The 57,203-nt window shown below is 39.1% G+C and overlaps 2 protein-coding genes across 2 annotated transcripts in view; both read right to left on the reverse strand.

Annotated features, from left to right (window-relative positions):
• GPR156 (G protein-coupled receptor 156) overlaps nt 1-1,496 on the reverse strand; it is an 87,602-nt gene extending 86,106 nt beyond the window's left edge. The window contains exon 1 of the mRNA XM_040621724.1: nt 1,393-1,496. Within this exon, the coding sequence (XP_040477658.1) occupies nt 1,393-1,496 (104 nt within the window). The remainder of the gene's footprint in view (nt 1-1,392) is intronic.
• A 25,467-nt stretch (nt 1,497-26,963) lies between these two features.
• On the reverse strand, nt 26,964-44,842 carry LRRC58 (leucine rich repeat containing 58). The gene is made up of 4 exons (XM_008708257.2): nt 44,266-44,842; nt 37,233-37,361; nt 36,322-36,599; nt 26,964-32,828 (listed from the first exon to the last, which is right to left on the reverse strand). Exons 1-4 carry the CDS (start codon nt 44,763-44,765, stop codon nt 32,620-32,622), a joined length of 1,116 nt encoding a protein of 371 aa, XP_008706479.2. The 5' UTR covers nt 44,766-44,842; the 3' UTR covers nt 26,964-32,619.
• Between the last annotated feature and the right edge of the window lie 12,361 nt (nt 44,843-57,203).

A 57,203-nucleotide genomic window follows, 5' to 3' on the forward strand; every position in this document is an offset into this window, starting at 1 on the left:
AAAAAAAAAAAAGACACCCTGAAGAAGTCATAGGGTGGGAGATTTGGAAAGCGTCTCGGGAATCTGTTCAGACTTTTCATATTTTCATTTACTCAGTTTTAAAATTGCAGACGTATTAATGCTGCTTGGGAAATGCCACATGTTTACGAGTGCCTTGAGGAAACCCTCGGCTGGCCAGGGGGTAAGGGAGGAAAGCCAGCTGGGGCCGCTCCCACCCCAGCCGGACGGTGGTGACATTCTTCGATGTCTCATACACGAAGTTACTTACCCAGAAGAATTCTTTTCACAGGAAGCGTTTTTTACCCAGGGGAAAATAAAAGGAAAAACGGATAGCCAAGGATTATCTCAAGACAGTTGAGCAAAAAGCCGGATTGCCCAAGAGCAAGAATTATGTCTGAGATTTTATTCAGGGCTCTTTCCAGAGTTCTCATTCTGTACCTCCAGATGCTTTCATTTGGAACACGAAGAAACTGAGGAGGACCATTTGATCCTCCTGTTTGGGCATTGCTATATTTAAGAAGGCTTTCCGGTTCTTCTTTTCCTTAAGACAGCTGACTTCAGAGAGCAGAACTAGGTCTTTAGTTCTGTAGTTCTACATTGAGGATTTGTCTTTCTGATCTCTGTGGGACTTTTATTTTACCTCAGAATTTCTCTACGCTTTTAGCTCATCATTCTCACCATTCCCTCTACATTCAGCAAGATTTTGGAATCTTTCTTTGAATGTGGCTCCCCCCCTCCAATCCCAGCATTCTCTTTCTCAGATTGGAGTATTCCCAACCGGTCACTTGTCAGACACAGAAGGATTTCCATCTTCCACCAAAGCCTGCCCTGTTTACCTCAGATAGGTTTCTGGAATCTTTCCCCTCCTCTGCATTCCCACATTGGTGCTCTTGTCAGACTTTTATTACCTTGGGCTGAATCATTTTAATAGTTTCCTAACTGGTTTTCTTGCCTCCTGTCTCTCCTCACCCCCAACACAGACCCAAGAATGTCACTCTCCTGATAAAACATTCCTCCTACCTTTACCCGTCCCCCCACACCCAACACACAAACTTGCAGTAACTCCCCTCTGCGATTGGAATATAAACTATTTTCATAATTGTGAACAAGCTTCCTACCTTCTGTTCACTCAACACCTGTGTTCCAGTTATACTAAACTGGGTTAATTGCTCTTCTTTGAGTGCCCCCTGGGTTTTTAATGCCCCTGTTTATTTTGCTCACTCTCCCCTTATCCCAGATTTCCCTTTATCCCCATCTTTGCCTGTTGAACTTCTCCCAAGTCTTCAAGATCCAACTCTAACGCCTTCTACTTTAATGAAGTTCTTCCAGATATTCCCCGTCAGATCTGTGAGATCAATTAGTGTCTCTCCCAGCACTCTGTGTTTCTGTTACAGCACTAAGTTCAGCTGTATGTTACAGCTGGTTGTGTCCTCCTGCTTCCTCACTGTCAGGGCCTGCAAGTCAAGGTATATTTCTGACTCATCTTCATCCCCCATGGCAATTGGCCACACACACATTTAAAAATAAATAACTATTCTTTGGTTGTATATAAACTGTGTGCTTATTGTAAAAGTTCAAGTACATAAAAGCATAAGGAAGGAAATAAACTCCCACACCCTGAAATAACCACTGTCAGTCTTTCAGTGATCATATATTCATGCATTTCTTTATGCATGTGTCCATCTATATATGTCCACGTGGAATCATTTCATGTGTGCTGTGTTTTCTCTCAGACACACTCTTTTTTAATCTTTTCTTACCTGACTGTTCCCCTCACTACTCTCCCTCACTCTAAACTATCTAAAAAGTTAAGCATGCAAACATAACTTCATATATATATACAGTTGTTTTTGTTTTTTATTTATTTTACAAAATGACGTATCTCTGTATATACACTTCTCTGCTTCTTGCTTTTCTCATGAAATAGGTCTTAAAAATCCTTTCGGGTCAACTAGTATTGCTTTAATTCATTTATTTTAGGGGATGCATAATGTTTTAGATATACCAAAATTTATTCACAAGTTCCTCTACTCATGGCCAATTCTTTTTTTAAAAAAAAATTGCCACTGCCATGAATGTTTCAATAAATATCCTTATATGTATATCCAAATGCCTTGGTGCTTTAATTTCTGAAGGATTAATTCCTAGGTATGAGATTGGTCTATTTAAAATGTTAACAGGTTGCCTTCTATAAGGTTGTAACGATTGGCTCTGTATAACTTTAGCCATTTTGACAAGTGAATAGAGGCAGTTTGTTGTTCTGTTATTTGTATTTCTCTGATTAGTAGTGAAGCTATTCTTTTTCTCCTTTGGATTTTCTATTCTGTAATTGCTTATTCATATACTTCATTCGTTTTCCTTCTTAAGTTACTGGTCTTTTTCTTTTCAAAGTGTAAGAATTTCTTATACATTACAGATAGTAACTCTTTAATATGTTGTATGTGTTGCACATACTTTCCTCAGTCTCTTATCTTTTAACTTTATTTGGAATTTAAAAAATCAACTACAACTTATTTAAGTTGACATCAAGTTAATTTCACATGCCTTATGCTTAGAGACAATACAGTGCTTAGGAAACTGAACTGGATTTTGCAACACCTTCAGAAACCAATCTTCTATTTTGGCATTTCACAATTTATTCAAGAATTTGACATATCCTACTCCTTAATGCCATGCTTAGGCACTATTAACCCACTTTTCCCCATTCACAAATGTACTTGTGTTTATATTATAGCACAAATTTTCTATATATAATTATCTGGCAGAGTCACATTAAATAGACTACTTTGGTAATCTAATTTGTGCTTATCACATTTAGTGGTTATCATTTATTTTTTCTCTGCCCCAAATTCGCTCCTTTGGGAAAATGCTTCCTGCTGTTCCTTCCATGCAATTCTAGAGGTCCGCCAATCTTAGAACCCCACCCTTTGACCACAGTAGCAGTCATAACCTGTACTAGAACAAATGGACTCCCTGTTGCAGGAATTTGAATCTTAAATTTTAGGTTGGCATTGTCTTAAAATGAATGTCCTTAATTCTGGGCACTAAAATCCTCAGATCTACCCTGTTGCTTTTAATTTTATATATTTAATTATTTTCTTAGTGGTTACTCTGGGCATTGTAATTAACATCTGAACTTAAAATAATATATTCGGAGTAATAACAACTAAATTTTCATAGCACACAAAATTTTGTTCCAATATAGCTCCATTCCCTCCTCTCTCCTTGGTGCTATTATTTTCACACAAATATTATTTGTTTTTATACCTTATAAGCCTATCAACACAGTTTTGTAATGAACTGCTGCTTTATGCAGTTGTCTTTTAAAGAGTTACAGATGTCTTTAAGAGACTTATGTTTGCGGGCATCTGGGTGTCTCAGTTGGTTAAGCATCTGCCTTCAATTCAGGTAATGATCTCAGCATCCTGAGATCGAGCCCCACATCTGGCTCCCTGCTCAGCAGGGTATCTGCTTCTCCCTCTGCCCCTGCTCATGCTCGCTCTCTCTCTCTCAAATAAAATCTTTTTAAAAAAGAGTTACGTTTATACTGTTTTATACATTTACCTATGAAGTTAAGTTTACCAGTGCTCTTTATTTCTTCATGTGGATTCCAGTTACTGTCTACTATCCTTTTATTTTAGCCTTCTGGACTCCCTTTAGTGTTTGTTGGGGGGCAGGTCTGCAAGCCACAAAATCTTTGGTTTTGTTTTCTTGGAATGACTGAATTTCTCCTTCACTTTTGAAGGACATGATTGCTAGGTGCAGAATTTGTGGTTGAAGTATTTCCTTCCAGCGCTTTGAATCTGACATTCCACTGCCTTCTAACCTCCATAGTTTCTAATGAAAAGTCATCTGTTAGTCTTGTTGAGGCTTCCTAGTCTTTGAAGAACCATTTTTCTCTTCCTGCTTTAAAGAATCTGTCTGCTTTTCTACAGTTTGACTATGATGTGTTCATGTATGGATTGCTTTGTGCTTATTGTACTTAGAGAGTGTTGAGCTTCTTGAACGTGTAGATTAATGCTTTTCATCAAATTTGGGAAGTTTTAAGCCATTATTTCTTCAATTATTGTTTTTGCCCTTCCCTTCTCTTCTTCTGAGATTCCCATTATGCTTATTTTGCTACACTTGATGGTGTCACACAAAGTCTTTGAAGCTTTGTTCGTTTTCCCCTCTTTTTGTTCTTCAGACTGGATTATCTCAGTTGGTCTATCTTCAGACTTGAAGATTCCTTCTTCTACCTGTTAAACTTGTTCAGCTTCTCTAGTGAATTTGTCATTTCAATTATTGTAATTTTCAACTCTGGAACTTCTACTTGGTTCTTTTTAATAATTTCTTTATTTATATTCTCTATTTTGTAAGATATTGTTCTCATTATTTCTTTTAATTCTTTACATACAATTTCCTTTTATTCCTTGAACATATTTACGATAGCTGACTTAAAAACTTTGTCTAATAAGTTCAAAATCTGGGCTTCCTCGGGGACAGTTTCTATTGACTTCTTTTTTTCCGCTTGTGTATGAGCCATGCTTTCCTATTTCTGTGTGTGTCTCATAATTTCTTTGTTGAAAAATAGGGCACTCTAAATTATACACTATGACAAGTCTGTAAATCTGATTTCCTTCACCAACTTCAAGGTTTGTTGTTGTATTTCTTGTTATTTTGTTGTTGTAGCTACTGCCATTGTTTGTTTGCTTGTTTAGTGACTTTCTTGGACTTATTTCATGAAGTCTGTTCTTTGTCCTGTGCTGCCACTGCAACTTCTGCTCAGTTAGCTCAGTAGTCAGCTAATGATTGAACAGAGATTTCCTTAAATGCTTTGAAACAATAAGTTTCCCATCCTTTGCCAAAGAGCTGTGTGTGTGTGTGTGTGTGTGTGTGTGTGTGTGTGTTTGAAGACTTTAGTGCTACAGCAGTTTACAACTGTGATTTAGCATTCACCTCTTGTTTTCCAGAGCCTCTGGTCATCCAGATGTGAAAGATTAAGGTCTTTTCAGGTATTTTCTGGGTATGCACACAGCTCTTCAGATATATTTGGCCTTCTACATTTCCAGAAACATGTCTGAACTTTTCAAATTCCCCTATGTACATCTCATTCTCCAGATTTTTCTTCTAAGTTATTTTTGGCTGGCTTCTTGTTTTCCCCAACTCATATCACTATATCAAGAGGCCATGATATTAAAAAAATTGTCACTGATTGTTTTTGATAAACACTGTGGGGATAGAGCATCTCTAAGATAAGCCCTGTGAATGAGGCTTTTCCTGGGAGCTACCAGATAGTCACATAATAACAATTCTGTTTGGATGGGGCTTTTGGGAGAGCTCCAACTCCGCTATGCTTCTTCCACTGGCTGCTAGACTGCCGCTTTCCATAGCTACCATAGTTGTAAGGCTATTGGTTTTTCAGTCTACTGCAGAACTATGGTAAGGCAAATAGGAATAAAACAAGTTAAAATGCCAGAAAGCTTATTGTTCTTATCAAGATTCAGCCATTTTATTTGAATAAATATTCTTCAGATTGTTACAGGCTTTTGATTAATTTCCATGGTTCTGGAAAAGTTGATTTTGATAATTTTTTATCAGTGTTCTTGTTGTTTTATGAAGGTATGGATTTTTGGAGGTCCTTTTCTGCTATTCTGGAAGTGTTTCTCCCATTCTAGTTAAATTATGACTAAATATTTTATAGTTTTGTCACTATTTTGAGAGGAATATTTTCTCCATTTACATAGTTGGCTTATGTAGAGAAAAAAATGAGGTTTAAAAATTTATTGGATATCTAATCATTTTACCCAACTGTATTTTAACTCCATTATGTTTTTGCATAGAGTCTTTTGAAAATTCTAGATAAACAATCATATCAAAAACAAATAATTTAATATCCTCACAGTATTTATAATAATTTAACATTTTTTTCTCATCTTATTGCACTTTCCAAGATCTTCAAAATAATGGTGAACAACAATGATGGAAAATTCCTGTATCATGACTGATTTTAACAGAAATGGCTTAATAGTTTCTACGTTTAGAATAATTGATGTTGCTTCTTATTGAATAATGTTATCATATTTAATACTTTTCTTCTTCCAACAATGAATGCTGAATTAAATTGAACTTTCAGTTCACAAGGCTTTGGGGAACTTTTAAGTCTTAACATTACTCTGGGCTATTTCTTAGAAGTAACTTGTGAAATCTGTCATTACCTGAAATTACTTAGGCATCCAGCTGAATTACAAATTGAGGTATTACTACAGATACCTTGAAGAAGGCTAGAGAACACATCCATTCATGTTTTCATGGAAACTTTCTGAAGATAAAATTTCTGCCAGAACTGTTTGTGACATTAATGACTCTACTTAATTGGAGTGGGGTAATTCAAGGTAGATCAGAAGGAAGGGCACACCTGCATTGGACTGGCAGGTGTGTTTAGGATAGGCAGAGCCATTATTCTTGCTGTAGACTTTCCCCTGGTATTAGCTGAAACCCAGAACATTGAACCAATGAACTGGAATTAGCAGAACTCTGACTAGGTTAAGCCCTAAAGGTGCCTTCTTCCTGTCATTCATGCTAACCCTTCTTCACCTTCCTGGTTCCTCATCTTAACTCTCTTTTCATTTGGAATTTAAAATAAGGCTCCAGAATTTTTACCTTGAAATTGACCTGAAAGGCACTAGAATGCCCAAGCCTCATCCTCTTTAATCAACTAGTAGCATCAAGCATTGAGACTCAGCACCCAGCTCAGGTTCTTGAGATGCTCCCTGCCTGGCTTCAAATTGACCTCCAAAAGCTGGTTCCAACTTGCACTCATACCTAAAAGGCTGTGGGTAGTTTGCAAATGCTACATTCTAAGAATGGACTGTTGTCAGAATGGCATTTATTCATTTGTTATTATTTTTTCAACAGATAGTTATCAAGTGTAAGAGATACCAACCTCTCCCTTTCCATGTTTTCTTACCTTGGCCCAAAACATAGTCCTTCTGTTTTCTTGGAAGTGTTAAGGAGAAGGCTGCAATCCTTCTTACTTTCACCTCTCACCTGTTGTCTCTTGTGGAAGGTAGAATGGTTTATATGATTATTGTTTTAGAAAAAGGATCATTGCATTCATATGGCCAAGTCCCTGCTTGGCTTTCTTTTGGAATGATGCTGCCCACAGGAGATATGCACTCTTCTTTTCTCTATATGGTAGACTAACTGGAGCAGACCCTATTTCTGTAGATAGCCTGTGGTTGTACAAGTTTTACTTATGCTTGGGTGGTTAAGTTCAATTTGGGAAGAAGGAGTCTGAAGCTCATTTTGGCTTCTAATCCAGGCTGTGTTCTTAAATCTAGCATTACCATAAAAAACTCAAGCAGACTAATAGAGCCTAATGGTTAAGTGTCTGTGACCCTGGGTAGAAAAAAAGGGTCCCAATAGAGGCTAAAGTCCTTAACAGGAAAAAAATGTCCCCCAAATAAATGCTTTCCTCTAGGGGCACCTGGATGGTGCAGTCAATCAAGCATCCCACTCTTAGTTTCAGCTCAAATTGTGATCTCGGGTCATGAGATTAAGCTCCAAGTCAGGCTCTGTGCTCAGCATGGAGTCTGTTTGAATTTCTCTCTCCCTATGCACTCCCTCCCCCCCCCCTAAAATAAATAAATAAATCTTTAAAAAATACTTTCTTCTACAATTTACTTAGTATATAATCACAGAATATCAAAACTGGCAAAGTTTTCTTATTTTAAAAATAAGGAAAGAAGTTCAGAGAGATGAAGTGAATATTCATATGAACATTAGAAGTATACCTAAAAAACATGAAGATGATGCCAATGGGAGAAATCCATCCAAAGAAATAAAAGAAGCAACATCATCATCTTTGACCAAGAAAGGCAAAGGAATTCCAATAACACAATGGGTAAGAACTGTCTCAGGAACGCAAATTAAATAATTTCCTATAAAGTGAGTGGGAAGATTTCTGGTCCTTACATGCGTGGATACTGGTCTCGTACGATCCAGAGGAACTGAGTCACAGTAATTAGTAGATTATTGTAAAGTTTGTTTTTTTTTTCTCATGTTACAGTCATGCACCTAAATGACTCGTAGGTTAAATTTTCAACCCCCAGCCAGCCTTTAAAAGGTAAGAGACATATTTTGTTGGTGCTTGTTGGGATGATGGGAGGCCAGTGGAAAGGGTTGCCACTATGAGTCTTAGCAGGGAACCTGTCTCCTAGGCCTCACTTGTCAGACAATGAGTTCCATGGGACAGGCAGGAACAAGATATAGAGGGGAACACCTGTGGGAAACAAAAGTAAACATTGTATTAAGAATAATTAAATTAATAAAATGGACATTCTCCAACCCACTTTAGTCACCCAATGTTTAATGCACTGTGGCCCCACGCAGCCAGAGGGAGAGTTTTAATAAGCACCAGACTCCCCGAAACTAGATGTCCAGAATCCAACACAGTTGACGTAAACTGCCAGTCCTTTGAGGTAGGGAAGCTTGCTGGTTGTCCAGCCCTTTTTGGGGATGAAAGTTGAGACGGGCTCAGCCTTAGCATTCTTAAGCAAATACCTTAAAAAAAAAAAAGATTTATTTATTTATTGAAATAACATACAATTCACCCATTGAAACTTTGTAATTCAGTAATTTTTAGCATATTCACAGATATGTGCAACCATCACCAATTTTAGGGTAATTTTATTACCTCAGAAAGAAACTCCATCTGGTGAGAATGAAATGTAGAATTACCATATGATTCTAGTTCTGTGTTTATGTCCAAAAGCATTGAAATTGGGAGCTTGAACAGATATTTGTATACTCGTGTTCATAGCAGCATTACTCACAGCAGGCAAAAGGTGAAAGCAACTCGAGTGTCCATCACCAGATGAATGGATAAACAAAACATGGTGTATACATACAATGGAATAGTAATCAGCCTTATAAAGGGATGAAAGTCTGACTCACGGTACAACATGGATGAACCTTGAAGACATCATGCTAAATGAAATAAGCCAGTCACGAAATGACAAATATTATATGATTCCACTTAGATGACAGACCTAGAGTAGTCAAATTCATAGAGACAGAAATAGAATGGTAGTTGCTAGGGATTGTGGAGGAGGGGAGAGAAGAATGAGGAGTTGTTGTTTAATGGGAATTGAGTTTCAATTGGGGAGGACTAAGATGTTCCGAGAGGCATGGTGGTGATGGTTGCACAAAAATGTGAGTGTGCTTAATGCTACAAAACAGTCTAACTTAAAAATGGTTAAAGTGGGGGGTGCCTGGGTGACTCGGTTGGTTAAGCGACCAACTCTTGACTTCAGCTGGAGTCATGATCTCAGGGTCGAAGGAACGAGCCCTGCATCATGCTCTAGGCTCAGCGTGGAGTCTGCTTAAGATTTTCTCCCTCTCCCCCTGCCCCCTCTCTTCCCCCCCCAACACTCTAAAAAAAATGGTTTAAGTGGTAAATTTTGTTTTGTATATTTTACCACATATTTTTTTTATAAGGGGGGCATCATAAAGAGGCCCTTGAGAGGAAAGGGTTTCCAACCCATCTCCAACACAACTAAAGGTCATGTGCAGAGAGCGGTGGGTTGTGGTGACAGACAGGCTTCTTGCCTCTACTTGTGAGCTGTGCGACCAACACTACTTGCTCTCTAGCGTGTCTCTTCATCTGGACAATGGGAATAATGAAGAAGCATGGCTCCGATAGTTGTTGAGCTTTCTTGAAATCTAAAATTCTCTTAAACCACTGTAGCATATGTTCACCAACATAAGTGGCATAAAACATACAAGAAAATATTCAAGTAGAAAAATGGAAGAAACCCCATACCCTTTAGCTATCACCTCCTACCCCTCATTTCCCCTCCCCACCATTCCTCAGCCCTAAGCACCCACTAATCTACTTCATATATAGATTTCCCTATTCTGGGATTCCTTATGAATGGAATCATAAAATATGTGGTCTTTTGTAAATGGGCTTCTTTGTCTTTTCTGCCTTTAACTAAGCTGCCTCTGTTTGTGAGACACTGCATTTCCACGAGGGGAAGCGAGGAGCTGTCAGCAAGCCCTGGGCAGGGCATTTGGGATCATTAAGGATGAAAATGAATTTTCATTTAAAGCAGTTTTAATTTTTTTATTATAAAATCACATACTTATTGTAAAAATCTCAAAGAATATTGAATAACAAAAATAGCAAAATAAAAATCAGCTTTAACCTCATCACCCAAAAGTAATCATTGTCAACATTTTGATATTCTTTCAGACTTTTTGCTATGCATATTATACTCTCATATACACATATAATTTATCATATTGAATATATTTTTACATCTTTTTTTCTGATTATAAAACTTACAGATGTTTGTTGTAAAGCTATTGAAATGGTATAGAAATATAAATTTAGAAAGTACTTTATAGTCCCTCCATACAGGTATGTCTTCACTTAAGAATATATCATGATGTTTTTCATTTTAGGTCATAGGATTTTATTTCATTCTTTTAACAGTTGCTTTAACAGTCTATTAATGAACGTGCCATTGTTTGTTTTAGCATTTGCCATTGATAAAATTTGTGTAGCTTCTAATTTTTCACACAATCAAGATATTTATGCTTGTTTCTTTGTGCTGATATTTCCTAGAAGTGGAATTTCTGGATCAAAAGCTATAGAAATACACTGTTCTGTAAACTGTTTTTTTAAAACCTATTATATATTACGAAACTCTTTTCACTAAATATTTAATTTAGCTGTCTAATATTATAACCTATGAATGTATTAACATTTTTCCCAATCTCCTAGCACTAGAAATTAAGTTGTTTCTAGATTTTCACTATGATAAACAACTTTGCAATAAATATTACTTAGCTAAGTCTTTGCACACACACTTAAAATTAAACTCTTAAGATGAATTCCTAGATTTAGAATTGTTCATTCAAGGAGTATGTACATTAAGAACAATAACTTTTATTGTTTTTTCTTATTAAAGAAATGATATATTGTTGTCCTAGATTAGAAAACATAGATAGGCAAGGAAATCAGACGTGTATAACCTCACCACACAGAGGTAACTATTGGTAATATAGTGGAGGTAACCATTGGTAGCTATTCTGACTGTATACTTTCTTTTACAGGAAAACAAATACAGACTATATGCTGCTTTGAACACTTACGATAAGTGTCTTTTCATTTATTTCCATTATCATTTTTAATATCTACATAGTATTATATCTTATAGATGTACCAACATTTATTTGCATAATTCTTATTGATGGACATTTAGCTTGTTAGTGTACGTATTTTAAAACATTTTCAGGTGAATGCAGTACGTGTGAGGGGAATCATCTCAATGTCAAAAATACAGAAACGGAAGGCTCCTGCCTCTTTATGGACCTTTGGGCCAGGGGGAGGTAGAGAGAGGGAAGGGACAGGAATGGAAAGGTACTGAGTTGAAGTGGAGAAAGCCCACTACAGAGGGCTCTAAGTGGAGGCATCTGGGTTAGGAATACAGATATGTGCATGAGCGTCACTGGTTGCGGTGGGGAGAAGGAGGGCTTTCCTTGACTGAAACTCCCACTAGAAAATTGTAATGCTTTGGCAGTGCATCAAGTGTGGTGTGGGAAGGGCAGCTTCTCCACATGAGGCCAGCCAGGCAAAGTCTTGTAATTTCCTATGATCAGGTCTGAAATATCACACATAGGATTTTGGCCTGGAGCTGGATTTCTCAGTAAATGACAAATTGCTAAAATTTGTCCAGTATTCCTTCCCACCAGAGTATGTGAGAATGCCAGTTGAAATGGGTTTGTCAGGGACTCGGTAGGGAGGACTGAAATGATTTCTTTTGGGGTATATAAACTGACATCTGAGGACAGGACAGAGAGTTCAGCATGACAACTGAATGAGCCCCAGAGAATCCTAAGCAGGCTATGCCAGGATCTGATGTAATGGGTCCCCTCCTTTTGAGAGATGAGACTGAGTCATCTCCATTATCCACTGAGCTGAGGGCTCTACTTTTGGAGTGAATCCTAAGCACATATCGTGTGAATGCTTGGCTCTGCTCCATGACCTCAAAAAGTTATGATAAATCTTCTAAATTTTTATTTTTTCTTAGGAAATAATCTATTTTGGTTGGTCCCTCTTGAGTTTCCTCTAAACCCTTTTGATATTTTCAGCTCGCACTGTTTCTCTGAGTAATGGATTTTCTTAGTCCATTACCCACTGTGTATACTTCTTGTATTAAATTTTCCTGCTTCAAGATTTAAATACTCTGAAATTTAACAGAGAGTAAGCACTCTCTGGTTACCTCATCCACACCCTTCATTATTTCATAAATTTTTATCACATCTCCTTTCAGTCTTCATTGTTTTGGCCTGGTCTATTCTTTTTTAACCCATAAGATGGATGATTCTCAAGCCCTTTGGCCACCATATGTGGACCTTCCTGTGTTTCATTAAATTATTTTTACTGTTATTACTACTACTATTATTTTGAAAAACTATTGTAGGGAAGAACTGTTGCATGCTCTTAGTGAGGGACACAAATTTGAATAACTTATGGTCCCTGATGAACCTACTGTTCTCTTCCATTGGCCTATAGAAGTAGTGCATTGGGCCAAGTCTCTGGAGCAAAGATAGGATAGGACATTGCAGATGCACTGTCTATTTGCTAAGCCATAGGGCTGTTTGACTCTTCAATAATGAGCAGAAGAACTGATGGGAATTAATTTTCTTAATTCTTTTTAAAAAAAGAATGTATTTATTTGAGAGAGCATAAGAGAGAGCACAAGTAGGGGAAGGGGCAGAGGGAGAAGTAAACTCTCCATTGAGTAGGGAGCCCTACATGGGGCTCGATGCCAGGATCCCGTGGGATTACGACCTGAGCCGAAGGCAGATGCTTAACCAACTGAGCCACTGAGGTGCCCCTAATTTTCTTAATTCTTTCTGTCATGGAAATAGATTCCCCACAAGGGTAAGGGTGACTGAACCTCATGGTTCCAACATTCAGCTAGAGATTCTGTCTCCAAATAAGGAGTTCTGACACCAACTACCCAGAGTTAGGCCAAACTCCACAGATTAAGGTCGCAGTCGTCCATAAGACTGCCCTCACTTTAGATACTGGCTGCAAGTTCAGGGGTCCCCAAGCCAACTTCTAAATTGCTGGCTGCCAATTTAGGGGTTCCCACTGTCCTTTCAGTTTTGATAATATTTTTAGGATGACTTAGAGAATTTAAGAATATGCTATACCTACAATAAGAGTTTTATTATAGCAAAAGGATACAAAGCAAAATCAGCCAAAGGAAGGAGGTAGGGCAGGTCAGAAGGGTCACAAGAGCAAATCTTCCATCATCCTCAAGGACACATTGCACATATATGTGTGACAATACACAAAGCAGAAGAAAGCTTACCTGAGCTTTGGTGTCTAGAATTTTTATTGGGATTTCGTTATATAGGCATGATTGAATCATCACCCATGTAGCTAAACTCAATCTCCAGACCCCTCCCCTTCCTGGAAGTTGAACTGATACCATGTCACTTAAAACCCCAACTGTCTAATCACATGGTTAGTCTTTGTGGCATGGCTAGCCTCCATCCTGAGCCATCTCATTAGCATAAACTATCTAGGGACCCACCATGAGTCACTTGTTAACATAAACTATCAGGTGTGGGCTGAGGGGCTGACCACAAATAACAAAGACTCTCCTATCACTCCAAAAATTCCAAGGATTTAGAGATTACCTCCCAGGACTTGGGAACAAAGGCCAGCCAAATTTTTTATTACACACTCCCCATGGGGTCTCTCCCTAAGCACCTTAATATTGACCTCAAGGACTGATGGTTTCTCCTCTACCCTGCAGGCCCTGTAATCACAACAGGTGCGCTGCCTTCTGGTAGTATCTGCTCTCAGGCTGGCAGAACCAAGACATTACTCTGTAGCTAATTATTAGAGGTCAAGCAAATCCACACAAAATAGTCCAACATTGGGACACCTGGGTGACACAGTCAGTTAAGCATTTAACTCTTGGTTTTGGCTTAGGTCATGATTGCAGGATTGTGGAATCGAGCCCCGTGGAGGGATCCATGCTCAGTTTGGAGTCTGCTTAGGATTCTCTCTCCCAATCCCTTTGTTTCTATCATCCCTCCCCAACCCGGCGCGTGCTCGCTCTCTCTCTCTTTCTCTCTCTCAAATAAATAAATAAATAAATAAATAAATAAATAAATAAATAAATCTTTAAAAATATAGTCCAATATCTACATAGGAAATACTCACATGATAGGAGGGAGATTGGTGTCCTGCATTTCCAATCTGGTTTCTTTTTCTTTCTCCTTTTGTAGAAGACAAAAAAAGCTGAGAGGTTTGGTTCTGTCAGAAAGTTTTGTCTTTGGGGGCGCCTGGGTGGCGCAGTCGTTGGGCGTCTGCCTTCGGCTCAGGCGCCTGAGTGGCGCAGTCATTGGGCATCTGCCTTCGGCTCAGGGCGTGATCCCGGCGGTCCCGGATCGAGCCCCACATCAGGCTCCTCTGCTGGGAGCCTGCTTCTTCCTCTCCCACTCCCCCTGCTTGTGTTCCCCCTCTCACTGGCTGTCTCTCTCTGTCTAATAAATAAATAAAATCTTTAAAAAAAAAAAAAAAGAAAGTTTTGTCTTCAGTAATGTTAAGGGAGTGTTAGAGAGGGCTTGGGCAAACCAGGCATTCCCATTTGCTATTGATGGCATTACTTTTTGGAGAGTAGTTTATAAGTAGCTGAATGCATGTAAGAAGAAATTGAGGGGGACTTCATCTCTTTCTAAATTGCATTTAAAACCCAAAGCTGACACTGCAAGGCACTAGGTAAGAAAAACTAGGTATGGATACATTTTCCAGAGAACCATCAACTGATCACCTTGAGATGGGGTCAAACACCTCCATAGGGCTTCTGGAAGGAAGGAAAACCAGCACTACCACCACCACCACCACCCCAACAGCATCCTGAGTCAATTGAAGAAGACTGGAGAGGAATGGGAGAAATGCTCAGTAGTGGTCTTGTGAAAAAAAACTACAGTGATCATGGTGAGAGATTTTATGCTTCTTTGGGGAAGGGATGGAAGGGTGCTTTCCCTTCCCCAAATCCAAGTGAATGGGTATGCCAAGAGAATCATTAATAGAAATGGGGCACCAGCAAGAAAGGGAGGTAGATATTTCATTCCCTAATTGAGTTCTGCTTAGGTATATACAGGTCTATCTTCCCCTGTGCCTACCTAATATGGGGAAAAGAGTTGGAGAAAGTGTATAGCAGCCAGCTTTACATGATCTGGTGTGGCAAGGACATTTGGTTGTCCTATGGACTGAGACGGCCCTACAGAAAGTACCTGTGCTTGAATTGTCTTGCCAGTACTCCATCCAAGAAGGTTACCCATTCAGGGAGCAACAGCTGTGGAGCAAAGGACCCCAGTGGTCTAGTGTTAGGAGCTAAGGTAGAGAATGAATAGATCGTCTGTGTCAGGGGAACTGGGCAACAGAGAGGGAGGCCTCACCAAACCCCTTCAAAGAGCTCAAAATTCTGATACCTGCCACACAAATAACATCAACCATCTGCCTGGGATAGCCAGAGAAGCAGCACAGCCAACAAGGTATTTAAAGTCAGAGGTGTTGGCCTTTTCCCTCGCCTCCATTCCGTTTCTATCATTGAATGGGCACCCCCCCCCCAAAGTCTCTCAAGGGAAGGGGAGAGCTTTAAATCGGCTTTGAAGTTTTAAATGGACTGGAAAGTTACGGAATCTGCTCAAGAGACCCTTAAGAGCCTGACATGTATTCAGTATAACATAGTTAACAGCAGTGATTGGTAAGACGAAACTACTTCACGTTTGTACTGTATCAAGAAGAGAGTTTTAAAAATAAACCAGTTACATGCACATCCCCTTGATCCTGCAATTCCACAGTTCGGAACGGAGATGACAGATATAGCAGCCAATATATGACAAGTTATATATACAAAAATGGTTATTGCAGCCTTACTTACAATAGCAAAACCAACAGTAATGAGAAAAACAACAGCAACAAAAAACTAGAAACAACATAATGCTATCAATAGGATACTGGTTAAATCAATTGTCTAATAAGCTCATATTTAAAACAACAAGATTGAGGTAGAGCTGTATGAGTCGACATAGAAACAGCTCCAAGATATTTTGTTAAATGAAAAAAGCAAGGGGCAGCACAATGTGCACAAATCTTTGAAAATAAGAAATTGCTTGTATAAATACTTTTAAAGTATTTACCGTGTAGAATGTACATACTGGCAAATAAACTAAAAGTGTTTCTGGAAGGATCCAAAAAGAAACTTGAGAGTGATTTCTTTTGAAATGAATGACTGGAAGACTCTCATTTTTCATTTGATAGCTTTAGGTGCTATTTGAATTTGTTACTAAGGGCATAAGGTTATTATTTTTTTTTTTAATGAATAAGTAGTAAATAGGTTGTACAATAAGGAGAATGTATTTAATGGTACTGAACTGTATACTTAAAAATGGCTAAAATGGTAAGTTTTATGTTATGTGCATTTTTCCATAATAAAAAAGTAAATAAATACATCTAAATTAATTTTAAATGAAAGAAGTATCAAGAGGAAAATAAAGAGCTGCAGGAGGAGAGAGTGAATGTGTGAGAGAGCTCTGAGGTGGCAGTAAAATTAAGTTCAATGCCTTGTCTTGTGACTCTCCCTGAAGCCTATTGCTCATGAGGCTGACTGAGGCTTTTATGGGGGGTTCAGAAAGGAGCCAGGACATGCATGTTTGTCTGGAGTAAGTTGGGGAGGGGAGCCTGGTAATTTTTTATTTCCATCCGAGTTGTGATTAGACTCTGCACTGTTGTGTGAAATTAAAGAGCAGGAGGATTTATTGGGCAGTGTGACCAGTTTTCTACCTGAGTAACCAAGGGTTTGACTTGCACAGATTTTTGAGTTCCACACAAAACCCGGGCTGGATTCCTGGTGGATGAGATACTGTCCTAGACCCATGGATGCCCAGAACATCAGAGCTTAAAAAGACCCTGGGTGTGCATTCCCTCCTTGACTTGAGGATACTGACATCCAGGGAGGGACCTGTATGGTCCAAACAACATGGATGCTAAATAGCTGAACTAGGATTATACTTCCGGTCAAGTACTGTTTTTCTAAAAAAGTGATACCAGCACTGTGCTAGTCGTGGCTTGACTATCTATTCACTCAGTTTCTCTTCCTATTAATTACCCAACTGCTCCTCAGAATTGAGGGTCTAGTGTTTGTTGGTCACTATTCTTTTGCTACGATGCAGGATTCTGGTTGCTAATACCTTATCTAGAATGTTTTCACCTGAATTCCATATGTGAGCCTAGTGTGTAGTTTTCTGTTTTTGCACTACTCTTTTTCACTGATTTGGTGAGGGTTTTTTTGTTTTGTTTTGTTTTGTATTTTAGTATCTTGGAAATAAGATGTGGCTGACAATTGCTGTCAGCCAGGCCTAAGCCATGATGGCCTGCACCTACGCCTGTGTGAACTTGTCTGAAACCTTCCACTGACACCTGCAACAAGAGTAAGAAAGCTACAGCATTAAACTTGTGAACTCCAAGGGAACATCCGCATTTGGAAAAAAAACAAAAACAAAACCCCAACCCTAACCCAGACACAATAATTTGGGAAAGGCAGCATTGCCAATACTTTTGATGGTATGGAGGACAATATTGTATGGAAAAAAAACAGATATCAGCAGCTCTGAGTTGAAAATGATTCAGAAGAACTTGGGTATAAGTATGAAGATGGCTTCTTTTTTTTTTTTTTATGAATGCACAATACTGATAGAAGGTAATCCTTTTTTAAAAAAAAGATTTTATTTATTCATTTGACAGAGAGAGAGAGAGCACAAGCAAGGGGAGCATCAGGCACAGGGAGAAGCAGGCTCCCCACTGAGCAGGGAGCCCGATGTTGGGGGGGGTGGCTCTCCCAGGACCCTGGGATCAATGACCTCAGCTGAAGGCAGATGCTTAACTGACTGAGCCACCCAAGCTCCCCGATAAATAATCTTTTAAAATAAGACTAAAGCAGATATTTCCATAAATTTTAAATACAAACTATAAGTGCTAGCTAAGAAAGTATTTTTAATGGTACATAAAATGTGAATTTTATAATCATTGGCATCTTAGATTAGACGAAATATGCCAACAATATCAAGTTTTGATGAAGATAGTCCCATTTTTTTCTCTTAAAATGAAGAGTCACATTTTTTTTTTCTCTAGGCCTTGACCATTTAAAATAATATCATAATTTTCTAAAGGTCAACTAACACTCAGCTACAAACTTATGTAATCCTGGGGTCTTTTCCAATGCAACATTTGGGTTTTTTCCCCCAACTTTTCTTTCTTTTTCCTGCCAAGATTTTATTTAAATTCAAGTTAGTTAATATATAGTGCAGTATTAGTTTGAGGGGTAGAACTTTCCAGTGCTTGGTTTTTAAGTACGATTTTAAGTGTTTCTATATGGTCTGTTTATATTTTCCTTATTTCAGGATCCATTTTGGTAATCTGTATTTTTACTAAGAAATCACCCATTTTCCATAGGATTCCAGTTTGTTGCCATAGGTTTCTCTTATTATACTTTTAATTTCTCCTCTATTTGTCATTTTCCACAGAATTCATAATTTTTTCTTTTTGTTCATTTTTTTTTCTTGAGCAGGTCAGACCTTACTCATCTTTTGCAAAGGAGGACTTTTGTATTTATTTGTTTTCTACCTCTTTTCTATTATTTTCATTTTAGCTCTAATCTTGATTCATTCACTCTTCCTAATTTTTTCTAGCTTACTTTGTTGCTCTTTTCTAATTTCTTAAGATAAAAATGAACTTTATTTTTGATATTTTCTTTAATAATGACAACATTAAGGTATATACTTAAGCTTCATATTTCCTTCTGAGTACACTGTGACATTTGGGTTTTGGTAAAAAGTATTCTCTTTTTCATGACTTTATAGATACTTTATAATTTGTTTTGATGTCCTCTGTATATGGATTTTAGTCACCCTTACGTTATTTATTTTCAACTTTATTGAATTAAGAGAATGCAGTTTTTAGAATCTGTCATGGTTTTCTTTGTGGTCGAATATGAGTGATTTTTGTAAATATCCTATGGGTACCCCCAAAATGTTCTGTTGTTTGTTTGAGGGATATTAGATTCTATACAGAGCTATTACTTCCAAATTTATTGGCTGTATTATTCAATTCCTATGTCATCCCATATTTGTTATATACCAGATTTGTCTAATTCTGAAATAAAGTATTAAACTCTTCTGCTATAATTGCGTTTTATCAAATTCTTCTTGTATTCTTATAATTTTTTGCCTTTTTGGCTGTTATTTTGTTTGGATTATACACTTACCAAAAGTTGAGAAATAGTAGAAGCAAAACCAATGAATCATTGAAGTAGTAGTTAGTAAAAGTTTATTATGCCCATACCAAAGAGACAGTTTACAAAATGGGAGCACTTAAACTAAAATATGAAATGAAGCTCAGGGGGATACTGTTAAAAAGCAGCTTAGGTAGTGAGAAAGCAGTGACTGTTTATTCTTCACAGCAGTTGGTTATAATATTAGAATATTTATTTTAATTTTATTTATTTATTTGAGAGAGAGAGAGAATGAGCAAGAGAGGGAGCACAAGCAGGGGAAGGGGCAGAGGGAGAGAGAGAAGCAGACTCCCCACAGAGCAGGGCTAGCCCAATGTGGGGCTTGATCGCAGGACCCTGGATCATGACCTGAGTTGAAGGCAGAAGCCCGACTGACTGAGCCACCCAGTGATTACCTCAGTGGTTACCTCAGATCCACCCTGGCAAACAGTTCAAGTTTTGCTTGTGATTTCCAGAGGCATAAGCAAGAAATGACCCAGGTCAAGTTAGTATTGCAATATAAGCTAAATTAACCTTTGTTTGTATGATTAACTTGGTTTTGTCTGCTCAGGGGATTTTCAAAGCTGGTCTTTGTTTTTTAACAGCTTACACATTGCTTAGCCTATGATTACACACACACACACACACACACACACACATATATATATATTTTATATCTAGATCTGACTTTATATTGATCTATTTATTTTAAATTTTGTTACTCACTACCATTTCCTTCCTTCGTTATCGTCTTGGATTCTGTTGTCTGGTTAGAGACCCTTCTTAAGTATTTTCTTTAGTGGGAAAACATGGTTGTTATCCTTGTCTTCTTATATATCTGCAAGTGTCTTTCACTGTGGCCACTGAATTCAGCCTTGGCTGGTCATGAAGTTCCGGAGGCACAGTCCTTTGCTATCAGAAGTCTGTGGATGTGATTCCATTCACTTCTAGCTGCTGGTGAGGCAGAGGAGAGGTCGGATTCTATTTTCTTTATCATAAGGCAACTTTCTATGTGGAAGCTTGGAAAAAAACTATCCCCCTAGAGTTCAAAAATTTTATCAGGAAGTGTGTGTGTGTGTGTGTTTTCATCAGTTCAGCCTGGAACTTGCAGATTCCATTCAATCCGTAGACTCAAGTGTTTCTTGGTCCAAGAAACATTTCTCTTTTATGTGTTTAATTATTGCCTTTCCTCCATATGTACCTTTCTCTCCATCCAGATTTCTTGGATTTCATGCTAAGTCTCTAGGATCTATCCTCAAATCTCTCATCTTCTCTCATGATTTCAGTCGCTTTTTATCTTTGCTCTGTGCTTTGAGATATTTTCTCCATTTGATCTTCTAGCCCACTATTTAGGTCTCAACAGAAATCATTCTCTCCTTTCATTTATGCATAGTATTATTTTAAAAAATCTTTTCTTTTTTTCTTCCATTTCCCATTGCCTCCCTCCCTCCCTTTCTTCTCCCCCTCGGGTTCCCTTCCTCCCTCTCCTCTCTCTCTCTTTCTCTTCTTAGTGCCACAGGTTTTTCTTCCTTCTTGCACTTGTATCTTCTTGGTATTTGTTTTGTCTGTTCTGCTTGATCTTCCTCTCTGCTACTGAGTTCCTTTGGATATATTGTTATTTCCTTAGTTGACTCAGTGGGGCTCAGGTCTGCGGGGTACCTTAAGAGGCAGCCATCATAGACATGGTGAACATGATTTCCTCTCTTTGAGCTCATTGTATAGAGATAAACTGTTCATAAGACTTTTACTGAAGCAGGGAGGAAGATACTTTTCTCCCTGTCTTTATGGATTCTCTCAGCCTCAGAGGCAGGAAAGATAACTCACCATTCAGTTCCTTCTTGTCTTTGGGGGACCAGAAAAAAGCCACCTGTTCATGTAGGGCTGAAATCAACCTTTACTCTTAGGATCCACAGACCTCAGAGAGCCAAGTTTCCCATGGATTTATTGGTTTATTTTTGTCCTGAGCACTTCCAATGATGGTCTGTCTTGTAGACTTGGTAGGGGAATCCTGGCACTCTTTCTCCCCTGCAGCACTCATTACAGTGCCCATAGGCTCACATTTATTCATACACCAATAGGTCTTAGCTGCCATTTGACTAAAGATTAGAGTTGCTAGTTGGAGAGAAGGCAACTGTACTCAAACTGCCGTCTTCTTGGTGTTCTAGTCCTCAACTACTTAGTAAGCCCTTAGAAGGCATGAGTTCCTCTTGACCTCCATGTCTAATTCTGTGACTTACACATCATTGTTAGAGTGAAGGTGGAGAAGGAAAAAGAAGAGAAAGGAGAGGAAGGAAAGGAGGGAGAGGGGAATAAGAGAATAAAGAGGAAGAAAAGGAAGGAAAGCTAGATATCAGCGTCAAAAATCTTAAGTGATGCAGCTATCTTTTGAAGACTGGTTTTTAGTACCAAGGGATTTCCTTAAATCAGTGTGTGCCTCTAACGACCTTTCTACTTTCCTAACTGCCTAATTTTATGAGGCATGCACCCATCGGCCCGTATTTCTGGATCTGTTAGTATATGGATGATTGCCTAATCTTGTCCTTACGCACGGTTGCATAAAGAGATTCAACTCCAGCTATCTGGGGCTGAAGGACACACACGGGAAAATGACCGTTACTGGGGTAATAGGCTTATTAATAAGCAGATCCCTTCAAATCCTGATTTGAGAAAAGAAACATCTGCTTTATGTCAGATCTACTTCTTGGCCTTTGCTGTAATGATGGCTTTGGCATTGCATCTTCCAAAGGAGAAAAACAAACAAACAAACAAACCCGATGCTATCGCACAGTAAGCCCAGCACTGCCTGCAGGATCACCTAGCAGCTCATTTATTCCTCCCTGGGCCACACGGTCAGGTGAAAGTGACAGACCCGTTTTGCTCTGTGTGTCCAGTGATCAAACTTCAATCTTTGGGTGTGCAGATGTGTATATTTGCATGGGTCCCTGTGTGTGTATGTGTATGTGGGATTGTACAAGGATTTGGGCTCATCTGAATATAAATACTGATTTGACCCAATTCAAGTTCCAAGTTCCTCTGCCCCTTTTTTTTTCTTTAAGATTTCATTTTATTTGAGAGAGAGAGTGAGAGGGAACATGAGACAGGAGAGGGTCAGGATCAGAGGGAGAAGCAGACCCCCTCTGAGCAGGGAGCCCAATGCAGGACTCAATCCTGGGACCCCAGGATCATGACCTGAGCTGAAGGCAGTCACTTAACCAACTGAGCCACCCGGGTGCCCCTCAAGTTCCTCTCCTTAAGAGTGCCTTGAAGAGATGATATTACCTGAGAATCCATAAAGATAACCGCAAATATGTAAAAGAGTGACTCTTCTCTTTGGGATAAATTTACAACAATTAACATGTATATACATGCATGTAGCAACTTACAAATAATATTATATAACTTCACTGTGGTTCAGGTATCAATCACTAGCCTTCCTTACTGGAGCACCCATGAAACACTCAAAGGAGTGGTCTGGAAGCATCTTGTCCTTTCCTCCTCCTAGAGACGTCAACTCCCGTATCTACACTAGTCTGGCTGCTTCTTAGTGGCAAGGTTGAACACTGTGAAGAATTCTCTTTCCTCAACTTACCACAGCTCGATGTCCAGATCTTGTATTATTGGATTTACGTCTCAAGTGCATACAGCTGTGATCCTGTTGTTTTCTCATTTTTCTCTTCCTGATAGGTGTTGCACAAACACAAGGTAGGTACTGTTGGAAGGGTGACTCCTGCGTACGTTGGCCTTCAGAGTGGTGGGAGGAATTTTGGATTGGAAGACATGACAGAGAGAAAGGGCTGAGAGGAGGGAAGCGGCGACATTTTGGAGCCAGAGGTACAGAAACAGTATCATGGGTAGCGTGTGTGCGCATGTGTGCCTGTACGTGCGCATGTGTGCCTGTACGTGCACACGTGCACGCACGCACACTTGCAGACTTGTGCGATTACTGTCAATGTGCCTCTATGCTGACATAAATGATGTAAAAGTCGCCTCCATATCTAATCTGGCCAGCGCACATCACAAGAACCTTAGGGGTTCCTCTAAGGTTGTTAAGCTTCACAATTGCTAAAGAAGTAAAATCTTCTCTGAGTTATTTAAAGGTAAGATAGGTCTCACCCTGAGAGTTGAATGGTCCTCTTACGTAAGGTGGTGTGCTGATGACTTCTCACACTCTCACTGCTCCGTCTTTACTTCTGCTGTCCGTTAGAAACAGAGAGAAATTCCTATAGCAAGCCAGAGTTAAAAATTAATTACGATTACTCCCCGGCCTAAGTTGTATGAACCTGGTAACCCTCTGATTCCTTCTTATCCGTTAGTCAGTTGCACACGTGCCTTTTTTGTATGACATGCAGCGCTCAGCAGAAATAAAATAGATTATTTCAAAGCTTCCCTTTGACATGTGATTCACGAAAACAAACCCTTGTTAAGTTATATAAAGGGTAGAATTTTAATTGCAGATTCAGGGGTAAAGTTCTCATTACTAACTCTGCCCCTGGCTGCATGTGGATTGGCCTAGGAGGAAAGATGAAAAGACCCAAATAGAGATGATTAAAAAGGGTGTAGGGAGTGATGCAAGAACTTACAAATATTTGAGAGCTACAAAAACAGAAAGGAGTTTTGAGCACAGATAATTGTGGACTTAAAATTAGGAAGAACCTCGGAGACCACTGTCAAGTCCACAAGAGGTTAAAAGTAACAATAATGACAGAATTCTAAAATTGTAGCTTTATAGCTACACCATTAGCTTAATTTCCCAGTTAAACTTTTTTCATGTTTCTTTAATTCAGCTTTTTTTTTTAAGTTCAACTTTTAAAACACCTAAAGCAACATTTTATACCCAGTCTTTATTTGTAGGAAGAAAATACTCATAAGATTTTAAGAATATGTTCTTTTCCATAAGTTTCCATGGCTTCATGAATAAGTTCACTTTTCCATTTAAATCTTCCATATTTACAAAGGTCTTAAGAGTGCATTATTATTCCAATTTAAGCAGTAAAATAATCATACGTTCTCATAGCTAAAGCCAAAAGAAACTGCAGTCGAAATTATGCATAGTGCTTAAAAAAACGTGTAGTTAAGTTGAACTTACTTTCCTATCATGGAATCTATGTTTATGGATTGACTATAGCGCTTTCCTCTGGGCAGATGTCTACATTTTCTCATCTTCCCTGGTAATGTCAACCTGTTCCTCACCGCTGCTGAGGATGTTAGCCATGTGTTTACCTGTGGCCAAAAGAACCAGCACGCAACTTGGTTTTTCCTCACTCATGGAAAGGCTACCTCTTGCCTTGTGGCTATAACCGGAAATATTTAACCAAGCCATCCTTTCATGAATTTTTCCCATCAGGTTGATTTGTTTGCTGCTTTTATGTTCCATGATTCAGCAGACACTCCGATGAAGTTGAAGCTGGCTTCACTATGACCAACCCACTTGAATATACCATCTTCTATCTTCCAAGCACTTTCAGTTCAGAAAAGAAAGTGACAAGGAGAAGCAAAGAACATTAGATTAGCAGTCAGTGCTTGGTCTAAAATAGGTGTTCAATTAAAACACACACACACACATTAAAAAAAAAAAAAAAGAATACACAGATTCTAGCCCCAGCTCTATCACTATCTAAGAGAACTTGGGCACCTCCCTTCATCACTTTGGGCCCATTTCTTCATCTGTTAAAAACGCCAGTCCACTGATATCAAGTTACCATGACGGGACGTTCACTTGAGAATTATCACCCTTGCTGGGCAACTGAGTCACCTATGACTTGGGAGGTTCCAAAACTATCAATGCCCAGACTCCATCTCTAGAGATCAGGTTTCAGTTGGTCTGGAGATGGGGGCCCATGCATTTATGTTTGGAAGCTCCCATGATGATTCTAATGTGCAACCAGAACTGGGAATAGCTGCCCAGAAGAAAGCTTTCTAGCATCTTCTTCCTCCCTGTGGGGGAAAGACTAATTAATCTGCTTAGATGGCCGAAGTCTGAAGATAATTGTTCTAACTTTCTCTATTGGGCAGCACTACAAGGTTTATGATTTGACCTGACTTCCTTTGGATCTGTGGTGTGTTCTGGTCAGCCCTGTGGCATGCCACCCAGGGGCAGAAAGCCACTGCAGGGAAGTCTGTGATTTTGGTTGGTTACATTCAGTTACATTCAGTTGGTTACATTCAGTTGGTTTACATTCAGTTTAAAGAACATAAGAAGCTCCATTCTGATATGACAAAGCTGATATTTAGATCCCTTTCTCAAGTCTATGTCAATTTATTAATTTTAAACTCAGAAGAGGGAAAACATACCAACAAACTTTACCAAATCCAGTCCTACCTCATGGGTCATGAGGATTAAATAAAGTAGGTTCTGGAATGTGCTTTATAAACAGTAACAACAAGCTACCCAGATGTTTACTCTTCTCTACAGTTTCCTACCAGGTCTAAAATTCTGAATACTCTGAGAGGTGGCACAGACAGTATCACTTTGATGCTGGTTGGCAACTTACAATGCAGTACTAACGCTGTTACCGATTTCCTGCCATAGAATACATTACTAAATAAAGCAAGCACAATGCTATAGTGGATAATAGTGAAGTGGGAATCCAGAGGCTTGGATTCAAGATTCAGACATTTGGAATCCTGGACAAGTCTCTCTGAGCTTAAGTTTTTTCATCTCAAACAAGTGAGTCAATTTCAGACCTTTAAAGTTTCTTCTAGCTCTGACATTCTAGAGAGTGCTGGTAGAATTGCTCATGAAGCTGACAGTGACTGATGTGATGGATAGGACACGTCCAAGTCTCACTATCCCCCGCAATGTTCCGGTTTCCTATTTGGTATCTACAGTTAGATAAGCCATTAAAGAAAATTTTCTTCTGACATTTGTTCTAAGAACATCCACAAAAGGGCAGGTTAGGGTGTTTTATCCTCAAGAAAGGAAAGAGATCAGAGTTCCACCCAGTGTTTTTTCTCTTGTGTCCTTCCATTTCTGCACCTCTCCTCACCAAGAAGCCCTCCTATACACTAGCCAGGGAAGTGGTAAGCTTTTTCCATCTCAGCAAATTCGAAGCATTACCTGTTTTGCAGAGTGTCTTTCCTACCCATTCTGCTTACCTCAAACTCACAACCAACCACAACAATTCTTCCAAATTCTGGAATCTAGAAAAGTGTCGGGTGTTACAGTGTCGCCAAAATAATGGCATTAAAGAACAAGTGCTAAGTGCTATAATATCAGTGTACTCGGTTAGTACTATACTACTCTGTGTTACAACTGTTTGATTTCCGGATTAAACGCAATTAAATACCTGGCCTTCATGAGCAAAATGACCTCCCCAACTGCTTATCTGAGCATGCATCCATAAGTCTGTTAAGACTGTGGAAGCAGAAGGAACTGTGGTAGAAATGGACCTAGTCTAATTCATCTTTCATCCTTTGCATATAGCAAGAGAGTAAATGCTAATACATGCCTAATGTATGCATTCTTGTATTGAAGAAATGGAACAAGTGGATGAGCAGTGGTACAGCAAGTAATCAGGCCCATACCAACATTATAAGGATTTTAGATTTTTTTTAAAGTACAATTCAGTCTAAATACTGTTACTTTTCAGAATACAGACTCAAATTCCAAGAAAGCACTTTTAATAAAATAAGGCACAATGTTTAATAAGGCAAAATTCACACAGAGGGTTAATATAACATCACATTTTCTTGTGTGTCCTGTGGGGAAAAAAAGAGGTATAGAATTGAAGTAGCTTAAATATTTTTTTAGAGCATTTACCATTACAAAGTAATATATAAATTTGATGCACTTAACTATATCTTGTCCTGAAAGAAAGTTTAGTTGAGTCACGTTGCTGAATTACATTTATTGTTATCATTAAGTTTTAAATATCTATATGCTTATATAGATATTCCTAATTCACAAGATTTCAAATACATAAAACTAAGAAATAAGACAATGAAAATGAAAACTAAGAAATAAGACAATGAAATTTAGTAATTTGACTAAAGTAAAAGTTCATATATTTTTAATATCCTTTGTTGATACTTTAAAGTCCCAAACTTTATAAAAACTTAAAATACTGGTAACTTAAAATATTTGTCCCATAATATTTTTGTTTCTCATGAATACAAGTGGGCTAAGAAATGCAACAAACACCAATTACTGGCACACAGGGTTCTCCATGATTGTACTGTTGTAAAGTGATTGTTGAAGCTAATATTCCTTCTCAATAACATATATCACATCAATGTCAACTGTTTAATAAAAGGATTCTCTTAAAACATCAGTTGTAGACATAACAATTAACCGATTTAGTAGTATTTCTGTAGTACCAGCAATAGCATTTTCAATCTTATCCCAGTTTCTTCTAAACACAATTTGGAATAAAAGAATTTTATCCAATTTATTCACAGCCAAAGAAAGCAAGTTCTGGTGAATGCACTTAGTCAACCTAACCATGGCTTTCTGGTCCAATGGTATATAAATAACCTTCATTAAACTCATACATTTTAATATTTACTAGATTGAATACTATACCTTAGGATATATTGAGACCAACAAATCTCAGGAAAAAGTCTAGTAGCACCCAAATCAGTATTACCCTGTGACTGTTCAATGTTTGTTGTTAGTGAACTATTATTTTCTACATCAATTCTTAGCAAATATGGAGCAAGGAATGCTAGAAAAATGGAGATATTTACAAGTAAAATGTTAAAACATAGCCCCTTGCAACCTAGTGTTACAAAGAAATCACTCACAAAATATCCTAGCCCTCACAGCGATAATATCTTTATATCATGCTATTAGTATGAAGTTGGTTGGGAACTGCTGTCATCCCTTAGTGGTAGCAGATAAATTTTCTTTATAATATAAAAAAGAATATACCTTCTCACTGATTTTATTTCAGGGGACTCTGATCCTTATGGCTTGACCTTCTCCGATAGTATGCATGATTGGGATTCCCTCAACAAAAGCCCTAGACTCACAGACATCAGGCCCTGTTTTACGGGAAGGAATCCCTCAGGTCCCTGACAGTCTTTCTCCCTCAAGTCAAATGCAAAGGGTCATTACCCTGTCACAAACAACTTACTAAATGGCAGTTCCCCAAACTTCGGGTCTACAGTGGAGAATTTAAGGCACGCATTTTCTGAGCACAAATGAACACACTGCTGCCTTTAAAAACATCACTATAAGGAAAATATAAAAGTAGATGCTATTAAATTAATCAAATTAATGTTACAAGAGAATAGTGCTTAATACTGAAACAGTGACAGTCAAGTACTTTTCTATAGACGGAATCAGAATATGTCTCACAGATCACGTTGCCTAAAAACATGCACATCAGCCGTGTTAACACCCAGCACAACGTAAAAGCTGACTATTTTGGACTAAATAGGGAGTAATATTTATACTAACATAATAAAATATCTACTTTGGATAAGAAGAGGGGGGTCACTTAAGTAAAAATTAGGTCTTTCTAAATAAATGCGCTTAACTAATTATATACACATTCTATAACTGTTTTGCCTACAAAGGGTCTTATTTAGAGTAACTTCTTGTAAATACTGCTAAAATGCTTTAAAAGATCAAACTTTATTTGCACTAATTATTTGCTTAGTATTTTTTCTTTTTTACATAGTGACAAGGTAAACATTAACCAAGGCTCTACCACAAATCAAAATCCAGGTTAATGAGGTATTACTTTCTGCCTTTGGAAAGAGCAAGCTTGGCTGTAAGAAAATCCTACTTCCTTGCTGGCCCATCATTATGGAGGAATGTGGATAATCTTCCAGTAGCAGAAAAGAAAGAAATTTAGTGATAAAGGTTTTCAGATGGTAAATAGACCACGTGATTTTAAAACAATTCACTATTACTTTAAAGTACTTTCTTGGCTCAGGGATCTCCCTGAGTGTCTGGTGATTCCTCTTTTCCTGCCCTTTGTTACTTTTAAAGATTTCTTTCATTTAATACTCCAGCAATCAGCCTTTTCCTTCTCTTCTTTTGCTTAAATTGATATTTACAATGTTTGGTAGAATTGGTCCGCAGTCTTACACCGCGCTAGTGTGGACTGCCTTTTACTATTTACAATGACATAAAAATTTCTCCAATTTGAGGTACAGTTTACAATGCATCCTTACTTTTACATTTGGTAATTTAAAGTTCCAAATAGTAAGAATTTCAGAATAAGAGACTCCTCTGGCACACATTCAGAAGTAAAATATGAACTAATCCTCAGATCTACCTCTGGTATTCAAATACAAGGAATCCTAAGAACCTTAACCAGCCTGTCCTTAGGTCAGCCAATCCCTGGCACCATGGAAGCAAAATATTGTTATCAGCTAAACTTCTTATTTCCTAAAATCCTAGGACTATTCGAACTGAGTTGGTGACACTGAGGATTGGATTCTAGGAATAAAGATTACTAAGAATGTTCAATGTACCCATTTCCATTACAAATATTAACACTGAAGATCAAGTCCATTCTGAACACATTATTAATGCTGTGGTTAAGTAGTTTTATCCACAGAAGTTCTGGCCACCAAAATTGTCCGATTGGAGCAATATCAAAAACTTACTTCATTATGAAAACTAGTGCAGATTCTCAAGACTCAAAGTTTATTAACTAGTTTAAACACAAACATATGACTCAGCAACTAAAGAGATAAGAATATCATTTTAAATACATAATCAGCTTTATGATTTAGGAGTTGATTATCTGGTTTCTAAATTATCAAGTCCCTTGTATCTCATGTTCTGGCTAATTTCTACAATCACCAGTTATAAAAAAAAAAAAAGGGAAGGCAGAGAAGAGAAACAGGGAAAAATCTTAGAAATTATTAGCAGCTCTGATAAAAGTTTAGGTCAAAGATTTAAAAAAAGAACTGACAACTGAAATGCAGATTTCAGTAAAAGTCACTAAAAAGACAGTTGCACACTAATCTTAGATTTTCAAACGTACAGGTACAACAAACATGTTATTGTATATTACGGTATACATCTGCATATATAGCTAAAGCCAGAAATTGATTCTGGTTGGACCTATTTACACTGTAAAAGATCAATCAGTATGCCTTATTTCTGGGAAGCTGGGAAATACTTAATTGCACTTACTTGCCTACCCATTTATTTTACAAAGACTAACTCTTGGAAGATTACCCAAGCGGGTAAGGGATTAGGAAGTAAACTGAGGCATTTTAGCCAGAAAAATCTGGTCTTATCAGTTTGGGTATTTTACTATGAATACATTATTTTCTATGAAAATATTTTATGTATTGGAATTAATGAAGTCGGGTACAAAACATTTTGGGCTTTTCACTTAGGCACTGCCTAAGTTATCTTCACCGTTCATAATTTTGTATGCAGCATGCTATGGCTCAAACGGAGAGGTAAACAAAGACTTTTCCATTACTTCCATTTTATGATCTAATCACCCATGTACTACTTTGCTAGGCAGCAGAAACATACTAGATTACTTCTATAGACCTAGAAAATTTCTGAAATAAAAAGAAAAAATACTACATTATAACAAGGTGAAGGGATTCACTCTATAGCAGCGTTTCACAACTGCAGTCATGAAACTCCATGATGTTTCATGAATAACATATAATAAACTGAACTATCCTACAATATATTTTCTTCTAAGGTAAAAAATAATACACAAGACAAAAACTTAATATATGTACATTATTATTATTATACAACAATTCGCTTTTAAGAAACGGTGTGCCCCAGTTGTGAATGCCAGGAAGTCAGAAGGGAGATCCTCTGATGTCTAATGCATGTCTGACCTACATATTATTGTATAAGCAATATTTACCAATAAAACATCATTTTATTAAAAAAAAAACAAAAAACAAAAAAACGCCATCATTTTATTATTGGTTATCTAATGACTGCTAGTATGTGTTGTGTATTTTATAATATCAACTTATAATTGCACTATTCAATTTTTATTGCAAATTAGTTAATACAATTTGGTCATTTCTAATAGCAATTAATTTGTGAAACACTTTTCTGCTACACTTTAGGGATGTATTTAACAAATTTCTTATGTTATCAACACGTTACTTTCAAAAAGTATTCCATGGTTAAACTAGTTTTGGAAATTATTCTATTTCACAAAATTGAAAGACTGCTTTAAAGTCTTTACACAACTGATGGCTGCCCACAATTTTATTTGGCTTGCTGTAATGGTTTTCTAGTTTTTCTTTAAAATGTAGAGGAAGTTACAGTTCAGTACACACAGGCAAAGGAGTCAGACATGACTTAAAAATTTTTAAATCATTTTCCCACTCCTTTAATGCAAGATACAAAGAAGCTAAGCTTACATCTCTTTTCCGTCAAAAGAAATCTGACAGATTTTTAAATCGAAAGCTATTACTCTTATGATGAAAAGATTAATCAAGACTGTTGCTTCCCATTTAGTGTAAAAGTGATTTCCTTACAAAGGGATCACTCCATGTTTACACAAAAAATTCAAGTTAAGGTGGCCATGAGCTCTTATGTCAGATATACAGCTGTTTACCTAGTTCTGTTAAAGCATATTTTAAAGTGTTCTGCATAGTATGTCAGGTTATATAGGCTGCTCTGGCATCATTCCTTGAATAAATTTCTAAAATCTTGCTAGGATTAAGGCACTATAACAGTCATTGCTGGATTACAGAAAGGAAACAGCAATCATATAGAACAAAAGAGCAGAACTGAAAGTTTTAAAATCCCACATAAAAGTTATATCCCTTACTTTACCAGTTAGTAGGTCAGAAAGGGTTCGGTCCTATGTAACCATCTGTGAGTTTATCTGAATAGCTCTGTAATCTAGACCCGTGGGCAATACAAGGAGGGACAGCTAACCCTGTTAAGGTATAGTGTTCAGTTTAAACCCAAGGACAACTCTGGTAATAATTACAGCTCTGATCATTTCTTTCTTCATCTCAACCGTCACAAGTGACACCGCTCATAGTTTACTAGAGCACTGCTCTTCAGAATGCTCCATTGTGCTGTGTCATTCATGCATAACTTGAGTGAAAATTGTAAACAATCAGCTAAATTTGAAACCATCATTCAGAGTGAATTATATTCAAAGAATCCAAACACGGAACTGGACTCATTCCTGCTGAATGGGAAGATGAAATACAAAATCTCTTCCATCATCTCCGATGCTTTCATGGACATCCAGGATGAAGATACAGTTTCTAGTGACGGTTCCCTAGTGAATTTCAAAGTCTATTTTCTTTTCTAATCACCTCTGCTCAGTTCTTTTAATGTTCATACCGCCCTGCTTTCTTTTCAACCGAGAAGAACTTTCTGCATTCTGTGTGCAGCAACACTAGCTTCGTCCTCCGAGTCAGATTCGCTCTGCGATGTGGAGCTATGAGAGGCGGAACTGCAAGGGGAAGAACATTCTGGGGAACATAAGTAGTGCATCAGGGGGAGGCGGTACTTCCCACAGAAGTCCACAAATTTAATTTGTCTGACACAGCAGTCAAAGTAGACTCCTGGAGAGAAGAAGGAATTAAATACAAAATAATCATTATAAAGCAAAGAGCCATTTCTTTTTCAACCCCTTTTCCAGCATTCTGAAGAAAAGTCACATACAGTTTTTTTTTCTGTGAATTTTAAGCAGAAGCAATAGTTGCTTCTATAGCTATTTACAGAAATACCAGAAGGTCTTAGGGATGGCAATTTGGCTACAAAGAGAAGGCCAGATAAGATTTATCTCAAAGGGAGCTGGTATTAAAAAGATACTGTTTACTTAGCTTGTTTTCTCTGGATGACTTATTGGACAATGGCTGACGGAGAGATTACAGGATACCTAAAGTGTTCTTCCTCCATCCCCCAAGCTACTCCTTGATACTACCCTACAGTCAAGAAGCTTAACCCTCACCCCCCAAGGGGCACCTGGTGGCTCAGTTGGTTAAGCCACTGCCTTCAGCTCAGGTCATGATCCCAGGAGAGTCTGCGTATCCCTCTCCTTCTGCCCCTCCCCACTGCTTGTGCTCTCATGCTCTCTCTCAAATAAATAAAATATTTTTAAAAACCCCAAAAAACTCCTTTAATAATGATCTTAAAAGATTAGCTATCATACACAAAATTTGCAGAAAAGAGATGACTTTTGGTATTCTTGTTCTTATATATTGGGGAGGGAAAATTAAAAGGAACAAAATACCATCTTACATTTCCACAGGCTCTAAATCTACAGGTTTCATGAATGATTTCACTTGATTCTCACACAACTATATATTTAGGTAGACCGAAACAGTATTCACGTTTTTCGATTCCTAATTTAGTGCTCCTGGGCTGGGGCCCTTCAGCTAAGTAAACTACAGCTGGAGCTGAGAGGAAAGCAGAGGCCCAGGCTTCAGGATAACTGGAACATCTACCATGCTGGGTCCCCTCACCTTTCCGCAGAGCAATCTCAACCTCTATGCTCTAAGATTCCCGGGGCACCAACTACTCTGTGTGCGTCACATAAGGCTCTAAACTAAGATGTGGTTCAAGCAAAGGAGAAACAATGATTTCTATTTCTCTCTTTCCCCCATTAACTTTTTAATTTTCTGATCCTGTAGTCAGTATAATTCATAGTTTAAAAAGGGGATTTCATGATATGTTACGTTGAACAATTTAGGAAAGTATTAAAATGCAATAAACTGGTCAATCAATATTGATAGTAAATCCCCCAAAATGTGTTAGCACCCTAAAAAAAGATGAAAGTAATAAAATGAAGCCTTATAGTGTTACCATGAGCTAAAACAGTACAATACTACCTTGTCATTTCTAGGATCTCAGACTCTACAAAGACAAAAAAATCTCCCCAAATATAAATTTCCTTTTGCTGGGGCACCCAGGTGGCTCAGTTGGTTAAGATTTCAACTGTGGTTATGGCTCAGGTGGTAATCTCTGGGGTTGTGAGATGGAGCCCATGCCCCCCCAACCCGTGCTCAATGGGGAGTCTGCTTGAAGATCCTCTCCCTCTGCCCATCCCCCAACTCACACACTCAAGCCTGTGTGCTCTCTCACTCTCTCCCTCTCAAATAAATAAATAAATCTTTTGAAAAAAATTTACTTTTGTTTAACTCAGTGTTCAATAGCTAATGAGTCTGAGGGGGAAAACATCACTGGTTCAATTTTTGTATAATCTTGATTTTTAAACTAATAATTTTAAAAGTATATTTGTTTCTAAGATAAATAACATATTAGTATACTAAAAAAGTCATTAAAAAAAGCACTTAACAGAGAAAAGAGAATTCTTGTAGAGGTCCATTTTTAGAAAAGGATAGATTCAAAGAACAGATTAGACATAGATGATTATGCCGAAAGGCCTGGTATGAATGCTGTCCCTCACCACTGTTAAAGCCAACTTGGGGGACGCCTGGGTGGCTCAGTTGGCTAAGCATCTGCTTTCAGTTCATTGGGCTCCTTGCTTGGTAAGGAGCCTGCTGCTCCCCCTGCATATGTGAGTGCACACTATCTCTCTAATAAATAATAAATAAATCTTGAAAAAAAAAAGGCCAACTTGGGAAAGGAGAGCTATAGAGAAGAGCTGAAGCACTTCTAAGCTGGCACAGCACAGTACCTTCCATTTCTAAGAGTAAGTGGCCAGAAATGGCCTAGAGGGTCATCTTTTTTAAACCAAGAGTGTCTTATTTTTTAATATTCTTTGAGGAACTGAAATCATTTTCTCTCTTTTAACCTTCAAACAGTTTCAACACACGATGGGACTTCAGGGGAAACCTCGCCTGGCTCTGATCATCATTATGCAGGATTTCCTCAGCACCTACATTTCTCCTACAACGGTAAAAACCTTTCTGTACTCCCATCACATTAGATTTTTAAAAAGCAGTCTTTTATGAGAAAGCCAAAATAAAATGACCTGCTATCAGTCACCAGCTCCCACTCACACTCCAGCACTTCGGGCCTTCATAACCAGGCCTCAAGGTATCTTTTACTGCCCTCTCATGCACTTCCCTAATTGTATATTTGAGCCAAATTATTACTCACCCAATATTGTGCTCCATACTGTTTTGTCTCCAATTCTGCTCTCTCCAACTGAAAAGTTTCCTATCCTCAATCTTACTTACCATTTCAAAATCCAACTCATACTTCAAGAATCAGCTCATTTTTTCCAGATCTAATTAAATGTACTCTCTCCCTCCTTTGATTTCCAATAGTACTTTGAATTCCTGTTTTACTCTGCCTTACAGTCTATCATTTCTTTAATTCTCTCCAAATGCTATAAACACAAGACATTTTTTTAAAAGATTTTATTTATTTGTCAGAGAGAGAGAGAGATAGTCCAAGCAAAAGCAGAGGGAGCAACTGGCAGAGGAAGAAGCAGGCTCCCTGCTAGCGGGAACTTGATCCCGGGACCTTGGGATCATGACCTGAGCCAAAGGCAGACACTCAACTGACCGAGCCACCCAGGTGTCCCTAAATTCAAGAAATTTTGAACCATGGATTTACAAGAATATAAAAGTCCTGGGTATAGTCCAAAATTAGCACATTCAGCCCATTCTCCTACATCCTGAAACAATCTATAAAGGTACCTGATACTCAGAGCAGTGGGTCTACGAAAATGTCCTTCAAATAAATATGAAAGGTGGCTAAACATTTTGGAGACTCTTTTTAAACTGTTAGGACTGTTTATGCTCCCTCTGTGTTTCCTCTTATTTCACCGCCTTACTCTCCTATCTTGTGACAGTTCTAAGACATGATGACACTTCCTGGCCATTTTCGTTCTGTACGAACTGCAAAGTACAAAAAACCAAAACCAAACAAACTAACAAACAACAAAAAAACAAAAACAAAAAAAGAAGGAAGGGAGAAGAGAGAGAAGTGTCTTACTTTTCTGGTAAAAGGGTGAAAGGATGAGGGAAACAGAAAGAGGTTCAATGTCTTTCTCTGAAAGAAGATGACTAATTAAAAACACTTAGATCATCAATATAAAAAATAGCTAAAGGAATGGGAAACACATACACTGAATTAACTTACCTCCACACTTTGGGTTTGGGCAATTGCTGGCTAAACTCAAGTATCTAAGAAGATTCTCAGGAAGATCGTAGGGAGTGTACGAAATATTTCGAATTTTAATGGTCCGTGCAGCTAATTCCAGGAGAGTTGGAGGGTCATAGGTTAAATCTCTAACAAAACGAACAACCAATGGATTTCCTCGCAAACTCAATTCTTCCAAGTGAATAAGGTTGAGGATCTCTCGAGGCAGGTACGTCAGCAAGTTGTTGTGAAGACTGAGGGAACGAAGTGAATGCAACCTACAACGAATACCGTACAAAAATCAACGGCAGCGAGCAAGCTAACTACCAAGAAAGCTAAGCAAAGAACTTGATTTCCCCATGAGGATGAGCAATTAAGGCCAACAGAAGTAAAATAAAAAGGAGCTGAAACTAGACCAGAGTGTAGACTTGTAAATATCATGAGATGACATTTGCCCATGGGATCTTAGAGAATGTAGAATAATAATTAGTATTCTGATGTGCTAGGCTGATATAAATGCTAGATTTAAAGACTTTTTTTAGCATGCTTCACCATTCAGATACCAATAAGAAGAAAGACTTAAAATGCAACAGAAATCAAGATCCTTCACATTATTTCATCAGGATAGGAATGTTTCATATCAAATATAAAATCAGTAAAATTCCATAAAACCTGGGGAAATCTATGCCAAATTACTCTATTTTTGATTAGAGAAAACAGATGAAACAAATATTTTGAGACACAAACCAGGCATTTAAAAGTAATGTTAAAAATAAGCAACTCAACTCACATATCTTTTACTTTGAGAATACCTAATTCTCTTCTACATATAAAACACGTGGAATGAATGCAGGACAAAAATTCTTAAGCAAGGATCTCTGTGTATACTCAGACTGCCTGAGACTACTCACTGTGAAAGCTGAGGAGGCACACTTTGGATTTTGTTGTCACATAATACCAAGTAACTTAGAGAAGGCAGATTTCCTAATTCTGGTGGGATTTCTTTGATGAAGTTTCCTCCGAGATATAAACACTCTAAACTGTAAAAATAAATGAACAAAAACAAAAACGTAAACAAAAATTGGACAAGACATCCCAATGTCTTTATTACAACAAACACATTTCATTTATTCATTCAGCAAATGTTTTACTTAGGATCTGCTATACAGGCTCTAGAGAAATAATGCAATCTTCAGAGAGCTTATATTACAGGTAAGCAGGTAAGACACGCTATTGTTAGACCATAATATAATTAAATACAAAACAAGGCCAAAAGTAAGTATAACGTGATTAAAATACCAAAATAAGCAGAGCAATCCATAAATGATAGAGGAGTTTTAAAAAGTAGAGAAGTAAGAAAAGGACACAGTACTTGGGACTGGGAGAGACTTTGCAAAAGTGTTGTGACTTCAGCTGGACCATGAATTTAGCCCATGCAGATGGGAGGAAAGAAGATACTTCAGGTTGGAGGAGAGGGCTTTTAGAGGACAATGAACACATCTTTTAACACAGAAGAGCAGAGTTCCTGTTGAAGAATCCAGAGAAAAGGCTGAAGGAAAACCGGATTATACGAAGTCTGAATTTTGTGCTGGAAGACACAGATTTGATGGACTTTTAGGCAATGGGAAAACCACTAACCTTTTTCTGAAAAGAATGGAAAAACGTGGCTGAACTCTGTATCTCTTCTTTGTTCTTACAATTGCAAAAGCATTCTTTAGGAGCTATCTAAATAAATTGTGTAAGACTGACGACTAGCATGAAATTAAAGTTCTAAATAGTTACCTTATTTTCCATCAAGTTAAGAACATTTTAGACATAGCATACATTGCACCAAAACGTACTGCTACTTTTTGTGGTGTTGACTGTAGAAAGGCTTTCTCCAAAAGATTTTTGCAGGGAGTGGCAGAATCAGTTCTTACAAATATATAAATATAATTAAAATGTATACATACAGATCTTTTCATTACTATGTTACTTTTGTCTCCCTATTAAATCTGCTAACTCAGTGGGCACTAGCATTCTTTTAAGACACCTCTGAATGTGGGGGAAAAAATAGCCTACTAAACTATTACCCAAACTTTCAGGGTAAGAATTACCTGGGATACTTTTAAAGTACAAATTCCTGGCTCCATCCAGATTCACTAAATCAGAGTTCCAGGGGAAGATTTTAGTATCTAAGGTTAAAAGATAGAGTAAGATTAGGGGCGCCTGGGTGGCACAGCGGTTAAGTGTCTGCCTTCGGCTCAGGGCGTGATCCCGGCGTTCTGGGATCGAGCCCCACATCAGGCTCCTCCGCTATGAGCCTGCTTCTTCCTCTCCCACTCCCCCTGCTTGTGTTCCCTCTCTCGCTGGCTGTCTCTATCTCTGTCAAATAAATAAATAAAATCTTTTTTTAAAAAAAAAGATAGAGTAAGATTAAAAGGTAAAAGCCAAGTTACTCTGCAGGGCTACAGCTAATTACAAATCCACAACTGGCAAATTAAGAGTACTTCTTACCACATAACCCTGCCAACACTTATTCTTATCATTTGCTTTAATTTTTTTTTAAACTATTTGGTGAAAACTGGTATGATTCTGTTCTTTTTAATTTGCTGTTCTCTAGTTATTAGTGAATTTAGCATCTTTGTATATGTTGTTGGCCATTTGAGTATCTTTAGAGAATTGCCTGCTCCTATACTTTACCCATTTTTCTCACAGGTTTTATGGCTTTCTCTTATTAATTTGTTGGGAGCTTTGTTGTTAAATATATGTTCTGCATAACCTTGTTCCTCTGTGGCCCAGAGCATGGTCTATTTTTGTTCACATTTTGCATGTGTAAAATGAATGTGGCGCTGCAGGTATTGAACTTATTAACTGTGCAATTCAAAATTTTTAAAGCATCTCTTTATTATTTTGCCTTCTTGCTCCGGTGGTTAGTCTTCTACCAGATCCACAGTTTTCCTTCTTCCCTTTATAATTACCAAGTTTTGCTCTTTCCCCTGAAAATACAGAGGGTATAATGCAAATAAATCCTTGCTGAACTGTTCCTTAACTCACACGAAGCATTTCTCTCTTTTCCTTTTAATCCATTTGCCTTAAAAACCTATCTTTTAATTATCAATATTGCCTTTTGGTTTTATTTTTGTTCGTATTTATTTCATTTAAACCGCCATTCACCAGTATAAGAACTTCATCAGTTACTTATTCTTGTTATAACCCAGTTTCTTCCTCTTCAAAATGGAATAATATTATACATCAAATAAAATGCCTAGTTAACAAATATGAACTAGGCATCTACCATGTGCCAGGCACCATTCCAGGGAACACGTATAAATAAGACCAAGTTCTTGACCTTACAATCTAGTGAGACAGACAGTAAATCAGTGAATGTGTATGAATTATGTCTGATAGCTTTAAGTGTTACCTCCCTAAAAAGGGAGGCAATCAGATGGTTATGGAAGTGAAATTGTAGACAGGGTGGTTAGGAAAGGCTTCTTTTAGATGACATGTGAACAGAGATCTGAATGAAACGAATGAGTACAAATTCTTAAGGTAGAAAATGCTTGGTGTGTTGCCAGTTGTGGGTACATCAGGGTAGTAGAGGTGGGAGAGTGGTGGTCAGAGAGGTAGCATGGAGGGCCAGATCACAGAGGGCCTTTTGGGCCTCAGTAAGGATTTTGAACTTTATCCTAAGTAGGAAGGGTTTTGAACAAAGTTGTGTAACTTGATTTACACTTTAGAAAGATGACTGTGCATACTGTGTGGAAAGTAGCTTGGCATGTGGTGGGGAAAGGAGGTACAATGGGAGGAGTGGAAGTAGGATGACCAGACTGGAGCCTAATGCAGGAGTGCAGACGTGAAATGGTAGAGATTTGCTTGGTACATCTTTCTCTAACCCATTACTTTTAACTTATTGGGGTATTTCTATTTTAAATATAACTCTTATAAGCAGTATGCAACTTGATTTTGATAAGTTTCGACTTGCATCTATTACCACAGTATATCTAAATATCTTTTTTCTCTTCTGTTCTTTTGTTGTGTTTCATTCAAGTTTCCTTTCTTCCCATTCCCCCTCTACTATTTTGAACTGTATGTGCTATTTCTATCTTGCTAGTAGTTACCCCTTCAATTTCCTTTGCTCTCCCTCTTACTCCCAAACACACATCCATGCTCATTTCTCTTCTTCTCTTCATATCATACAGAATTAGCTCTACCTTGATTTGAAAATAAATTTAAATTTATTTCCAATTAATAATTATTCAGATTCGTCAATATGTTTTACCAGTTTCTTTGTTCACCATTGTTCAGTGCTTTGGGGTATACACAGACAGAAAGGATGCCAAACCTTAGCAGTTACTGTGACTTTATCAGAGAAGTGTCTGATGCTCTAAAATATAACTAAGCCCACTATTTCAGAGTCATATAAATTCTCTGCACATATCATTAATCAGAGTACACAACCAGCACATTAAATTTATACTTTCAGACCTACTTCTCACTTTGAAACTCAAATAATTTCCCAAGTTCTAGGGACTTGAAGTCTTTCAATTATTCAGGTGAATTAAATTTCTAAAACACACTCTACTGTTCCCAAAAATGCTTTTGAAAGAAGAAAAGAAACTACTGTTGAATTTTAAGCAAAACTGTAGTGTTTTAAAGTTTTTGTGATGTGTTTTTGTCAACATTGCACTTCTGTTCATTGGCTTGGAACAATTCTATTTTTTAGCATTTGACGAATATTGAAACAGAAAACTAATTCACAGAAGTTATAGAATTCTTCCTTTCCTTTCTGTTTAGCATTAACACACCAACCTTAAATTTGCTTCTTGGAAAGTATCTTGAGTCTCCAATCCTTAGGGACACTGAAGTGGGTGCCTTTTCTCTATCAAGGGCCAGTGACCCACTGAAAAAATAGACAAGGCCCTTACTGCCAATAACTTTAACCACACGTATAAGTAGAAAATGTTTTGCTCCTCCACTCAAATAAAAATGACATTAAGAGGGGAGCCTAGGTGGCTGAGTCGGTTAAGTGTCTGCCTTCGGCTTAGGTCATGATCTCGGGGTCCTGGGATCGAGCCCCGCATCAGGCTCCTTGCTCAGTGGGGAGCCTGCTTCTCCCTTTCCTTCTGCCTGTCACTCCCCCTGCTTATGCTCTCTCTTGCTTGCTCTCTCTCTCTGTCAAATAAATAAATCTTTAAAAAAATGACATTAAGAATAACAAAAATATAAATTCGTTCTACATTATGGTTGGTTAAAGGGAGATGGAATTAGAGTGAGACAGCTTCGTACAAGAAGGCAGGAAACAGGAAGAGAAACACAGAAAGATAAGAACCATACATCTGTGGACAAAGAAAGTAGTTTTCTTGAGGTAGCATCCCCATATCGAATCATTTTCAAATACTATCACTCACCACAAGCTTTTAAAGTACATGAACCACATGAATCTTACTGTCACTATCTGGCTTCAAGCAAGTGACTGATACTAAATCTCAGTGTCCTCATCTGTTAAAAAAAAAGGGGGGGGGTGAATTAGGCCATTGCCCAGGTTGTTTCTACTTCTAAGATTTTATTTCTAGACAACTCTTTTAGTCTGTACTCAACTAGAATTTAAATTTGGAGTATGGCCTAAACCTTTACTGATTCTTATCAGTAAAGAGAAGTGGAGCATAAAACTGAAAAACGCAAACACTGATAAAAAAAGATCCCACACAAAATTGGAGCCAAAGGTACAATGACCAAAAAGCATTGTTTATTAGCTAGAAAATCAGTCAACCAGGTAAACAGCTTTGACCAATCCTCCTGATCACATATGCAACAGAAGTCAGAAGAATTAGGTTCCAGCCCTATTCTGTCACAGTGGAAAATTCTTGGTTTGGACTCACAGATCCCAGAGATCAAGTCCAGTTTCACCACTCATTGGCTTTGGGCTCTTATAACTTAACCTCTCAAAGCCTCAGTTTCTTCCTCTCATCTCACAGAGGCATTGTGAGAACTAAAAAGGACACTGAGAGCTTCTACAACAGGGCCTACAACACTGTAAGTACTCAATAAATAGGATTTTTGCCTACCTTTTCCCCCAGGTGATGGAAATAATTGCTTTAGGTTTTTCTTAGTATATTAAGAAGATTCAAATAAGAAGGTTGGAATTATGTAACTCAAAATTAGGAGGAAACAAGGTCTCTTCCCAACTTTTCTATTTCTTAATATCTCTCCTAGCATCACCCAGGTGTAAGCGACCATCATCTCTCATTCTACGAGAATGACCTCCTTCTAACCAGCCCTTAAAATCTCTTCTCATCTCTCCACCCTCTCCCCACTCCACTGCTGCACAGCAACAAGACGGATGTGCTTAAATCTCTCCTGTGTGTACTTAGAATAAAATCCAAACTTTACCACGGCCTTCAAGATACAACACGGCCTGGGATTGGTCCAAGTTTCTATTTGCCAACTTTCACTCGTGGCCACTTTCTCACTGTTAGTACAATGTCCTTCTTTCAAAATGTTGGCCTTCAGTCCCTCTTGCCTCTGGCTTTTACTTGCACTGTTCCTTTTACCTAGACTGATCCCACTCCACCCTCTCCTACTTAATTCTTATTCTTCTTTCAAAATTCTCAATTCTCTATTCTCAATTCGAATGTTTCTTGTTCAAGGACCATACTAAGTCAGGGCCCTCTGTTATTTCAAAGCACTCTATTTGTCTTCATAGAACTTATAAAAACTGTAATTAAAAAATGAGGTTTATAATTAGTTGTTTAATGTCTCCTATTAGTATGTTAACTCCATGAGAACAGGACCATGTTCACCACTGTATTCCCAGTACCTAGGACAGTGCCTGACACATGGTAAGTACTTCATAAATATCTGTCGGAGTCAATGGACATCTTGCCCAAATGCCTTATTTTGCAGATTAGGAAGCAGTGGTCAGGATATGTTAAGTGACCTGCCTAAGGCTGGGACACAAAGAGTTCATATTCTCAGGCCAACGTTCTTTTCACTATACTTACCTCTTTCTAGCTCTAATATTCTGTTATCTCAGGAAACTCAATAAAGGATATGAAAATATTTTACAGATGACAAACATTTTGTTTTTTTCAGTTTGGACAATACAATTGCTCTTGCTCTATTTCTCACACCCCTGCAGAGCACTTTTAGGAAACTTTTGCCATCCTGCTTCTCTGATTCCTCCTTCCATTTAATTCAACATGTATTTACTGAATAATCTAGTGGGTGAGGCAGCCTCTGAACAAGGAATTATAATCAACAAGGTAAATGCAATGGCAGGATGAATGAGGTACACAGGAAGTCCAGTTCAGTCAATAATTGTCCAGGAACCAGTGAAGGAAGAAAACAGACAACCCTGGATATGGGTTCTGAAGGATGAATAGGAGTTTGCCAGGTGCAGGCAACATTCCAGGCAAAGGGAACTGCACAGGTACAGAGGCCCTGCATCCACTCACCACATATTTAGTAAGTGCCCATAAGGTGCTAGTAAACTGCATGGCTCACTGAATTTCACGAACAGCGCTAGCACTGCTACAGAGAAAGGATAGCAGGAAATGGAGTGGAAAGCAAGGATTTGGTCAGAGTATCTTGTTTGTTATGCTAAAAGGCATGGAAAACCACCACAGACGTCAGAGGAAGGAAGTGATCACCTCAGGTAGTTGTCTGAGTACCTAACTCAGTTGGGATCCCCCCACCCCACCCCAAGGAAAAAAAAGCCTGCCTCGAAAATCTGCTTAGGGCAAACACAATTCCAAACGCTGTCACACACGCGATCTTACTGCATCTTCACTTACAACTCGCTGAGATGGCCGGGCAGTAATCACTGCCAAAGAGTTAAAGAGCGAGCCGGGAAGCAGACGGATGGTTACGTGACAAATGACCGGCGCCAAGACCAGGCCTAGCGCTCCGGGGCTGCAGGACACCGCCCCAGGCTTCCCTACCCTGGGGCAGGGCCCCGCTCACCTCTGCAAGTTCTCGATCTCGGCCGGGATGCTCTGCAGCTGGTTGCCACCCAGGCTGAGGGTCTGCAGCGCGCGGAGCTCCAGCAACGACGCGGGCACCTCCTGGAAGCAGTTCCCGCTGAGGTTGAGCACCTGGAGGCTGCGGCAGAGCGGCGACTGGGCCAGGCCCTTGGGCAGCGCGCCGGGCCCGCCGAGCCGGTTGTTCTTGGCCAGCAGCGTGCGCAGGCCGCTCAGCGCCAGCAGCTCCGGCCCGAGCGCGGTCAACGCGTTGCCGCTCACGTCCAACAGCTGGAGGTGCGGGAAGCCGCTGCCCAGCGCCCGCGGCAGCGACACCAGACGGTTATGAGGCAGTAGCAGCCGGAGCAGCGCCTCACGGGCGCCGCGCCGCTCCTCGCTCCGCACCTCCAGCTCCAACTCCAAAGTCTCCGGGGACACATTAAGGCGGGACAAGTTCAGTTCGGCCTCCCCCGCCGTGGCCACCGCCGCTCCGGCCTCCTCCATCCCCGCCGCGGCGGGGCGCGTGGCCCCGGAACCGAAGGGCGCCGCGCGCGATCCACAGGCCGGGAGCTCCGCGGCGCCCCGGAACCTGAACCGAGGGCGGCGTCGGAAGTGGCGCGGGCGGCCGCTAACCCCGCGCGCCCCAGCCGAGTCACGCGACGCGAGGCGGCGGGGTGCGTGCGCCGCTCGGGGGGGCGGGCTGCGTCTCACGTGGCGCGCGGCGCGGAGAAGGGGTGCGGACGGGGGTAGAGGCCGTCCTTTGAACCCCGGAGGGTTTGAACAGCACTGGTTTACAGTCCCTGGAGTCTGGCTGACCTGTCCCCAGAGTGCAGGACTGCCTCGGTAAACAGCCCGAGGACTCTGCTTCTCTGGCCTTGAAGGTTTGCGCGTCATGGTGCACCGCCCCCTTGGTTCCCAGTTTAGGAGTGGGACCCCTACTATGCGGCATTCAGTGAGAACACAAGAATTTAGTGGTGAGTCAGCTTCATTACAGCAAGCCCCAGGAATTTAAAGGCGCAGGATTAACCACACCGACTTCAAAGTGCAAAGACAGCTGGACTAGAAATCAGAACCCCTGGATCCTACCTCGGGTTCTGCTATTAAATAAGCCTTGTGTCCTAGGACAAGGAATTTGATTTCAGTTTCTCCATCCGCAGGGTATGGTTAATACTTGCCCTGTTTGCCCTGCAGGATTAATTTCTTTTTGAAACACGATAAAAGTAAGGTATATCAAGTAAGGGCGATTCTACATTTTAGCTATAGAAGCATTTCCGTGGTTTTTGTGGTTATTGTGGCTAGAAATGAATTTGGGAGCCATGGAAGAGGTTAGATAGCTCAAATTAATTGATCAGTTTAAGAACTAAGAAAGCAGTGAGACTTTACTGCAGGTTAAAACTACAATTAACTGGCAAAATCCCGACTCTGGCTTTAATTTAGTACTTCTAATTAACATATTTACTCTAAGCTTAGTCTTTTCTAAAATTACTTTTATTTATAATTTTGGAAAGGCATGAGTAGAAATGAGAAAAATATTTAACAATTTTTTACAAACCTTACGCATATAAATGTTCAAAACTTGTATATTATCAATGACATTAAGTTGCCTGCCTCCTAAAAAGAAGAATAAAATAACTTTTTTCTTGCAACTCTGTGTGAGAAACTTTATGCCTCTTAACCTGCTGCCAAATTTTAATTTCTGCTTGAGTTACAGTAAGCAGCAGAATATACTTTGACAGTTTAAACCAGAAATAGAATGTTTTTAAGACTGTTTTAAGACCAGAAATAGAATGTTTTAAAACCTGTTTCAAAAGGGTCCTCTTAAGAATTAGACTTTGTTTTGGATCAAGATCACATACTGGCAGGAGCCCTCATATGTGAAAATTGCAAATACTTAAAATAATACAGTTTTATGCTTTTAAAATGTGCTATGTGTCTGTGATAAAAATTAAGTGACAGAAATTTGATATGAGAAAAAATGATTTGAATGTGATTCAGAAATAGTTAAGATCACAAATCAGTGAAATGAAGGGAGAAGGATGGAAATAGTCTCAAATAACAGAGAAGGAAGCTGCCTGATAGAAAGTTTTGAAGAAATGTTCAGATTAATGTGAGAATCCCTTTATTGTTCATTATAATAAGCCGTATCTCAGCTACCATGGATGCTTCTCTCTTCCTTGCAGCCAGATAAGTGTAAATTCAGCAGGGTGGGCCTTAAAACTATCCAGGCAGCTGGGAGAGTTCTGAAAATGTTGTGGGAGGTGAAGGAGCGTTGGTGGCTTCTTGTCCTTCACAGTGATGCGCTGTCTTGTGGCGAGCTGAAGGAGATGTCAGAGACGCAGTGGGGGCACTGGAGAGTGTGAAGGGAGGAGGAGACAGCGCAACGCATTATCTAGGGAGAGGGATATGGATTTCAGGGAATTGTGAGAGTATATGGTGTATTTGTCCACTTATCAAAACTTAACCGTCAAGCAACTCTTGGGTCAAACTGACTATATTTCAGGATAAGTCTCCTGATTAGGATGTTATTGAAAAATGAAGGGACACCAAATGAAGGGCGCTTCCTCCTTCAGCCACCCTGTTCACATTTCCTGGGGGCAGGAACGGTGTCTACTTACCATGGCACCCGTCCCTGAGACGTAGTATGTGCTCAATAAATAGTAAATGAAATAAATGCATGAATAGGTTTTGGCATACCTGATTAAGAGGCCTTATTGCCCAACTGACTGCAGAAAAACCAGGAGATAAGCTGAGTGAAGAATCATTTCTTAAACCATTCTAGCTGGAAGGCAACATACTGTTGTTAAAGCATGGGCTTTGGCTTTTATGAGGTCTAGGTTTCAGAGCCCACCTCTGGAAATAAGATTTCTCTTATTTAATTCTGATTTGGTTACTTAATCTCTTTAAGCTTTGATTATGGAGAATGTTGTCTGTTTCATAGACTCATTATAAGGCTAAACCTAAAGGGCTTACCATAGTACCTAGTTCAAAGTAAATACTCCACGAGTAGTGGTGATTATTATTATTATTAGCAGTAATGGTAATAGTAGTTATTGTTATAACTATTACTCTCTCACGCTTGTTTTATCATGATCAGAGTAAAGAGGAAGTTGAGAACAGTCTTTACTTATGATGGCACAATTTCCTGCATAAACTGTGGTTTTCTGCCTGGGTCATGTTTTAGGGATTATAGTTTGAGAGGTTGGTCTGAACTCTCCTTGCCTCTGAGTTTTGACTCCCCACATTTATGCTTATTATCCTGTCCCCTAGTTATATCAAGACATCAGGCCTCCTAAACTGGATTTCTACCTTCATTCCAGCTACCTCTGGATTCCAATAGGCGTTCTGAAGCACGGCTTTCATTATCTCAATCTATCTCTCTCCCTCCTCCCCTGACTCCTTGTCTCCTCATTAGTTGTCAGGTGAAGGCCAGTTGCTTTGAGTTGTTTCGTTGCTGAATCGCTTTCAGTTTGGTTTATCCAATTTGTCCTGGATGGCTTAGAATTCTGCCATCTTCCTACCAGCTGTAGGATCTCAAAATGCCAGTTACTCTCTGTTTAAAGCAGCACTGAAGGCAGAAGGAGCCGTAGTCTTCGAATCCATTGTGCAGAGGCAATGGCCTCTGTATTTACGGGGGCCCAGAGTGAGTTTGCAGTCAGTTTCGTCAGTTAAGGTCTACAGCTTGGTTATCGCTAACAAGTTCTTTCTCTGCCTTAGTGTACTCTTGCTGGACAATTGATAGATTTAGAGTCTTTCCTGAGTCTCTTTCCCCAAACCAGTCTTCTTTATTAAAGTTTTTTGAAGATTCAAATAATAACATGGCATTTTCAGATCTGGATGTCTTTAGCTAAGCATTTGTTAGAGCTATAAAAGCATCCTGATGGTTACTCCCGTCGAAGTCACTCCATTTAGGGGTTTTTCTTATACCTGAGGAGGTGTATTTCTTGGCAACTGTTCTGGCAATTTGAGTGGCTATATTATCTTTTTAATTTTATCCACTTACTAAGCATATATTCCATAATTGGGTTGTTTTACCTTTTCATAGCAACAACTATAAACAAGCTAAAATACTTCTAGTCCCCAATTTATTCATTCTCAAATACTCATGGAGCACGTCTACGTAAGACGTGAACTACATAAAAGTGAACGATAGGGGCGCCTGGGTGGCTCAGTCGTTAAGTGTCTGCCTTCGGCTCAGGGCGTGATCCCAGGTTCCTGGGATCAAGCCCCACATCAGGCTTCTCCGCTGGGAGCCTGCTTCTTCCTCTCCCAGTCCCCCTGCCTGTGTTCCCTCTCTCACTGGCTGTCTCTCTCTCTGTCAAATAAATAAAATCTTTAAAAAAAAAAAATGCGAACTATACATTGGAAATGTATAGAGATAACTAAAAATAATGGCTAACATTTATTGGTTATTTTCTAAGTGCCAGGCACTGTCCTAAGGGCTTTGTAGCCATTATTTTACTTAATCCTCATACTCATTCTATAAGGTAGGTATTATTATCCCTATTTTACAGATAAGAAAACTGAGCTGTCGGCAAATTAAGTAACTTGCCAAGTCACACAGTTATGATGGGGCTGGATAACCAAATAGTGGAATATGACTCCAGAGTTTATGATTTTGTCAAATACAATCACTGCCTTTAAGATACTTAAAGTAACAAAAATTAAACGTGAACCCATAATAAAAAAAAAAATCCAATTTAAAAATGGGCAAAGAATCTGATAGACATTTCTTCAAAGAAGATGTACAAATAGCCAATCAATATATGAAAAGACGCTCAATATCACTAGCAAATGCAAATCAAAACTATGAAAAGATGCCATTCGCACCCACTAGGATGGCCAAAACCAAAAAATAATGAGTGCTAGTGAAGATAAAGAGAAATTGGAACCCTCCTACACTGCTGTTGAGGATATAATATGGTACAATTACTTTGGAAACCAGTCTGGTAGTTCCTCAAAAGGTTAATGAAAGAAAGAATTACCACGAAACCCAGCAGTTTCACTCCTAGCTATAGATCCAAGAGGACTGAAAGAATGTTCATACAAAAATTTGTACACAAATGTTCATGGAGGCATTATTTATAATAGCTAAAACATGGAAACAACCCAGAGTTATATCAACTGATAAATTGACAAATAAAATGTGGTTATCCATACAATGGAATTTTATTTGGCAATAAAAATAAATGAAGTGCTGATACATGTTGCAACATGGATAAATTTTGAAAACATTATGAGAACATGTAAGTGAAAGAAACCAGTCACAAAAGACCATATAACATGGCATTCCATTTATAGGAAATGTGCAAAATAGCCAAATCTACAAAAACAGAAATAGATTAGTGGCTACCAGGGGCTGAGGGAGGAGGGAATGAGGAATGACTGGTTGGCACAGTTTCTTTCTGGGGTGATGAAAATGTTCTAAAATTGAGTGTGATGATGGTTGTACAACTTGTGACTATACTCAAAACCATGGTATTATATACACTTTAGGTAAACGAATTGTATGGTATGTGAAATTTATCTCAATAAAACTGTTATAAATCTAAAGTTACTGAAATAGAAAGTAACATTTGGTAGCTGGCATACAGATGCATAACCAAATATTATGAAAATTTGGAGTAAAGGCACCTTTCCAGGCTGCTGCAATTAGGAAAACTTTTGGTAAAAATGGGATGAGGCATGTGGAATTGGAGGAAAGGAAAAGAAGAAGGTATTTCTTGAGAAAGAATGACAAAAACAAGAAGGAAATTACAGCCTATGTCTGGCTGGAAATGGAGAAGGGTCTGGTTTGGCAGATGTGCTTTGTGCTGATGGTTACAATAGCCCAAGTATTGCCACACTTTGGAGAATAATGGGAGAAAGTATTTAAAATTGTGACTTTGCCCCCCAAATCTAAGGTGTGCTGTTATGACATGGTGTAAGGAAGAGTAAAGCTTGAAATGATAAACTGGTCTAGATCATGGTGGGAGAGGTATGAATACCAGGTGAGGAGACCATCTCTGATTCTTTTCTTTCTGGAAGCTCTACATCCCATTTCCTTAGTAGCTCATGTAGACATACATGAAAAGACTGCCAGCCTTGGGGCAGTCTGTGGGAAGTAGCACCTGTAGAAAAAGCCTTATATCGGAGTACAATGTATTCTTCCCAGTTTCTTGGTCCTGTTGTGATGTTCCTCCTCTGCCTTAGAGTGGAAGTCAAATGTATGTCAAGCCTCAAGCCCTATAGCAGGAGTTAGAGAAGTGATACATACTGATCACAATTATTTCACTCTGTTATGTTCCATTTCATAGTTATTTTATTGAGCATACCATGTAAAAACAAATCTATGATAGATATTGCAGGAGCTTATAAAAAGACATCACTCAACAGTTCATGTTAATGGATGTAGTTTTAAGTTCATGTTGAAACTCTGTAGGTCTTTTCTTCACTCAGCCACTAAAAGTGATTGGAGGAACTGAGAGGTTCTGGAGATCCAAAGTGAAGAACTAACTGCTTCATATACAGTCCCGGTGGGGTGAGGGATCGAGGGTGAAGCTGCTTTCTGGCACCCATTCCAAGCAGGAGGCCTCCTGTTCCTGTTTTTATCTTCTTGGCTTTGTTCTAACAAGTCTGCTTACAAGGAGAATTGTTCCTTCAAACTCTGGTCTAGAGCTCACCCGGGCTATGTAGTGAGTTAAGGACAGGGCAGCCCAATTCAGACCCAGACCCAGTAATCCATGTGCGGTGGGGGAAAGACACCCTAATGAAAAGCTGGCCACTGGAGAACTTGAGCTTAAAGTTTAACGGAGATACAAATCATACTTATCCCTGAGAGGATGGAGACTAAATTTCATTTCCTCTCCTTCCTGTACCTTCACTCTGCATCACACTATGTGTGTAAGTTCTGTCTGTCCATTTCCTTATTTTTCCATTTATAACATATTTATCATAATGTAAATATAAAAGGTCACTATAGAAAATTAAGAAATATGTAATGAAAACAACTAAAATGACACATAATCTCACCATCCAGAAGTAACCACTGCTAACATTTTGGCATATTTCCTTCCTTTTCTGTATGCACATATTTTTTTCCCACAAGGTTGCAATCATACATACGTGTAAAGATATTTTGTTTTGTATTTTTATTTTTCACTAAAAGTTGTATAGTGAACATTTTCTGTGTCACTTAATTCTTTTTCAAAAATGTGATTTAAAAAATTGGGCACAGAATGATTCCCTAGTATTGGACATTATGGTGTTCTCTTGGTTTCACTCTTTCACCATAATGCCTTGCAAACACTTCCTTTTTTAGCCAACAAATGCAGCTATTAGAAATACTAAGTCTCATGGAGCTCTTTACTGACCTTTTGCTGCAACAGCTTGGTAGAAACAGTATCACCAAGCCTTCTCCCTGGGGACTGCCACACAACTGTCCCTTTGAAGACATACTGCCTCCTAACTTCCTTCCCACCTGGTTGATCAGAGGGACCAGCTGTGATACAGGTAAGCTCTTTCAATAAACAGACTGTTTAGAGAGATTGTTGGCTTTGATTATGAAGTGGAGAGCCAAATGAAGGGTAATGTGACTGAAGCATTTAGGTATCCACTCCAGCTGTATCTGGTTCCTTTATGCGTATGTTTCTGCATAGAGCGCATTCATAGACTTCTCATAGTTTCTCTGTAAATGAGAGGTGAAAAGGGTACCAGCCCTAGAGGCAATCAATACCTGGGTGCACTCTTGGAGTTCTCTGTTTTGGTATAGTTAATACTCTTCTTTAGTAGGGTATGAATTTATTTTCTCTGTTTTTTTTTCTTTCTCTTTCGTGTTATATGGTAAACTTTGTAACACCAGATCCAATTTAATTTTGATTCTGTATTAAAATTACTATGGGCACCTCAAATATATGGAACACCATAACAGACATATGGAAGACAAAGAGAACACCTTGCCCTTAGGGAACTTACAGTCCAGTAGGGGTGATAAGATATGCATACAAATAACTATAAAATAAAGTAGACCAGGTTGTAAGAATATTTTTAGTGATGGAGAAATGCTCACAAAACAGTGTCATGAGGAAAATTAAACTGGACACTAAAATGTATATACAAATTGAGTTCTCTTAAAAAGTACACATATAAAAGACTGAAAGAAAATTCTCAAATGCTAATAGTGGTTGGTGATGGACTTAGAAGAGATTGTAGCATTCTTTTTTATTCTTTCAAACATGTTTTTACAATGAATCTGCATCACTGTTAGAATCACTAAAACTATGCTTTGTTAAATGAGGGAGTACTATATAGAAGTACAAAATAAAATGGAAGTAGGGAGGGACAAAGATTGTATCTACTGGGGTGGGGCAATTGGGAAAGCTTTAAGATTTATGTCTTTCCTAATTATGAAAAACTTTCCTTGGAAATAAATATCGTGGAAATAGATAATGAAATTTTATTGAGCTGAGAAAGCATATTGTATTCCTACAACTTTTTCCTCCATGACATTTGTCTACAATCTCTCTCTTTCTCTCTGTTGACTATAGCTCTAGTAGCTGTTACCTGCATATTGCCTTTTAAATTTTATATTATTTTAGACATGTCTTTCAATTTTTTTACTAATTATACCACAGGGAGGTATTTCCTGAATCAATGGTTGTTGTCATTCACTAATCATATTCCTAGTTAGAATATATAAGCTTGGTAAATAATCTATCCACTCGTTCTACTGACCCCGGAAGTGTTTTATTTGGTCATTGGCTGGCAAGGGCTGCTCCTTTATTCTCTTGTTCTTCTGTATCTGTTAATAGTCAATGCGCAGAGCGCATATTCTCCAGGGCCTAATGGGCCTCTAGGAAAGAGACTTGTTGTAATTCTTCATAAGCCACCTGCTTCATCAGTTGATGAACTTCCTGTTCTCTTGCTGGATGCGCTGCGTGATACAGGACTTCCCACGGTGTGCGGTGAAGTGGCAGAGTTTTGTCAGGACAGACTTTAGGTGACATGCACAGACTTCAGCTAGCCTGAAAGGTGAGAGTGTTGAGTCTGTGTGACCTTGGATGAGTTATTTACTCTATGCTTTAGTTTCCTCTTGTCAAATGGAAACAATAATAACAACTACTTCATAGGCTTAGTTTTAGATTCAATCTGTCATTCATATGCATTTGATGTATAGTTGCCATTAGTATGGGGATCATAGACCGGGAGGACTGTGGCGGCTTTTCCTCTCCTTAATAGATTATAGGAAGAAGAGGAGGCAGGAAAGCATGCTGAAAGGATATGATCATCTTACCTTTCTTCCTTCCTTCCTTCCTTCCTCCCTCCTTCCCTCCCTCCCTCCCTCCCTCCCTCTCTCTCTCTCTCTCTCTCTCTCTTTCTTCCTTCCTTCCTTCCTTCCTTCCTTCCTTCCTTCCTTCCTTTCTTCCTTTCTTCCTTTCTCCAAAATAGTAAGGGACAAAGAACATGCACAGAAATACTTGCTATACAAGGTGATCCATGCAATGACAAAAGTATGTTCAAAATACAGACGGGGGATGATGAACCGGACTGGGATGAGGGAGGACTTTGGGAAGAAGTGCTACTTGGGCAGAGTTGTGAATGGTAAGTGGGTATGGGGAGGGGCAGGTGAGGCTGGTGATGATTGGAGTTGTGTCAGGTGAGGAGGGTTGGGTTAGCACTATGACTTAGGGATGGTACTGGTGGAACTTGGACTGTGGGGGAGTCTTTAGAGATGAGACCAGAGAAGGAGACAGGATCCAGCCAGTGAATAAGATTGACCTCACCCATATGGAGATGTACATTTGTGTCAGGGCTTCTCAAAGGGACTGAGTGCTCCCTGAGCCCTTTCTCCTACCTCTTCCAGAGCTGCCCTAGGCTTGTTAATTCCATTCCTATTAAAGTGCAGCCCTGGCTGGGCAGACTGGTTTAGTACTGTCTCTTGGTTATTCTTCTCTGTTTGGGAAGCCTCACTCCATAACTTCCCAGACGCACCTGCTTATCTACTGTTACACCTCGTCCACTGTTAATTTTCCCCCGCAACACCCAGACGGTCAGCAACAACCGGGAGGCTGTCCCCGACCCCTCGGATATCATCTCAGGGCTGACTCTGATCCAAACGAATTCAGATGGGACTCAGCTAGAGACAGATCTGCACACTCTAGAACTAGAGTGCCAGGTTCCTACAGCAAACGCAACAAACATGCCTGTAGTAGCAGCCTGAGTGAACTGGGTTCAGTGGGCATCCCACATAGACTACCAGGGGCTGGCAGTACGTGTGGTGGGTGTGCTGCCTGGAGGGGGTGCCCGTGAGGCCTTCCTCAGACCCAGCAGGGCGTGGCTGGGTTATGCCGGCCCTACTCTTTCTCGCCAGAGACAAAGTCTCTACCTTTCTCTTCGTTCCTTACAGAATGTCTCTCTTCTCGGTGATGGTCAACATGCTGCTGCTAGTCCGTGATGCAGGTGAGTCACTTTTCAAAAAAACTTAGTGGGTATTTCTGAAACAGCGTGGGGAAGAGTGAGGAAAATAGTGATTTGGAGATTTTAAAAAACCAAGCAAATGATTTAATCTCTCTGAACCTCAGTCTTTTCATTTGTTAAATGGGAATAACAATGCTATTTTTGTGTCACAGGTAATATTGAAGGACAGATGGGAAAATCTAACAGGCACAAATTGTAAAATATTGTTTTTTTAAGGGGCGACTGGGTGGCTCAGTCGTTAAGCGTTTGCCTTTGGCTAGCCCTGGATCAGGCTCCCTGCTTGGCGAGAAGCCTGCTTCTCCCTCTCCCACCGCCCCCCCCCTTTGTGTTCCCTCTCTGTCTCTCTGTCAAATAAATAAATAAAATCTTTAAAAAATATATATTGTTTTTAAAAAAATATTTATTTGAGAGAGAGGCAGAGAGATGGCAAGAGAGGACGAGCAGGGGGAGAGCGAGAAGTAGGCTCCCCACTGAGCAGAGAACCCCGACATGGAGCTCAATCCCAGAACCCTGAGATCATGACCTGAGCTGAAGGCAGAGGCTTAACCAACTGAGCCACCCAGATGCCCCAAAAAAACGTTGTTTATTTTTTTTAATGAGAACCCCCCCCTCCCAATTTGGTTTGTCCATTTGAGTCCATATTAGATAGTTACATTTACTCACACCTATGATTTGAACTTCTCTAACCAAAACAAAAATATCTAGATATTCCTCCTCACTTCCAGTGACTCTGACAAATGTCGATTTAGGATATAGTGTCACAGAATATTTGAAATCAGGCCTGTCCTGAAAAATCTGAATGGGCAGTCAATGCAGGGTTTTTATAATTCTTCATTCTCAATTCTTCAAAAATATTGGGATGAGGGGTGCCTGGGTGGCTCAGTCATTAAGTGTCTGCCTTCGGCTCAGGGCATGATCCTGGTGTTCTGGGATCGAGCCCCACATCGGGCTCCTCTGCTGAGAGCCTGCTTCTTCCTCTCCCACTCCCTCTGCTTGTGTTCCCTCTCTCACTGGCTGTCTCTCTCTCTGTCAAATAAATAAATAAAATCTTTTAAAAAAAATATTGGGATGAACAGTGTACAGATGTTGAAACTGTTGATGTAATTCAACTAACCAAAGGTATCTATGCAAAAATGCTTTATAGACGCACATATGTCTAAAACCTGCAACATAACTACTTCACAAAGTGATCAAACATATTTCCGGTTCTCAGGCATAGGCCATCTCCCAGGGACCTGCAGCAGTTTGCCAAAGGTAGCAGCAGCTTGAGGACGTCCTCAAGCTCCAGAGATCTACTCGGAGTTAGTGCAAGACTTGGTCCATCCAGATTGCATTTACTGGCTCTTTTCTTTTGATGCTTGGTTACTGTGTGTTGGTGTGTAGGGAGGCAATCCACTCATAGCCAACAAAACAAAACAAAACAAAAACCCCAAAACCCCAACCAGATAAAAGAATGAGTGTATACATAGGTGAGAAAGAGAAAGGTGTATTAGTTCTGGTAATACCTTTCACTTTATAGCAATATTGGTAGCCTAATACTGTGTGCTAGGTACCATAGTAAGTGCTTGAGACGTAGTACCTTTCTGCAGTTTTGAAAGTGTTTTCTCACATTATCAGCTGTTTGCTTCAGTTTCTTAGGCATTGGGAAGCTGACGACACAGTGGTCTAGAAATAACAGATTGAAATAGACAAAAGAGTGATTCAGATTTAAGTGCACCATCTGCAGACACATCGGTCAGAGGTTGGCGTTTACATTACCAATTACATCATCAGTAGATTGTGTTTCACGATTCTTTGGCTAGAGTCTTTAGATTCCTGCGTCTGAGACCCTTTCCCTTGGGAAGAAGGGGTTCAGCTGCAGCAAGACCTCCTGGGTATAACCTGAGAAGCTAGAATTAAGGACCTCTCATGAGTAAGCTACATATTTTTATGAGAGATTGGGAAGAGGGGCAGCTTACTAAGGTATCCACCCGTCTGGTCCACTCTTTCTGTCTCTCTGGAAAATTACTGAGCAATGTCATATAAAAACAGCCCCTAAGATCCGAAGGTATTTTGTAATAGCCCCAGGGCAGGTATTTTTATCATAATTATACACTAGGAAGCTGTAACTCAGAGAGAATAAGTGACTTACCCATCGCCAAATGACTAGTAAGAGGGGCTTAGAACTAGAACAAAGGGGGTGCCTGGGTGGCTCAGTCGGTAAGCATTCGACACTTGATCTCAGCTCAGGTCTTGATCTCAGGGTCATGAGTTTGAGCCCCACTTTGGGCTCTGCAATTGGCGTGGAGCTTACTAAAAAAAAAGAAAAGAACTAGAACTTAGATTTACAAATCTTCAGACAGGAATTTTTTAATAACTATAATCCACTGCTTCTTGATTGTAACCACATCAGAGAAATAACAATTTGAGCAAGAAAACATTTCATGTTTTATATGCACATCCATCCTTCTTAGGGTCACACAGGTTATTTTTCCTTGCCTTCTTCTTTCC

The sequence above is a fragment of the Ursus maritimus genome, unplaced genomic scaffold (genome assembly GCF_017311325.1).
Source record: "Ursus maritimus isolate PB19 unplaced genomic scaffold, ASM1731132v1 scaffold_4, whole genome shotgun sequence".
Taxonomy (NCBI): Eukaryota; Metazoa; Chordata; class Mammalia; order Carnivora; family Ursidae; genus Ursus; species Ursus maritimus.

Bases quoted from the DNA above. Each gene is read 5' to 3' on its own strand.
- LRRC58 (XM_008708257.2), bottom strand. From the start codon at position 44,765: ATGGAGGAGGCCGGAGCGGCGGTGGCCACGGCGGGGGAGGCCGAACTG. The intron at 37,362-44,265 runs GTGAGCGGGGCC...TTATTTTTACAG, and splicing joins GAGATCGAGAACTTGCAGAG to TTTAGAGTGTTTATATCTCG. The intron at 36,600-37,232 runs GTGAGTAGTCTC...TATTCGTTGTAG, and splicing joins GTGCCTCCTCAGCTTTCACA to GTTGCATTCACTTCGTTCCC.